This window comes from Clinocottus analis, unplaced genomic scaffold (genome assembly GCF_023055335.1).
Source record: "Clinocottus analis isolate CAN_PGR_092001 unplaced genomic scaffold, fCliAna1.0.p SCAF_54, whole genome shotgun sequence".
In the NCBI taxonomy this organism is placed as follows: domain Eukaryota; kingdom Metazoa; phylum Chordata; class Actinopteri; order Perciformes; family Cottidae; genus Clinocottus; species Clinocottus analis.
In genome coordinates, this window is record NW_027176212.1 from 439,446 (window position 1) to 502,432 (window position 62,987).

General features: G+C 42.5%; 7 protein-coding genes across 11 annotated transcripts in view; 4 read left to right on the plus strand and 3 right to left on the minus strand.

The window, feature by feature from the left end:
- Positions 1-9,409, minus strand: part of cckbrb (cholecystokinin B receptor b) — a 10,122-nt gene extending 713 nt beyond the window's left edge. The window contains exons 1-4 of the mRNA XM_068601778.1: positions 9,247-9,409; positions 5,068-5,319; positions 4,032-4,293; positions 2,960-3,087 (exon numbers count right to left, since the gene is read on the minus strand). Of these exons, the coding sequence (XP_068457879.1) occupies positions 2,960-3,087; positions 4,032-4,293; positions 5,068-5,319; positions 9,247-9,409 (805 nt within the window). The remainder of the gene's footprint in view (positions 1-2,959; positions 3,088-4,031; positions 4,294-5,067; positions 5,320-9,246) is intronic.
- A 6,617-nt stretch (positions 9,410-16,026) lies between these two features.
- Positions 16,027-18,982, plus strand: pdzk1 (PDZ domain containing 1). The gene is made up of 7 exons (XM_068601783.1): positions 16,027-16,233; positions 16,302-16,515; positions 17,275-17,613; positions 17,687-17,883; positions 17,960-18,184; positions 18,255-18,557; positions 18,938-18,982. Exons 1-7 carry the CDS (start codon positions 16,027-16,029, stop codon positions 18,980-18,982), a joined length of 1,530 nt encoding a protein of 509 aa, XP_068457884.1.
- Positions 18,983-19,310: 328 nt separating this feature from the next.
- Positions 19,311-26,923, minus strand: si:ch73-390b10.2 (Golgi pH regulator). 2 transcript variants are annotated; one of them, XM_068601761.1, is made up of 14 exons: positions 26,709-26,923; positions 24,245-24,304; positions 24,029-24,132; positions 23,834-23,940; positions 23,635-23,736; positions 23,387-23,507; positions 23,130-23,210; positions 22,930-23,039; positions 22,716-22,804; positions 21,597-21,689; positions 21,343-21,438; positions 20,982-21,071; positions 20,826-20,891; positions 19,311-20,739 (listed from the first exon to the last, which is right to left on the minus strand). In XM_068601761.1, exons 1-14 carry the CDS (start codon positions 26,748-26,750, stop codon positions 20,533-20,535), a joined length of 1,368 nt encoding a protein of 455 aa, XP_068457862.1. In that variant the 5' UTR covers positions 26,751-26,923; the 3' UTR covers positions 19,311-20,532. The 2 variants fall into 2 exon arrangements, with proteins under 2 accessions (XP_068457862.1, XP_068457863.1); XM_068601762.1 differs by lacking the exons at positions 24,245-24,304; positions 26,709-26,923 and having other exon boundaries at positions 23,635-23,731; positions 24,029-24,040.
- A 617-nt stretch (positions 26,924-27,540) lies between these two features.
- On the plus strand, positions 27,541-37,253 carry zgc:113337 (uncharacterized protein LOC503741 homolog). 4 transcript variants are annotated; one of them, XM_068601750.1, is made up of 8 exons: positions 27,541-27,687; positions 28,225-28,308; positions 28,446-28,526; positions 28,675-28,770; positions 29,841-30,170; positions 32,032-32,316; positions 33,081-33,182; positions 34,515-37,253. In XM_068601750.1, exons 2-8 carry the CDS (start codon positions 28,227-28,229, stop codon positions 34,520-34,522), a joined length of 984 nt encoding a protein of 327 aa, XP_068457851.1. In that variant the 5' UTR covers positions 27,541-27,687; positions 28,225-28,226; the 3' UTR covers positions 34,523-37,253. The 4 variants fall into 4 exon arrangements, with proteins under 4 accessions (XP_068457851.1, XP_068457850.1, XP_068457849.1 ...); XM_068601749.1 differs by having other exon boundaries at positions 27,541-27,701; positions 28,446-28,766; XM_068601748.1 differs by having other exon boundaries at positions 28,195-28,308; positions 28,446-28,766.
- A 1,826-nt stretch (positions 37,254-39,079) lies between these two features.
- si:ch211-214p13.7 (uncharacterized) lies at positions 39,080-41,540 on the plus strand. The gene is made up of 4 exons (XM_068601792.1): positions 39,080-39,116; positions 39,723-39,742; positions 39,829-39,869; positions 40,209-41,540. The coding sequence occupies exons 1-4, from the start codon at positions 39,097-39,099 to the stop codon at positions 40,395-40,397; spliced, it is 270 nt and encodes an 89-aa protein (XP_068457893.1). The 5' UTR covers positions 39,080-39,096; the 3' UTR covers positions 40,398-41,540.
- A 2,459-nt stretch (positions 41,541-43,999) lies between these two features.
- Positions 44,000-47,439, minus strand: si:ch211-214p13.9 (cell surface glycoprotein CD200 receptor 1). The gene is made up of 7 exons (XM_068601759.1): positions 47,370-47,439; positions 46,386-46,427; positions 45,221-45,526; positions 44,749-45,021; positions 44,492-44,588; positions 44,354-44,396; positions 44,000-44,251 (listed from the first exon to the last, which is right to left on the minus strand). The coding sequence occupies exons 1-7, from the start codon at positions 47,437-47,439 to the stop codon at positions 44,162-44,164; spliced, it is 921 nt and encodes a 306-aa protein (XP_068457860.1). The 3' UTR covers positions 44,000-44,161.
- A 2,731-nt stretch (positions 47,440-50,170) lies between these two features.
- On the plus strand, positions 50,171-55,542 carry cfap91 (cilia and flagella associated protein 91). The gene is made up of 17 exons (XM_068601766.1): positions 50,171-50,351; positions 50,417-50,493; positions 51,276-51,433; positions 51,527-51,607; positions 51,804-51,860; positions 51,957-52,141; positions 52,353-52,530; positions 52,810-52,967; positions 53,086-53,253; positions 53,351-53,484; positions 53,565-53,678; positions 53,769-53,840; positions 54,031-54,177; positions 54,261-54,482; positions 54,662-54,810; positions 54,903-54,994; positions 55,247-55,542. The coding sequence occupies exons 1-17, from the start codon at positions 50,255-50,257 to the stop codon at positions 55,435-55,437; spliced, it is 2,280 nt and encodes a 759-aa protein (XP_068457867.1). The 5' UTR covers positions 50,171-50,254; the 3' UTR covers positions 55,438-55,542.
- Positions 55,543-62,987: the final 7,445 nt, after the last annotated feature.

Genomic DNA, 62,987 nt, shown 5'->3' on the forward strand with positions numbered 1-62,987 from the left:
CCTCTTTAGCGTTAAGCCTAAGTTTATGCTTCTGCCTCAGGTCGACGGCCACCTGCTCCGTCGACCTGACGTAGCTACGCTGTCGACCTGACGCACACCTTTACGCCGTAGCTACGCTGTCGACCTGACGCACACCTTTACGCCGTAGCTACGCTGTCGACCTGACGCACACCTTTACGCCGTAGCTACGCTGTCGACCTGACGCACACCTTTACGCCGTAGCTACGCTGTCGACCTGACGCACACCTTTACGCCGTAGCTACGCTGTCGACCTGACGCACACCTTTACGCCGTAGCTACGCTGTCGACCTGACGCACACCTTCACGCCGTAGCTACGCTGTCGACCTGACGCACACCTTTACGCCGTAGCTACGCTGTCGACCTGACGCACACCTTTACGCCGTAGCTACGCTGTCGACCTGACGCACACCTTCACGCCGTAGCTACGCTGTCGACCTGACGCACACCTTTACGCCGTAGCTACGCTGTCGACCTGACGCACACCTTTACGCCGTAGCTACGCTGTCGACCTGACGCACACCTTTACGCCGTAGCTACGCTGTCGACCTGACGCACACCTTCACGCCGTAGCTACGCTGTCGACCTGACGCACACCTTTACGCCGTAGCTACGCTGTCGACCTGACGCACACCTTTACGCCGTAGCTACGCTGTCGACCTGACGCACACCTCTACGCCGTAGCTACACTGTCGACCTGACGCACACCTTTACGCTGTAGCTACGCTGTCGACCTGACGCACACCTTTACGCTGTAGCTACGCTGTCGACCTGACGCACACCTCTACGCCGTAGCTACGCTGTCGACCTGACGCACACCTTTACGCCGTAGCTACGCTGTCGACCTGACGCACACCTTCACGCCGTAGCTACGCTGTCGACCTGACGCACACCTTCACGCCGTAGCTACGCTGTCGACCTGACGCACACCTCTACGCCGTAGCTACGCTGTCGACCTGACGCACACCTCTACGCCGTAGCTACGCTGTCGACCTGACGCACACCTTTACGCCGTAGCTACGCTGTCGACCTGACGCACACCTTTACGCCGTAGCTACGCTGTCGACCTGACGCACACCTTTACGCCGTAGCTACGCTGTCGACCTGACGCACACCTTCACGCCGTAGCTACGCTTTCGACCTGACGCACACCTTCACGCCGTAGCTACGCTTTCGACCTGACGCACACCTTCACGCCGTAGCTACACTGTCGACCTGACGCACACCTTTACGCTGTAGCTACGCTGTCGACCTGACGCACACCTTTACGCTGTAGCTACGCTGTCGACCTGACGCACACCTTCACGCCGTAGCTACGCTGTCGACCTGACGCACACCTTCACGCCGTAGCTACGCTGTCGACCTGACGCACACCTTCACGCCGTAGCTACGCTGTCGACCTGACGCACACCTTTACGCCGTAGCTACGCTGTCGACCTGACGCACACCTCTACGCCGTAGCTACGCTGTCGACCTGACGCACACCTCTACGCCGTAGCTACGCTGTCGACCTGACGCACACCTTTACGCCGTAGCTACGCTGTCGACCTGACGCACACCTCTACGCCGTAGCTACGCTGTCGACCTGACGCACACCTCTACGCCGTAGCTACGCTGTCGACCTGACGCACACCTCTACGCAAACGTCTTCTCCGTCGCCTGCGCTTCAACATTTGCAATAAAAGCATTTGCTCTTCAATATTGATGAGCTGCGACTCTAAAACCCCTGAAGCCACACACAGCGACACAGCCACACACACCTGGCGGCATGGCGGTGAATTGCAGAGCTACGCGGTCCCTCGACGCAGAACTTCCAATGCTGAACGACGTCGTAGGTACGGCGTCGACGTGACGCAGAAGCATAAACTAGGCTTTATTGTATTTGTGAGCGAATCCCTTTACAGAGCAGCTGCTCACCTGCATGGAGAAAAGAGTTCCAGAGCGATCATCCACCAGGGGAAACTGTAATTTATTGCTCAAATCTTATTGAGTTTAAAGTCCTACACGAGCTTCTAGTAAGTATAGTAAAATTCTGGGACAATTCAATGTTTAAATAAAACAATTTGACAATATTTGTGTTTATTCCTCTTTCTGTGCCTGTGATTTGAAGTGAAGCACTTCTGGATCTTTAAATCCAAGTGTCCTCCAGTTGTTTGAAGCCATGCTCTGTGACTGCAGTGAGTATTTGTATGTATGTTTTGGGATCAGCTCTTTCTCTCTGAGAGCAAACAGATGGAGACGTCCGGCAGCTGTTCCATCCTCTGATGGAGCTCTCGCATGCCCACCAAAGGTTACGCTCCACTTAACCTGCACACATCACAGTGATTGTAGCGCTAATGATATCGCTGTGATTAAAACTTAATCCCTCATCATTCACATGAATCTAATACGTGTAAATGCTCCATCAGTCTGGTTGAGCTGCATCGTGTGATGACGTTCAAGAGACAGTTTGACACGACGGGTCTCACGTCAAGGAGCATCTGAAGCTTTCGCATGTGATTTAACGCCCACTCGTGTTCATAAATCCTCACTAACGGGTCAGACTTTAAACGTTATTCAGGCAACAAAGCCACTCGGTGTGAGGTCTAGGAAAAGATAACATTTGGGGCTAAATGAGTATTTAGAGGGTGATGTAAATGGAGTAACATGTGTGTGGTTCCTTTTAAAGGATTCATAGCATATAGGTTGTGGTTTTGACCCTCACACAGTTGTGAAGTTACTTCTTTGTTAAATTCTTCTGCAGACATTGTGAATGAACACATGTAAATGAAGTAACTAACTACTAACTGTAACTTTACATGAAGTGTGTCCCTCCAGTCCGTCTCCGTGCAGAAAACTCAGAAGTAGCATTTTAGCTGCCTACTGTGCTTTTATTTTGGTATTAATTTTAACCCTAACCCGCTGCCACAATCCTTCCACATGAAGTGTACATTCGCTCACCGGTAGAGTCTTTTTTGTGGCCCATCTCAAACTGGATGCCTCTAAAAAGTTCCCTGGAGATGAGTCCATAGGCCACAATCATCACCAACCCCGGGATCGCAAACAGCACAAGCAGCAACAAAATGTACCTGGAAGAGACGAATGACAGGGTGAAGATCATTCTGCCATTCATAGCTCTGGTTTGTACATATCATAACATGCATCACAGAGATAAGCATTGTTTTTCAGAATGCAGTAATGCAAAATAAGAGGATATTTCCAGAATCCTAAAAGCATTTCAAACTTGGTCTTGATGACGGAGATCACCTTTTTTATGATGAAGAACATGTTTGAATTCATTCCCTCAGTGGAAACCTTCCTCATTCTAAATGAATTATGTCCATAATAATAAGCTTGTATGAAAAAAGTAACTAATATATATTCTTGTATTTTGTGATGTCAAACAAAGCATATGTAAAACATATTTATATCGTTATTGACGTTATGACTGGACACTGTAATTTCCAATGCCCTGAATAGAAATCAACTCTCCCTTCACTGCGCTCTAATAAAAGCATACGATGCACCAAAGATCATTTTATATCTAGTATTATTTTCTTTCAAAGCAGTTAATCGACCAGACGGAAAATCTTTAGGGAATCTGGAAATAAATCAATAGCAGCTGCAAATGTTGAAAAATGTGTTTTAAAAAAACGGTAATACAACGGTATGCAACGGTAATACTCTCGACAAAAACCTGGTGCACATGCACAGATGTATCTATCAGACACCCACAAGCCAGCCTACTGTCAGACACACACACACACACACACACACACACACACACACACACACACACACACACACACACACACACATATATATATATGGATAATTGAACCATTCAATACGAGGTGCTGGGTGCTATATTACTCTTATTTGGTACTATGCACTTGCATTAGTCCAATAGGGTTGGCCTGTACTTTATGCAAGTTCATGTTTTTTCACACAGTTGCACGTTAACGCCGCTCTGAACATTGTCCTGAAACTGTGTGAAGGACTCGGGATGCTTCAGGACCCCGCTAACACTCACCAGGCCTGCTCTGCTGTCGCCAGCGGCCACACGTGGCGACACTGGTGGGCGGTGGTGTTGTCGGGGCGATGGAAGGACTCCAGGTGACTGATGATGGGGTAAGGGGTCATGAGGACGAAGGCCAGCGCCCACGTGGCGGCGATCACGCGATAGGCGTGGGAGCGCGTCTGCCACACCCGCGACTTCAGGGGGTTGCAGATGGCGCTGTAGCGCTCGATGGCGATGGCGACCAGGCTGAACGTGGAGATGCTCACGGATATTCCTGAAGATAACACATCATATTGTTATGATTATTTCAAAAATGTAAACACATGCTATCTTTTCTGTCTGATGAATGTCAAGTTATTACCCCTCCAAGCTCAGAATAGGCCAGTAATAAAAGCAGCAACAAAAACATGTTGTTGATGTGCGCATCGTGTCGGCAATCATAACCCAGAACAAAGCAAAGTGGAGACGAGAGCTGGAGGCAGAAATCACGTTTATGTCATCTCCACCCCCCTTCTGACGGGAAATTACTCTTTATCTCTCGTTCCCATGACCAAATGCTGTGTGTGTGTGTGTGTGTGTGTGTGTGTGTGTGTGTGTGTGTGTGTGTGTGTGTGTGTGTGTGTGTGTGTGTGTGTGCGTGTGTGTGTGTGTAGATAGATGATACTAAAGTTGAGAGAAGAGAACTCGTTACTTAGATGCACGTGCATTTCCCTTAATGCCAAAACCCAATGATTTAAAAATGAATGTGACCTTGTAGCTGGCCATTATATACATAGCAAGATATTTACCAGTTAGCTTCCATCGTTTGTGGGTGTGTTACGTGAATATAAATGTTTAATTCAAGAAGCAATAGTGGATTCTCATCTTATCAGGATTCTTATCCAAAATTGCATTTCACTGCTCGGTACGGAGTGAAATACTGAGCGTCTGTCAAAGCATACAGGTGAAAGTGAATAAGTGAACCAGAACGTGATTTAGGACACAGGTATGTTGTTATTGTGACTGTAGAGAATGACGGCAAACCTTCTGCCTCATTCTCTTCTCTCACCCATGAGGTAGGACACTATCTTGCACATGGCGGGTCCGAAGATGAAGTCCTTGAGGATGCTGGGGATGAGAGTGAAGGGCATGCAGAAGGTGGCCATCATCAGGTCACTAACGGCGAGCGACAGCAGGAAAGTGTTGGTCACGGTGCGCATGCGCTTATTGACCGTCAGCACCACGATGATCAGCAGGTTGCCGAACACACTCAGAAAGAAGATGAGGGAGTAGAGCAGGATCCGCAGCGTGTGGTGATCATCTGGTGCAGACGAAGACAGGAGCATGAACATGATCCCTTCTGTTTTAACACGATGGTCGATGCTATTGAGCTGTCTCTAATTAGTACTGATGCCACCTCCGTAGTTATTTTAACCCAAACCACAACACCAAGGAGTTGTGTTGCCTCATCAAGTTGTTTCCTGTGAAGACAGCAATGCATTTAGAAAAGGTTGAGCGGAAACAGACATTTTATTGCTGGACTTTCGCAAAGAAATTTGAAAAAACTTCTTTCGTCATATTCAAACTGTTGTATGTCGATAAGTTGGTTGAGTCCAGCTGGACTTTCGATGTATTGAACTTGCACCATCTGGTGGGGTGGAGAACGGCACACGTTGCATCATTATGACATGAGGCAATAAGACACACTCAGAAACACATTTACAGAATTGGCAGGCTCACTGGACTTCTGCCACCAGCCCGGGACGACATGGGCCTGTGAGCGGGTTTGGTTTTGATGCATGAACATTTCTACTGGCATGGCAAGTCACCAATGAGCTGCAACCAGGATTGCCAGGTTTGGCCGACAAAAAATGAAACACAAGCCAATACCTGTCCAATCGTCATAAAGGATCATTAATTCAGATAAATTATCATTTTGCATCCATGTGAAGTTTTTCATACTGAGCAGCCACAGCCAAGTACTATCAAAGTCTATCAAATTCAGGTACAAATATGAATATTTTCCACCTTAAAAAACACTGTTAGCCTGCAGTGCAAAGCCTGTTTGCTGTGACAGGAAGTGACGTCAGTGTGGTTATCGTCACCTCACCGCATGCTGAGACGCGTTTTAACCGCTCACCTGCTGCGTCCTGTGGATTAAAGCCTTGTGCACCGCATGTGCAGAACAACACAAAAGAGCCATCACCTTTTTAGTCTTAATCCACTGAAAAAGGCACCGGTGAAGGACTTCATGAAACCTGCAACACGTGTTAAATGAGTCTGTTCCCTGCAAAACATTGATCGCTCCATGTTTCCATTTCTTTGAGTACATCCTGCAGCACAGTGTCATCGTTCAGGCATCTCAGGGACTTTCTGCAGTTTGCTTACTTTCCTTTATCTCTTGGTCCAGTCCCTCTCCAGCCGGCTGCGTGACTTTGTTTAAATGTTTTGTTTAATGCTTGAAGAAAGCACAATATACACAATACAGCTTGTGTATTTGTTTCTGATTCTATCGGATTATTCTTTTAGAGCCAGAGCCTTTACACCTCACTGACTCACCATCAATAGTTTAACATCATAATACCCATATTTCCTTTGGCCTGTCATCTAATAACAGTTATCCTGAACATTACATATAACATATCATTGATTTTCAATAATCCACCTGCAACGTAGATGCATGAATTGGGCCCAGCTGTAGGTCACACTGCCATCTGTGCTTATCAAAAAGCAGCGTTACATTCAGGTACACATGTGAAAATCTAAACTCTGCAGCACAAGAGCCAACATTATACTAAAGTTGACCATCAAAACCAGAATTTGGCTTCATACTGTAAACGTAGGATGGCATTTAATCAATTTCATGCTTTTTCTTCCAACCAGCTGCTCGTAAATGTGTATGTTTAACTTACAGGCTTTGCAATGGATTCAGGATCAGCTCGGTCAGCAAAAGTCAGTCTCTCCCTCTCATGTCTCTCTCAGAAACACACACTTCCATCGAATGACCTGAGGACCATCTGTCTCATGCACCACTACGACGCCGACACGGCCTCAGGTTTCTGAACCGAGGGCTCCAAAAGGTTGTGTGCTTTTTGTGCACATGCATCTCTACATGAGCATCATGAAAATGTGCAGACAGGTGATTGGCTAGAAAGACAAACCAACTCTCCTTTATACTCTCTTTCCTCATGAAATATGTCACACTGGCCTCTGTCTAATTGAAGCCAATGAGCTTTCCAGTGAGCTCTCTGCAGCAACATGAAAACTCCTCAGAACTTTAACCAGCGTTTCCAAAAGCTGCTCACGGAGCGAGAGGATGTTCATCACCTCGCCTCACCAAGCTGCATTTTAATTCAGGTTTAGATATAGTCAAGCCCTCTTATTATGGAGCTTTTGGTTCTCCAATCAACTTGACAGATTCCTGCTGCTGCATTAAACAACACACAGTTTAAAAGAGCTTTCTTCATCACATGATGTCAGTTAAATATGACGAGCGGCACATCATCAGCTGTTGTTTTATATTACGTTGTTTTACACTGTGAGATGTGCACAAGTGTTACTTAATTTACACGACGTGGCATAATGTTAACTAACACACACACACACACACACACACACACACACACACACACACACACACACACACATATAATAAATGCATTATGGTGATTTTGCCACATGCTTTTGTCTCACCACTCACATTCTCATCTTTTCTGCAGCAGGTAACAGAAAAGCTTCTCTGAGCCTCACGACAGCACATTAGTGACATTAGTGAATGTTTCCTTCAGCCTAAGCGTTTTCACTACTGATGTGTGTGTAGCGCATATTCCAGCAGCTGTTAGTGGTCCACCTGTGACAGACACCAGGCCAACGGCGAGCTAGAGATGAACATCACTGAGGCTCTTAAACTACGACGGCTTTACTGGAACTATCCAGAAATTACAGAAACCAACGCTTCCGTTTTCACAATGTTCAGTTTGCCCACTGCTGCTTTGGAGAAATGTAACGGCAGAAGGAGTGTGCAGCGCTGGAGTATGGGAGCTCTTTCATGAGTGTGTGAGTGCAGTGCACACAGTCTGTGAGCACTTTGTTGCAACGTAGAGGTTTCTCTCAGTATACTTGTTGGATCATGTGCACACAGCATGCTGCTATATTGGACACCATGCATGTTACACATCTTACACTCTTCAGTCCCAAACTCCCTTAAAGCTTTCCTGCCTCTTGTGTAACCTTTGAACGCATCAGCAACTTGAATTCATCATTCATTGAAATGTTAGGTGGAGAAGCTGGTGAGCAGATGTCCTGCTGGCCTTGACATTCAAATATATCAAGTAGAAAGTTGACTGCAGAATCTATTGTTAGATATGCAGTGAACCAGTTAATGAATTATTCATGGGGTTTGTATTCCGACCATGAATATTTAAGCTTTCCTGGGTTTCTCTTATTCAGTTTGTCAGACATTACATTCTGTATAATACATGTGCAGCGTGCAACACTTTCTCTTCGGCCTGCGTGTCATCGGGGAAATCTCGGCTTGTGAAACCAAAGGAAGAGTAAATGTCATCTGACCATTTTCACTGAGCCAACAGTTGATGGAGACGCTGAACAAAAAGCACTTACCGTTGACTGACAGACCACAACACGCGCACCGCACAACAACACGCACAACACACACACAACAACACGCTGGTGTGGTAAACACCTGAGCTCTCAACGCAATGAGACGGTGAGCGATGGAGAAATAAGCACAAGAGAGAAGTGGGAAACGAGAAAGGAATACTTCTTTCATCCAAATTGCTTTTTTTTATGGATACATTTGAGTCAGAGTTTTAAAGTCTGGACAACATATTACACGCAGACACATCTTCATCAGTCCAGATAAGCCATGTTTTGTATGAATAACTCCACGTGAGTCTCATGAGCGTTCACCCCGGGGACAAATGACGGCTCATCTTGTCTTATATCTTATTATTTCCATCAATGTTCCCTCAAAGTAAAGAAAATATCACGCAGCAATCCAGCTTTACTTTGAAAAATATAGTGCGGCACATAGAATATCATATCCCATTCAATTAAGATTGAATGACGACAACTAAAATAAACCATTTCTATATGAAGTTTTGGTAATTATGAGCCACACACATTCTTCTTTTTCTGTAATGAGTGGAGGAAACATGAAGGCATGCCATGAAGACCGTTCACTACTACATGTGGTCATGAATGAACCTGCAGGTGAAGCTCTCCTCACCTTTGTGCCTCTCAAGCTGCGGCGACAGGAGCGAGGACGCGTTGCTGCAGGAGATGTTGGACGTGTCCGCGCTCCCGTTCGCAGCTCCGCTGTGCAGCGCAGCAGCCGCTCCGAGGCACTCAGAGGGAGAAGAAAATGTCTCATTTCGCACATTAGAATCCATGTTTTGACTCAATTGCGTCTCCAAGTTTACACAAAGTTGGATTCAGATCGTTTGCAAATGTTCGTGTGAGCCTTTCAACATCTACTGCATCTCTAGTCCTCCACACTAGAGACGCAAGTTGTCGCTTTTCAAAATAGAAAAAAAGCAATTTACTTAATTTATGCACCTTTTCTTTCCTGTTATGCACCTTTCCTTTCCTGCATCTTCCACTCCGCGAGGGGAGAAGCTGGAGCCGCGTGGAGGGAGCGAGGGCAGCCTGTCATATAGTGTGGGTGCCGAGGGGGGGGGGGGGGGGGGGTGCTCTATTGGATATTCTTGATTACATTGTTATAAAATCATCCAGGTGAATTACCTGAAGGACTTCAATGAGGCGCAGTGTGCAGTTCCCTTTGTTAACCAATAACAATGCATTGTTCTTTTCTTTGAGTGACAGCCCACCGCTCAGCTGTCGTATTGCCATGACAGGACCTTACACGCCTTTGCATACTTTATCTCTATTAGAGTAATAATGAAAAGTAATGTATCTATTCTAAAACTGCGGGGTAATTTAAATGAACGAGATTTGGGAGAATTCAGACGTAAGATTTGTGTAATGAAAAAAAAGACACAATGTCACCATGTTGCATGCCGGTTAGCCACTCTGAAGTGCCCGTATGTAGGTGTGACTGCGTGTGAGTGGTCGTGTGTCTCCTCGTGTAGCTCATGGAGTGACGGCTGTTTGACATGCGCACTAGCGCCCTCATGCGGCGTGTGAGTGCACTGACGCCATTGTTTGGTAAATGATCGACATGCTCTATATAAATGTTCTGCAGAATATATAACACACATGTTACATTCTTGTCCTTTGCACGAGCATGAACAAAGTTATAATTGTTCTCTGGAGTCTGAAACGGTGCTCGTTCTCCTCTTTTATCTGTTGTATCATAATTAAAATCATTGTCTTTACCCAATTGACTCATCCTTAGAAATGTCCGATCCTGGCTCTGTTTTTTGTCATATTTTTGTGATAAAGAAGCTGAGCTGACTGTGAATAATAGCAACAATTCTCATATTTTGGTTGACTGTAATTAATTCATTAATAGAATTGTGGTAGGCAGTTCTGATCTGCACTCGCATACAATTAACCACAGTTTCTCACTCACATCTGTCCAATTTCATCATATTGATAAAAAAAAATGAAGGCACGTCATTTCCGTGTGTGTTTTTTAAGGCAAAGCAGCCGTGGAACATCTCACTGTGCTTCATGTTTTGGGAATAAGCAAAAAACACCAATCGGCTCATAAATGATCTGATGACATCATGGAGATTTAAAGTTATCGCGCTGCAGTCCAGCTGCACCTCTCAGCTGGAGACACACGTTCATCTGGGAGGTTGAAATGTTGCTGCTTTCTGAAGCATGTTATTGCTGTGGAGAGCGGGGACCGGCTGCTCGGCCTGGGACTCATTCTCATGCACCCAGAGAGAAAAAAGAAGGTCATTATTTGGAGCGTCCCACCTTTAATCTTTCTCCTGGTCTAATTAGCTGACTCTGGCAGGTCATGTGCAGGGCTACTTACCCCAGATAAACAAGCCATGTGAGGATGCCAATCAGGAGGAAGAGAGAGACTAGTGCTCCCAGTTGAGTGCTGTAATCACAGACTGGCATAGTGTGTTGATTACTGAGGCTCCACTGCTGATGAAGACAGGTTGCAGATAATCACCTCCGGGTTGACACTTTGCAGCACGTCTGAATCCTCTGGTGCTCCATGTGCATCCTTCACTGTCGTTACTGTAAACACCACTGAGATTGAGGTTCAGATCAAATAAACATCTGCAGCACTGGAGGATTCAGAAATCCAGGCAGTAGGTGTCATGGAAATACATGAAACTCTTTTTTCCCCTGACTGAGGGAAATGGACGGCGAATGCATCAGCGCAGCCGAGCTGAAGACGATGCCTGTCTCCTTCCACTCTCTCCTTGTCTCCTTGTTGCTCCTGGACGCATGAGAGCGATTGTTCAAACAGCTCCAAGTCAGTAGTGCATGTGTGGTTAATGGGTTGTGTGTGTGTGTGTGTGTGTGTGTGTGTGTGTGTGTGTGTGTGTGTGTGTGTGTGTGTGTGTGTGTGTCTGTGTGTGTGTGAGAGAGTGTGTGTGTGTGTGTGTGTGTGAGTGTGTGTGTGTTATCTTGGGGGAGAAGACACTCACATGTGTGATTCTGACATTTCCTGCAGTTGTTCTCAATTTGTGGCCGTCGGAACTGCGCCATCTTGTTTTTCACCTGACTGATTTTAGTGAAAACAAACACTGAACGAGAGGTGGACACTAATGCATTTACTGAATTTGCTTTTTGTGATGAAATACAAAATAAGCATCACCCGTATCTGGAGCTCTGAGGCCCACACACAGCGTTACTGTTTTGGTTGACCTGACCCTCTCATCGCGTCTATCTGGATGCATCAGGCTGCTGCTCGAGCCAAGAAGCTCTGAAGACCCTCTGAACACAACCTGCTCAGCACCGCAACGTACAGAGAACCAGTCTGCAATAGAATATCCCAGAATATTTACCAGGTAAAGAGCCGAAGAAGAATGTAAAGGCCAAAAATAACGCTAAAAAATGGACTCCAAATGGTTTGCTAACGGTTTGCTAACAAGCTCTCCATACCAACCTCACAGGCGATAATGTCAATGTGATGTTCACAGCTGGTTTCTGTTGTCAGATCGAGGACATCAGGTAGCTCTGCTGTTTTGTTTTGTCAAAGCGCTGCACAGCACGAGCACGAGACTTGATCCCATCTGCAACCTTTAGAGGATGTTAATGGATGTCTGGCGCTCTTTCCACCAACGGTAATGCATATCTGTCGATATGCATTACCGTTGGTGGTAGTTCTCTGTGAAAAATAGCAGTTTGCTAAAAAGTGAAGGATAACACCAAAGTGCAACTAATGCAGGTTTTAAAGCATCGACTAAAAGGCTTTGCTTCATAGGAAAGGACATTTTTGTTTGCTCTGAGATGCTCAGAATATACATAGATGTGAAATAAATATAGGAACCAAACAAGGTGCTTTAGGTACAATGTTAAGGTACTTCATTAGGAGTAAGCAGATCTTTCACTCGTGTGAAAAACAATACATATTTACATGTTGTTGTCTTTGCGCTGCGTGACCAGTGCTGAGCAGGGACTGAAGGGCAAAGGTCCAGGACATTTGGGACTGAGGTACATTACATCCTGTAGTTGTGTACTCTGAATATGTAATCATCTTTGTAGACTATTGTGATGAATTATTGCTACTCTCACTTCAGCAAAATGTTGAGCACTTTGCCTCTTGCACACAAACTCCCATGACATCACCACATAGACTTAATGTGCACAGACGCACAACAACACACCCACTAAACACCTGAAACACACATGGGTGCAAAAATGCATGCATCATCTCACAAATATGTGTTGCATTTGTGCATGCGCCGTGAAGCAGCCAGAGCCTCACTCCTACTACTCCGACAGCGTCAACGAAAGATTCAGAAAGGGAATGAGAAGGTGTTATGGTTGTGTACATAAATCAACTGCTTCATCTTCATGTAGATGTCTGATCTGTATCAAGGCCCGCATAGAGATAGAGAAGCTAGATGAAGCACAATCCTCTTGAATTCTGTAAAATATGTATTCAAAGAGCAATGGTACAAACTATTCCTGCACAGTAACTTTGATAGTTTGCAGATTTGTTTTTCTTGGCTTTGGTTGAGCTTTGCTCACCTTTGTCCCATCCCAAGGATAGCAGTATCGTAATGAGCAATAACTGAAGGACTCTCCCATCGTTACAGACCACGGCAATCATAAAGCTTCAGAAACTACACCCTACCTGTGAGTGTTTAGTCCCTTCCAGGGTTGATCAAGTAGCTTTCTATTTGTAATGTTGTATCGTATTGTCTTTTAAAAGATGTATTTTTGAAGAGACGCCTGAGGGTCAAACTTTGAGCTGTGGTGATATTATGATGCAAATATTCCTAGAAAGACATTTTCTGGCTTTTCTCCCAAACTCACTGAAGTTCAATGAAGTGAATCAAGGATTTTACAGCAGTTGTCACTGAGTGGACTGTCTTAAGTTGCACCTTTTAGAAGAAACACGATCATTCAGATCAAAGTCAAAACTTCTGTTTTCGCAGGTTTTATTATTGTGACTGTTTTTGAGTTTTTGAGTTAATTTTTTAAAACCTTGCTGCAAAAACTCTATATTGCCTAATGAGACAATACATATATACATATATGTATTGTAATACATATATACATATATGTATATATATATATATATATATATATATATATATATATATATATATATATATATATATATATATATACATATATGTATATATATATATATATATATATATATATATATATATATATATATATATATATATATATATATATATATATATATATAATAAGGTAAATTGAAACACACACTATAACACAAGGAAGTTCTACAGAACCACAAACTGGTCCTCTTAAGTGACCATCCAACTGAATCATTACCTTCCAAAACCAGTTCAGCCAACCCTGAACCCTGCAGACTTCATGAAGTAGACTTTTGAATTCATCTCACATTTAGAAAGGTGCACCTAATGATAAAGTGTCAATAACATACAGAAGGACCTGACAGCGTTGTCCAAGGTACACGGACGTTAGAATATCAAAGTTCCTGAGGCAGGTGGTATTTGAAGGGCATCTCTTTCTTTATGAACCATATTTCCATGTTTTCTAAAGTGAGTTTTACTGTTAGATTTTGCGCTAAGAAAAGTATTTGTTGGTACACCCACAAATATATTGTTGAGCTCACAGCATAGAGTGATGCAATACTGCCAAGATACACGGTATATCTAAACAAATTTGTGTTCCACAAATAAAAAACAATCAGATTTATAGCAATAAGATCAATGCAAATGCATAACCATGAATTTCTCATAATGTAGTGCTGACTGTAATGAATACATCCCATAATGATTCCTATCATTGCTTATTGCCGTCGCGTGGTGAACCTTTGGCCCTGAAGCAGATGGCTTGGGTCCATCTTCACAGGCCGTCGCCTCCTGAGACATTCCTGACACGAGACTGTTGAATAACTGAATAACTCACCTTTTAGTCTCACCTTTAGCCCGTCAAAGTCCTGCGGGGGGGGGGGGGGGGTAGATAACAGTCAGCAGGGCCAGGTGAGCTCCTCCTGAGGACCGGGACGCCGAGCAGAGACGAGCTGGTGAGCTTCATTTGAAAACACAATGTATTATTCATTCTACAACTGTTTAACACGGAGAGCAGAGAGGAACGAGGAAAAAAACACTTATTGTAAAAAAAACATACTATTTATTTTATAATTTACTGAATAATTTTACCACTTTAGGCCACAATCAATATGTGAAACTCAGTGAAAGTTCAGTTTTTGGTTAAGTTCGAAAGACGAAAAGATTTAAACCACAAACATGAAGTGGAATATAAATGATTTTTTGATATATAAATAATAAATCACTAGACTTTTATGAAGGCAATATATTTAATTTGAGGTCTGTTTGTTTTATTTTAGTGTAATTCTGATACTGGATCTTCCTCATGTTGTCCCTCTTGAGAGCATTAACATATTTGTGTTGTGCTGAAAACCTCACAACCTCACTTCTTGTGGAGACTCACACGTTTTGAAAGACACTCAACATGGCTGCATTTCAGGGAAATCTGTATTGTATTATATTTCTGTATCATATCCTATTCAACTGGTTTCAGTAAGGATCCGTATGCGTTACACTGTTCCTGAATATCAGCGACTCATTGCTTGTTTCACGTAAATACAAGAAGATGAACGAGACAATCAGGGAGAGGGTTCACATGAGATGGCATGAACTGCACTGACAGAGTGATTTGGTCATTAAACATCACATGCGAGCTGTAGGAAAAGGCCGGTCCTGTATTGGCTCGGTCGCTTTGACTCATGTGCGTGGTTACAACACTGCGTGACTGAACATATAGTTTCCTTCAATAACCACGTCAGCCAGTTGGCACACACACACACTTGTCTACATACTAACACACACACACACCCTTTACCACCTGCCCATATGGAAATGACAGCCTTTTAAAAGGGGTACATTGACATTCAAAGTCCAGGCTGTCTTTTTAAAGGACACAGCTGTGTCTGCTGTTAACAATTAACTGCCTGTGCTGACATGAAAGATTAACTATTCATCAGACGTTATCAGCACTTGTATGGCTTCTGTAGGTGCAGGGTTATCTGCTATTAAATGGAAGTCACACTGTAATGTAAAGTGACAGGAAAAGGAGGGAGACATAGGACAAATGTTGAAGGTTATCAATAAATCAAATAACTGCAGATACTCCCTTACGTTAGATTAATAACTTGAAAATAGCACGTGACTTTTTTTTCCTGGATGTGCCATTGTTCATCATTGTTTATCATCGCCTTAACATTTATGTCATTAAGAGTATTTCCTTTATCATCACTTGGATTTTGTAATTTATATTCTTTTTGCAATATTTATAACTGCAGTGATGAGAGACATCAGTGTCATAAAGAGCGTGGAACATCTCATTGTTGATTGCGTAATATTAACCCTCTCCTCCATGGTAGGACATGGCCGGGCACAAGCCAAAGGTGATTTCTCTAACCAAGAGGCCGGGTCATTCTTTCGGCTTCTACCTGAGGGTGGAGCAAGCTGTGGACGGTCACCTGATCCGCTGCCTGGAAATGGGCGGTCCGGCTGAACTGGCTGGCATGAAAGATGGAGACCGCATCCTGCGGGTCAATGGAACATGTGTTGATGGCCTGCCCCATTCAGAGGTAAGTCGCATGTAGGATGACCTTGTCCTGTTCCACACATCTTTTTAATACACATGGCTGCTGCACAGGTGGTGGACATGGTCAGAAACAGTGGAGCATCAGTCATATTTCACATCCTGGATGAAGCCTCCTACATGCAAGCCAAAGAAAAGGGGGTGAACCTTTGCGACCCTCAGAGCGCACCAGTTGCCAACTGGGCGGCCAAGCCGGCTCTGAAACCCAAACTCTGCTTCCTGGTTAAGTCCAGCTCAGCCTACGGGTTTTCCATTCGCTCAAACAAAGGTGAGATGAGGAGACAGGTTCATGCAAAGAAAGAGTGCTTTAAAAAGCATTATATAACGACATACAAACACATCTACCCATGTAGACTGAATGATGAAAGAGAGGATTTAGGAGTAGATTATAAAAAAATCTAATTTCTTATAGATCAGTAATTTATAAGAAAGTCAGTAATTACATTTTTAGGTTTTCCAGATAGTTCCATCTGAAATTGGTTAGTTTACAGCCTCCTCCAGAATGACTCTTGTAATACATCGAGACTTGAAACACACCGTCTTCCTCGGCAATATGTATTTAGTTGATGGATAAGTATAACGTGAATACTGTAAAGACTCTGGCCGGTTCGTGGGATCCCAGTCCGAGGCAAGTTCTCCGCAGCGGAGCAGGACTTGTGGTGAAAATCATTGGTCGAAGCATTTTTTTTTAAAAACTTTCTGTCAGAAAGCATTGAGGGAAAACCTCTCCTAGTCTTGACCTGGAGTCCAAATCAAGCACAAACAGGTTGGTCAGACATTCAGGTGTGTTAGCGGCTGATGCAGCCTTGAGCTGCGAGCTTGGATGAGGAGCGGACTTAAGAGGTCTGGCTCACTTCTTTGTAATTCGAGGCGTCCAGATATCTTTTTAGAATTATTCTAGATCAATTCCTCCGCAGCTCTTCTCTAGAACAGAAGGCTACATAGATGGTCACTCAGGAGAACGACTGAACTGTCTGTATTGATATTTGCACTTTTCAGATTGTCTCACATCTTCTATACTTTCCAGGTGAGCAGGGTTTGTTCATGACAGAGGTGATCCAAGGGAGTGTGGCCGACAAGGCGGGTGTCAGTGTCCACGACCGCCTGCTGGAGATCAACGGGGAGAACGTAGAGGGCTTCACGCACGACCAAGTGCTGGACGCCATCAAACAGGCTGGCAGCAGCATCATGTTCCTGCTGGTTGACGAGGAAACAGACAAGCACTACCAGAACCAACACATGAAGATAGGAGCATGGTTAGCCACTGCCAAGCATCTCCCGCACAAGCCACGCGTCATCAACATGGTCAAAGGCCCCGATGGCTACGGCTTCCTCCTCAAGGAGGACCACCAAGGCAAGACCATAGGTAAATACTACAAACTGGTATTTTCGTACGGGAAGAAGGCTCTTTCAACAGTGTGTTCGTTACCTCCATGCAGGCCACATGTTCAAGGACATCGACAGAGGCGGCCAAGCAGAAAAAGCAGGTTTGAAGGAAATGGACAGACTAGTAGCTGTGGACGGTAAGGAGGTGGAGAGCTGCAGCCATCACCAGCTGGTGGACAGGATCAAGCAGAGTGGGAACAACTGCTGCCTCCTAGTGGTGGACAAAGACACAGACCAAATGTATAAGCTGGTGAGTCAGGGTGCCACTGCCAAACTTAAAAAAAAAACTGCACACAATCTAAATGCCATTGCTGTGTCCCCCACAGGCCAAAGTGTCTCCTCTGGTCTTCTTGGAAGGGATGAAGGAGTCCAACTCACCGCCCAGTTACAGAGAGGCGCTCAATTTACCTGCTCCTGTCCGAGCATCCCCTTCTGTTCAGAGTAGAACGGAGGAGCTCAAGCCCAAACTGTGTAAGATGGAAAAGGCCTCAACTGGCTATGGCTTTCACTTAAATGGCATCCAAGGGGTGTCTGGACATTCCATCCAGGAGGTAAGAGCGCCAGCAATTTCCAGCGTTTCATCATTTTCATATCAAACAGGTGACTAACACTTTGTTTCAGGTGGTGAGAAGTGGAGTGGCCGACAAGGCGGGTCTGGAGGACGACAACATTGTGGTGGAGGTCAACGGGGTCAATGTGGAGCAGAGCAGCCACGAGGAGGTGGTGGACATGATCCGCAGCAGCGGCAGCTCTCTGGAGATGCTGGTGGCTGACAAAAGCGTCTACAACCAACTCAAAGCTCAGGGAGTGAGCATCACTCGCCTGTTGCTCGGGGAAACATCTCATGCTCAGGTCCACACTGCAGAGGAAGAGGAGAAACCTGAGGCCAGACCTGAAACCCCAGCTGGACCCACAAGAGAGAGGGTGAGTCTTTCACCAGCTGTGCGGTCTTAAAGGTCGGTCTCTGTGGTCTTAAAGGTCGGTCTCTGTGGTCCAGACTATAAGAGCTCAACTCTTGGATGGATTGCCACAATATTTTACACAAACAAGTGATCATAACAACGTTTTCACCAGCACCACGTAAGGTGATCATTTGTGCTTATGAGTGAAATTACATTAATGTTCCCCTAAATGAACACTGGAACAACCTTTTGGTGGTACTTTGAATGGTTTCAGTACTTTGGTTTGTGACCAAGCTGAACATGAGTCTGAGCGCGCATTGATTTTCAACCACAAGTCTTCACAGAGAATTCTTTATTCAATGTCTAACATAATTGTGATTCTGTTTCCTCTCTCTCTACTAGACCGCTTCATCTTCATCTGAAGAGAGTTTTGATGAGAGACTCTGAGAAATCACAGAAAAGACCCGCTCTCCGATTTGGCTTTGGCAGTAATGTTGATCCATCAATTTCTCAACGATCATCTCTCAGGGCTTGACACATGTAATCAATATCACAGGAGACAAAAGATACAGAACAAAAGGACAATTCACTGATGATATCTTAATTTTTGTCCATATATCTATATATCTATATATCTATATATATATATATATATATATATATATATATATATATATATATATATCTATATATATATATATCTATATATATATATCTATATATATAGATATATATATATATAGATATATATATATATATATATTTGCACAATCAATGGGATGAAAATATTTTTCAGGGAATTCTTTTGTCTTCCAAGTATTTCTTCTTGTAGATGAACAATAATCTGACTATTATAACTTATCTACCAAAGCTTATAAGCTCATGTCATGGCTGTTGGTATTGTTTGCAGTAAACACCGTGGCCGTTCGTCAGTGGAGCCGCAGATCATAAACTCAGAGTTTGGGATCAGAGTCACAGATCGGACCAGCACAAAAGAAACCAGTATAACTTTTATAGATCCCTAATCGTGTTTGCTTTTGCTGCAGATACTATTTGCTGATCACTGATGATCATATTGTTTGATTAGCAGCTGGTCTACAAGACTCCAGAGACAATGTGCCACCGTCTTAAGAAGTCTGAATCAACATAAATAATGAATATCCTTATACTTTACTTTGTGTCGATCCCTTTAAAACACACATAAGGAAATACAAGATTGTGTTTTTATGAATACAAATAGCATTATGATTATAAGCTGTTTAGTGCTAGAGAGAACATCTTCTCATATAGCTGGATTTATTCAAGCCTAAGGCATCATAATGTGACCGTAGAAACCTTCCTTCCTCGTGTCAATTCAAACACGGATTGATCAGCGATGTCCTGATCACATTTTTGACAGATGTTTGCTGGATAACGATTGTCAGTAGGACTTTATTTCACACTGATGGTTAACGTTAATCCGCTGCTGTCATCACACCGTTCTGTATCTACTTCTCTCGCTGCCTTTATTTAATGTTCCAACTTGTTTTTAATTAATTACAACCTTCACAAAAACCAATAAATGAAAACATACTATCTGAAATAAGCTTACTTTATGAGTTTTTGTTTTTTATTCACAATTAACTGACATATTTAGCTTCATAGTGAATGACTCATATCGTCCTTTACACAGCTCCAGTGTGTTCAAAAGAAATGAAAAGATTGTTTTTCTCCAAACAATGAGAATTGAAGTGTTTCCATTTGCAGGTAAAATTGAATTACTAATAGCAATGGCTGTTCTGTAAAGATTTTGTTTCCAGAAACTCCACTTTTACGCTCCAACAGTTTCCCATCGCTTGCATCCAACAATCAGCCGTTCCTGATTCAGGAACAAGCACTCAAGACAATTATCTCCCAAAAATACAAAAAAATAAAAACTGATTTCTGGAGATTTCTTAATTCCAGATTCAAAGTCACCCACGGGTCAGTAGTCAGAACCAGGGGAGAGGTGAAGGGGATTAGAGGCCCATTTGTTTCTCTGGCGCCTGCTTGTGGGCCAGATAAAGGAAGAGGATGCTGGACAGGGCGCTGACGAGGAAGATGACGTCAAACCAGCGGTGGTAGAAGTTGAACTGCAGCTCTCCCAGAACCTCGGTCACGATGGAGCGATACTCCAGCGGCATGCTCATCCGCATCAGCAATACGGAAGATACAAAATACATCCCCTGGATTGAGACAGATAGAGAAGGTCATGGTGCTGTTTGCAGGCTGTGCTCTGTGTTACCAGACACGGAGAAAGCAGCACGCTCACCATGATCTGAGCGAGAACCAGCACGATGACATTAGAGGACTTGGTGCTTGAGATTGCATAGAAGAACTAAAAAGCAAGGTGCATTACATCTTTGGTTAAACAGCATAATTCAGAAGATCTGCAGCCACTTCAACAGGCATCATGTGACAGCTTTACCTTGGTGAGGGTGATGAGTAAGCCACGAATGGATGTCACGATTATTATCCCCACCAAGATGAAGGAGATGTGTTGGGACCAAAACTTCACCTGAGAGGAGAATGAAACAACAAATGAAGTTAGAAGTAGGGACAGAAGATGACAACTGTCAATCTACTTTCACCATTTATTGAAATGTGAACAAACTGCCGTGTCCTGAGAGGGAGATACAACGCAATCAAATGATTGGCTGTGTGGGAAAAGATTGGATGCGATCATGAGCAGATGCTAATAAGCTGTCAATTATCTTTACAGGAGGTCATGCAGTGTGACATGTGAGTCTTTCTACAGGAGTGTGTGTGTGTGTCTGTGTGTGTCTTACATCAAACTGGATGCCCAAGTAGTTCACTGTAATTTCAATACCCCTCGTCACTGGATCCGTCTTTCCAACTCGATCAAACACAATGTTTATTGTGGCCTGTGGTGGACAGAAGAGGCGTTTTAATAAATACATAAAAAGTTCTGTTTTTTAACTGCATCTCAGACAATAAAAAATGAAAAACACCACAAATCGTGACTGGGCCGATGTGTGAGGGAAAGACACAATGCCAGAAAACTAATCGTGAATGTTCTCACCATGAAGATTTTCCAAACACAATAGATGGAAAAGAAGTAGCCAAGGAAATTGAAGTATTTCCCCTGGAATGTCGTCGAGTACTCGATTCGCTCCTGAAGATAAGGAAATGAGTTGGTAAAGAACCAGGTGACCACTTATCGCATGAAGGCAAAGGAGCTCATCAAAATGGGCGTAGTGTGGACAGATAAAAGTGTTCATGTGATGTCACCAACGTTGCCGATATTACCACTGAATCAAATGTCTGTGTAAAGCCTTCACAGTACTATAATGAAAGAGCTCTTTGGTTAATGTTAGTGAATTACTTTATAGAACTTTTGCTGTATGTTGAGTCCTAAGCACTCCAGTAAATACTGGAGTGACATTCATCAGGTGCACCTCACGACTACTACTTCAATGAGATGTCTATCGATGTGTGTATGTGAGGCATGAAGCTTTATGAGTATATAATGGCAGCTGTAAGGTCGGGTTGAGGAGAACTAACTGGACATTAGTTGACAGAGTCGTAAAATAGTCTGAGCCAGGTCAAGACTATTAAACAGCAATTAAACTGTGCTTAAACCTTGTCTTTGATCACTGCTCGGTTGGGACCACCATGTTGACATACCTGTTGATATAGTGTCAGTAAAGAGTTACTCATTTACAGATCCAGCAGTTGTGGAGCAACATTAGCATTCATTTGGAGTCCTGTTTGTAATCTGAACCCTCGCTGATGAATGCAAGTCCAAATTAACTCTCTTTTCATCTCTGTATTTGGTTTATACAACTTAGGGAAATGTCTGTCTCTTTAGCGGCTATATACTCTTTTATCAAAATATTGATTGCATATGCTTTATAATGTTGACAAGCCAGTCGCTGAGCAGGTATTGTGCATTGTTTTTGAACCAAAACAGTAAAGCTGCAGCCGGACAGCTCGATTATGAGCTGAAACTCCTTCAGCTCCACAAGGCCTTGTTGTGTTGCTCACCTGGCAATCAATCATTACTTTATGATTGATTTAATGATAAAAACCTCCACGTCAGGTTTGTTATCTTCCATTCCCACCTGCAGAACTAGTTAAGATTACAGCCTGCATGTCCCTGTGTATTTCAATACGCCCTGTGTTTCTTCATAGTGAGCACCTTAGTGGCTTGCAGATCCACAGTCTCAAGAAAGAGTTGCCGACTCAGCTCCTCTAGAGCATCAACCTCCTGCTGGATCAGAGATAGGTCTAGAGGGAAAAGGTCAAGGCTCACATCTACTGTAAATACTGTAAACAAACAGTACATAGTTATCTGATAATAGCTAAACTTTAAGACTTCTTGCAATCACAGCTGGTATTAGTATAAAGGATACTTTCACTGCCAGTTTGAGGAGAGGTAACACTCTTGATCATGCCCCAGAATCCTGTCTGTTTGCTCTGGTCTTCCCCACGCTGGTACATCTGCCTCCGGGTCATGGCAATTCTACACACACACAGAACAAATTGTAGAAGAAAAATCATTTGTTTAATTCATTGTACTAAATAAATACTACACATACTGTTTTTTACTCACCGTTTCTTCTTGCTGACAATCATGTCCATCGTCTGGAGCAGCCGCCTCTCCAGAGCAAGGATGTCACTGTCTGTTACATTCCTTAAATAACCAGGCAGCAAGCGTCAGAGCAACGGCAGCATGTGTCACGAAAACAGGGATTTCATTCCCGATAATAACAGATAGATACTTTATTCATCTCCAGGGGGAACAGATGGAGATTAACAAGCTGTGTGATACGGCTGCTGAACGGAGAGAAAGCCCTCAGCTAAGCTCACCTGAGGAAATAGGACATGTAGGTGTAGGGACAGTTGACAGCACCAAACCCAGACAACAAAGCCATGAGGGTGACTCCGATCACACCGACACGACTGATGAGCTGCTCAATGGACAGGATGCCTGGGAGAAAGACAGCGTTTCACTTGGCCGGCAACAACCTTTGCAGATATAGGACTCTCACAGGATCAGAAAAAAAGGCGAAATTGAGGCATAAAGATGCCGAGAGAGGAGACGGACGCACACTCACCATGTTTTGGACTCAGGATGGGGAATGGGTCTCCCAACTTCCAGAAGAAATACATGAAGGTAAACCACACCATACAAGCAAACAGAAGCTTCTGTCTCTGCACTTCACACGGACACAGAGAAAACAACTGTCAAAAAGCGCAATCCATTTTTAGTTCCAGTATTTTATTTTCAATGCCCAGCTAAAGAGCGACACTTACGCAGGCGTATGTTGCTGACAACAAAGTACCCAATGTAGAAAGGCACCACAAAGATTAAGACCAGCAGAATCACGTACAGATTCAGCTTCCAGTGAAAATACCTAGAGCTGTGGCAAAGACATGACATTTTTGTTATTCTCAATCTGCAAGAAGCAGCAATAAAACAGAGTTACAGTCCACAGAACATGTACTCACTTGCTACTTAAGGCACCCAGGATCTCAAAGATGATGAGCTCAAACATGGTACATGAAAAAGCAAAAGTGATAGAGAAAACCACCTGGACAACATACTGCCGCACCTGTGAAGAAACACAGAGACGGATTGATGAGGCCTACAAATCTGTTGGTGATGGCAAAGCTAAAATGTGTTGTTTCTCATTGGAAATGAAATGCTTTGCAATAACACTGTACCTCATAATCTTTAAAGAGCTGCCGCATAAAGAACAACCAGCCAAATCCAAAGAACAGCACCTGTGTTGAATTAATTGGGAATCATTTGTAGAAAAGGGAAATATTACATGGTCTCATTTTTCAATGAGGAAATGCTCATTACAAAACTACATTTTGCCTGCAATGACACTTTCGACTATTAAAAAACAGTAAATCCCACATTCACAATACATTAATGCAATCAAGCAGTAAATGCGTTAACAAATTTTTCTGTAACAAACATGAACTTCAATATGTTTTCACTCATAATAAAAATGTTATTTGGCCTAAAACGTATTGACCGCATTGCGATATGTCTCACTATTATTGTTTAAATGTGTTTTTTTTAAATATAGTTCAAAAAGAGAATAGCACTTCTATCTTTCTTCTAGAAATGTATCAGAAATGCTGCAAAATGTATAACGGTGTGTTTCAGCTCGTGTTTCCAAAATGCACAAAGATGAATCCTATTTGACACATACATGTATTAGACATGTAAAAGATACCAAGTTACACACAGCAATGCCAGAAAACCCTGTCTATTCATTTGGCCCAATGCTTGCATCTACATAGTGAATTATTAGTAGTATTTGAAGCACACTTAAAATCTGGTCAGTGCTTATAAACCTAAAGTAATCATTATAAATGATAATGTATAAAGTTGTCTTCACTGAACAGGTAATGCACATAGTGTGGCTGATGGTTATAGACTATGTTTTGAGTGAAAGAACAATGAATGCAATTTGTAAAAGACGTGGTTGATGAGGAAAGACAATACAACGTTATTCACAGTTGAATCAACATAAACGTGATGCTGACGTGTGAAGATGTTGAAACGGGTGTAATCTGCTGTGAAACATTGTGAGCTTGTTTAAGACATCTTTAAGCGTCTGACTCTAGATAACAGACATCTTTAAGCGTCTGACTCTACATAACAGACATCTTTAAGCGTCTGACTCTAGATAACAGACATCTTTAAGATCTGACTCTAGATAACAGACATCTTTAAGATCTGACTCTACATAACAGACATCTTTAAGATCTGACTCTACATAACAGACATCTTTAAGATCTGACTCTAGATAACAGACATCTTTAAGATCTGACTCTAGATAACAGACATCTTTAAGATCTGACTCTACATAACAGACATCTTTAAGCGTCTGACTCTAGATAACAGACATCTTTAAGATCTGACTCTAGATAACAGACATCTTTAAGCGTCTGACTCTAGATAAAAGACATCGTTAAGCATCTGACTCTAGATAAAAGACATCTTTAAGTGTCTGACTCTAGATAACAGACATCTTTAAGTGTCTGACTCTAGATAACAGCCATCTTTAAGCGTCTGACTCTAGATAACAGACATCTTTAAGCGTCTGACTCTAGATAACAGACATCTTTAAGCGTCTGACTCTAGATAACAGACATCTTTAAGCGTCTGACTCTAGATAACAGACATCTTTAAGCGTCTGACTCTAGATAACAGACATCTTTAAGATCTGACTCTAGATAACAGACATCTTTAAGATCTGACTCTAGATAACAGACATCTTTAAGTGTCTGACTCTAGATAACAGACATCTTTAAGCGTCTGACTCTAGATAACAGACATCTTTAAGCGTCTGACTCTAGATAACAGACATCTTTAAGCGTCTGACTCTAGACAACAGACATCTTTAAGCGTCTGACTCTAGATAAAAGACATCGTTAAGCATCTGACTCTAGATAAAAGACATCTTTAAGTGTCTGACTCTAGATAACAGACATCTTTAAGTGTCTGACTCTAGATAACAGACATCTTTAAGATCTGACTCTCGATAACAGACATCTTTAAGCGTCTGACTCTAGATAACAGACATCTTTAAGTGTCTGACTCTAGATAACAGACATCTTTAAGCGTCTGACTCTAGATAACAGACATCTTTAAGATCTGACTCTAGATAACAGACATCTTTAAGCGTCTGACTCTAGATAACAGACATCTTTAAGATCTGACTCTAGATAACAGACATCTTTAAGATCTGACTCTACATAACAGACATCTTTAAGATCTGACTCTCGATAACAGACATCTTTAAGCGTCTGACTCTAGATAACAGACATCTTTAAGATCTGACTCTAGATAACATACATCTTTAAGATCTGACTCTAGATAACAGACATCTTTAAGATCTGACTCTAGATAACAGACATCTTTAAGATCTGACTCTACATAACAGACATCTTTAAGATCTGACTCTACATAACAGACATCTTTAAGATCTGACTCTACATAACAGACATCTTTAAGTTCAGGGTGGGTGAGATCTCTGGTTCAAGATGGTCTCAGTCAGAGCTGACGTTACGTAGAGAGCACATGTAATTCCACGTTAGGATGTACTTGTATATTGACCATAACACACGTTACAATGCGTCGACTTTCCAAACTCCTTGTGCGGGTTACCTGTGAGGTGAACATGATGACTGAGTCCACCAGGAACGACATGGTGGTGTCTGTCCACGAGCCTTCCGTCCGCAGACACGCAGCTTCAGGAGTCGCAGGGCAGAGGACAGTTTCAATTCATGAAAAAAAGTCGGGTTTAAAATGTTTATGTCACTAATAGGCTCATGCTAATAGCGTTTGTTGTTCCGCTGTCAAATTACAACGGTAGCCCATGTTGTTACGTCATCAAAATGAGTCCGGCAGAAACACTTCCGTCGCAGACCTGTGACGTCGCAAAAAAGGGCAATCGTCTGATTCAGACGGTCCGATTTCATACACTGAAACGTTTTTTAAAGCATTTTTTGATTACTAGTAAATCATTGTTTGTTTACTTGATAATCACTGCTTTGTATGCTCACGTGACACTTCTCGACAGTGTCCTCGTCACAGCGTTTGATACTACACATTATGAAGTGGACTACTATCAAACAACTTTTACTCTGATAGTTTTACATTAAAGCTTCCACAATTAAATCGTATCAACATTTTCGATGCATTCAAACTAAACGTTTGTTTAATAATTTGTTTTAAAGATTTACTTAGGTTCAAATTGGAAATTTTACTTTTTTCTCTCGTGTGCTATTTCACCGCATCATGCAGCATGGGTCATGGGGAAATCCTAATGAACTTTTTAACGTGTAGAAACATCAATAGTGGATCAGACGATTTGACTTCTCAACCTGTATCACAAAGCAATACACACAAAGAGCCACAGGAGGTCGCTGTGACCTGTGTCCCGCTGCGTCACGCTGGAGCTGCCGCCGGCTGCCGATCATTGTGCTGAAGGGGCGCAGAGGAGAAAACTCGCGGAGGAGTACAAATAGTTTCTCGCTTCGTCTGGAGTTTCGAAAGACTGCTGAGTTGTAAGGATGTACAAGATGATGCAGAGGTAGAGCATCTTCAACTGTTGGATTTACCTTTTGTATTAGGACAAGAAGAGGTGAGTGTCATAATGTAAGTTATAATTTATTTGACACAGGGAATACAAAATATAGCATAAATTAAAAATAGTGGAACCTTTGTGTACTTGCTTTAGTTCTGTCATGTTATTTGACTACAATGTGTTTATGCCCATTGCAAGTTTAACTTCGTGATGTGGCAGTAAAAAAAATCAATCTTTACTTTTTAAAGACTCTAACTATGACTTTGAATTGATCTTTTTCTCATATGAATAGCTTCATATTATTGAATGTTTGAATATACTGTTATAGCGCCTGGGGATTTATTTTGCATTGCATTGCATCCCACTGAATAGTGTTCTGGGTGTTTGTATGCAATTAATTGTGTTGGTCAACATCTAGTAAACACATGAGCTGAATTCTCTCTTGGAGGAGGGAAAGTCAGACTCTTCAAAGTCATTCCTGTATTGCCCCGGCATCACCAGTTCGATCAATGAAAAGAGAGCTTGAGTTTATGTTGGCCTGATCGTTACTTGTGAAATTCTCAGTAGCGCTTTTTCTCCTCCCTGTTAAATGAGTGATGACGAAGATGAAGATCCAGGCCTCCTGTAGGAAAGGTCTGCAGGTGTGCTTAGTCCTCCTGATGGTGGGAAGACTACAGGGTGAGTCTGCCATGCTAAAAACACACCAAACAACTGACATTGAAAACTCATGTCACAGTATACACGTTCTAATGTGTGTTGTTGTTGTTTTTTAGCATATTCTAATGTTTTTTTTAAATTATTGGTGGGTGTTTCAGGCAAGGTAACAGCACCAGAGCGTTTGGAAGCTCCAGTGGAGAAGCCGTTCACTCTCACTTGCAGTGTCTCGAGAGAACGAGGTGAGTTACTGAGGCAGGTCCGTTGGCTGGATGTCCAAAACCAGACTCTGCTCAGCTACCAAGCCGACAACAGAGACAGTGTGAGCGGACAGCAGTATGTGGAGCTCGCCTCCTCCCCGAAAGACACCTCAGCTATCACCATCCGCAGGGTGGGTTTCCGTGATGAAGGCTGCTACACCTGCATCTTTGACATGCATCCTTCCGGTTCGCAGCAGGGACGGACGTGCCTCACTGTTACCTGTGAGTAAGTCCTGCAATGAACACAACTTTGATTTTGAGAACAAGGATGCCGTTTTTACAAATAGAAGAACAACAGTTACAGTTTGGACAGGATGCATTGTTTCAAATCTATATTGAGTGCATTTTAAAATGAGTATCAGGATATGTTCTTTGTTCTTTAGTGCCAAGGTTTAATCAAAACTATGTACCGTTACGACATGCCGGCCTGTTAGAGAGCTAGAGATGATGACGTGAAAACAACATGCGGGTGTGCACGTCTTCAGCCCTGACAGGAGACGTCTAGACAAAACATGAGGTATTCATTTAGCTCAGGATACATTCCAGGAAGTGTCTCTGCTGACACAGTCATGAAGGCCTTGAACCAGGTGGGAGAAGCATCCACATGAGGCAATGCTGAGTAACGCTCATGGTGGCACACTGAAGGGCGATAAACTGAGCAGCTCAATTATCCAGAATCCGACGCTGCATGAGATCTGTCCTTTGTTTGATACAAGCGTCAGTATCATTCACATCCATCTGTTCACGAGCTTGTGGAATTACATTGCATTTGTTGTATTAGTGTGAGTAACTTTGCCGACAGTATGTTCACAGCTCTATGAAAGTTATCGTCAGCGTGGGTGTGAATTATAATTTTGAGGCTGACGCAGACAGTTTTCGTCGTGCTGTTCGTAATAACATTTTAAACAATATTATGTGAAGGTGGCATGGCTGATACTGGAAGCCTGCCCTTTGCCCCGGCCTTTAAAATGAAACAAAAGCAATATTTCAGAGGACTCCAGAGACAGTTACTCCACCTACAACCTCAATATCAATCTCCTTTGTGGATTTACTGAGACATGTAACCCTGTGACCTCCGAGAGGCTCAGTCAGGCATATTAATAACGAGCAGCGCAGCAGCAGGACAAGGAGGGCTCATTTCTATAAGCAGAAACAGCTGTTGCAGATTCCAGTGACTGGTTTCTGTTTGGGTTTCTCGTATTTTTGAATATTGTCCTGTTTTTCATTCTCTGTCCCTCCTTTTTAGTTTTTTCTTATGTCCTCATTCTTTCCCTGGGCTCTTTTTTTTACTCCCAGCTCAAATTACCGTTGATAGCAACAAGACAGCAGTGAGCGGCAAGAAGGCCTCCCTCTCGTGCTCCTACGGTTTGCCTGAGAAGGTCCAGCAGATCGTGTGGAAACACACTTCTGCACAAGGAGACTCCACAGAGGTGGCATCCTTTGCAAAGCGAAGCGACCCCATGATTGAGCCATCGTTCCAGGGAAGAGTCTGGCTGAGTGCTTCCCTGTCAGACAGTCAGCTCATCATCCAGCCTGTCTCCATCCAGGACGAGGGCTGCTACACCTGCCTGTACGACACGCATCCCGACGGGCCCAAGGCCTCCAGAGTTTGCCTCGTCACCTACGGTAAACTTCTTTTTACCCAGCTCCTATTATGGAGGATTATCTTACAGAACAGGTGATGAAAACTCGAGGGAAGAGCAGGTTGCTTTAGAATAGTCAGTCAATGTTTGTGTTATAAGAAGTGACATTTGTCTTTGTTCTGCAGGAAAAAGGGCATAAAAGATAAGTTTATGAAATGACATTTTTAAAGAAGAGTTTGACATTTTGGGACCATGTTTTGCTTGGTTGATACTTCTCTCATGTTTGTGCGGTAAATATGAATCTATTGACAGCAACCGGTTAGCTTAGCTTAGCACAGACTGGAGATAAGGCTCTGCAGTCAAGTTGACTTATTTTATTCTGGATTTTGTGTTGGACCAACAAACTGATCCACATTTCTATCTCTAAAGCCATGCTGCTAATATGTGATTTGTTGTCAATGCTTTTGTTGTTACGACAGTCACAGAAATATCACTTTTATGTAAACCTCACTGGCAGAATTGTTCTTTTTTTAAGATGTATAGGAGTTGTTTAATGCACATTTTGGCAGGAGTGTAGTCGTGAGTGACTGTGTCCGACAGCAGAAGTGTGAGCTACGATGGAGTCAGACATGTGTGTGAATGTAGATACCCAATTTGGACTTTGTGTCTGCAGGAAGAACAAGAACCCTCGGGATTTAGACAGGAAGGTTATTTTTCCTTCTTCCTGATTGTAGCTGCAAGGTTAAGCTGTCGGCTGATTTGTTACCACATAAACACAGAACAATGTGCGCATGTGAAGAATGGAGCGTTGGAAAGAATGATGGAGGCAGGGAGTGAGGTCCGGACGCATGACTGTCGTCAGTGTTTGCAGCGTACAGAGATTCCCTCTGTGCTTTGTCTCTCACTTTGCTCATTTCTCCTGCTCTCTTTCTCTCTCAGCCATCTCAACAAACAGATGTGCTTTTGTTTGAAATTGAACTGTACAGTACAGTAGGTGTTTCCAGTAGTGCAGCACGATTAGCGTTAACGTATTGTATTTTTCTTGCTGTGTACGACTGCCAACACTCTTCCACCCTCGTCCCACCCTGAATGATGTGATGCCCCCTCCTTCCCTCCCACTCTCACACATGCTGTCCACAAACAGATAAAACATGCGAACCCACATGATCTCACAACATTTACATCTGGAGTAAGTCACACAAATATAATGTCTTCAAAATGAAGGAGAAAAGGGTCACCTGACCATGCAGCCACCCTCAGCTTTACGGAGCTTGCGAGTGCGAAATAGAGTCTGTGGAATTTTATTTCCGATAACAGCCAACTTTCACACCCGCTTCGTGCTGACCAGCAGGTCCTTATGGTTTGTATTGTTCTTCATATGTGTTCCTGATGTTAATACGATCCAGACCGATGGTGGAGGAAGCTCACCAACTGGCAGTGCAAGAAGACGCTGAAAGTATGAGGGCTAAATATCTGTGGCTGAATGTGTTCTTGCCAACAAAAACGTTCTCCATCCAGTGCTCTACATTCCTCGCTCAGTCTCAGAGGGAGAACAGAGAATTGAAAACAGCAAGAGATTTACTTACAGAACTGAAGAGAAGAGGCATTCACATTCCTGCTGGATCCAAAGGCTTGAAGGTTTTTCTCAAGTATCAACTCAGCAATTTAAAGATGACGTTCATATAAATGTTCAAATTCAAACTAAACATCAATCTGCATTTTGAAATAAAATAAAAAATGTATATACCAGTCGTCCTTTGTATTTTCTGGCTCGTGTATTTCTCACGCAGCACAATATAATGAAGAAGAATGCATTATTGGCACTGTGCCGTTCACGTGTGCTTGTACGACAACCACGGCATGAGCTTGTTTTGTGATCATTTTTTTCTGTATATTTCTCCCAGTGCTGCCCAAACCTCAGGTGAGCTACAAGACCTCCTCCGCCGGTGTGATCGAAGCCAACTGCACCTCAGTGTCTCGGCCCCCAGCGGAGATCGTGTGGAACGTGGAGAGGGATAACCGCACCATGGGGCCGCCTGTGACCACCCTGCTGCCGCAGGGCGACGGCACCACTCTGGTCATCAGTACGCTGACGGTGCAATCCGGGCTGCTGAAGGATGTGTCCATCAAATGCTTGGTGCACCACAAAGGGCTTGAGTCACCAATTGCTGTATCCATGAACACTAAAAGTGAGTTGGTCTCTGTGAACCTTTACTTCAATGAGGTACTAGCCCTCAATAGAGCATTGTTTCTAGATGCCGTCATCACTTTTCTATGAGAAAAAAAGCCTGCTAAGAATACAAAAGAAAGCAGGGCTCTTTGGAGATGTAAAGGACACAAAGAGCATGCGTCCCAAACTAAAACGGACAGTTGCTGGTTTAAATATAAAAACAGAGAAAAGATTTGCACATTGTACTGATATCCAATTTAACAGAGCACGTGAGGAATGTCAAATAAACACAAGAAAGTGTAATGTAACTCATTGTACTGAATCTTTACTTTTTTACAACATTTTTGTAAAGGCATGCTTTGTCACGTATTATGTGATGTTTATTTGACAGCTGACAGCTCTGTTTGATCTAAATGTTGCTTTGAATTCAAATGAATTGGGAGCTATTAGGTCTGACTTTTGCCTTCACACTTTAAGGAAAAGCCAGTTGTACTAATCTTATGTCTCAAATGTGCAATGTCCTAAAACACATTGTTTTAGGACATTGCACAAGGATAAGGCCGGTAAGGATGGGCAGTAGGTCGTGCAGTATCAGTGGCTTTACTTTGCTGAAAACTGTTAGTTACCTTGATCTCAAGGGTCAGGAAAGATCAGACGAAACTGTGAATTAAATCTAAAATCTAATCACTGCTGGTCCATAAAAAGGAAAGAAGAGGATTTACACACTAGGAAATGTTGAAGATAATAAAGGGCTGATCATTTCGCTGCTTTTCTCCGTCCTAGTCGGGACGGCTCTGACCATCCTCATCTCTGTCACCACGGCGGCCGCCCTGCTGGTTCTGTCGCTCTGCTTCTGCCTTTGGAAGTGTTTCTTGCACAAAGAAGGTGAGATTTGTCCTGGACCGATGGCGTGTTATGTGTTGCATCCGGTGTCACAGATATGTGAAAGGACAATGGAGATTATTAATAGATTACATCAATTTTTACCAACAACCAACCACTTGCTAATGGAAGTCTAAGTTTTATACGATGGATTGATGAGATGATAGAGACACACTCAATTTGTGGACATGTATTAGGGAATCAACAACAGATACGTGAATAATTAAGGGAACAGGATTATAACTCAAAATGTATTTGTTACTCGTTAAGTTGATGTAACCTGAGGTGTTGATTAAGCTGGAAATGAAAAACAATAATTCTTTAATGATGTTGTGGTACTTCTTGTGTAGCATTGTACCTTTGCTGAAGCTGCCTTGCTCTCCTGGATTATTTCAGGAAATGTCTACAGATTTGCTAACATCATTAATTCATTTGAAGATCAATAAAATCAGTTTATAAACCTTTGTGATTCAACACAGTTAACAACATGTACCTCCTCTTTCATAGAGCTCTTTTCTTGTTGTGTGACGCTGAGGGCTCGTGGGAAAAAACATACATATTGAATAAACAGCTTGGGTTAGGGTTACAAGCTAGTTGACATATCGTGTTTGGAGAGGCTATGTAACCTAAAGCTGTATTTTCTGTTAATAGAGTAGTGACAAATGTCAATGTGACTTTCACAACACTAATATTTGCTGATATGTATTTGGATCCTTGCAGAAATATTAGCATGAAGTAAACTCTATAGCTGCACTAATCCATGTTTTCAATACGAACACTGGCTCTCCAGTTCTTTTAGTCCCTTTCAGCTGAAACAAGCGGCTGTTTTCAAGAAAAGCAACCGCTATGACAAACCAAATGACAGACCGAACAATCTGTGAGCTTGTGAAAATATTGCAGCGTTAAGACACATTTTTCTGTGGTGGTTAAAGTCAACTGGAGCTAACAACACTGCCCCTCATTCACATTGTGATATGTATGTACTCCTGAGAACATGGCTGCCTTTTTCACTTACTTATGTTGCTCCCTGCACTCCATCTGCACTTTCTCTCTGCTCGAAGGTAAACCATCTGTGAAGTATGACAGCGCAGTACAGAATAGCACTGGACAGGCAGCACATCAGCTTCAGCAGAGCTCAGTCTGCACAATTAACACAAGATCAGGACTGATGAGCACATTAGTTAACTGACGTTTAGTGTTGGCATTCAATTGGATTCTACTCTTTAACTCCACTATTTTTTTCCCACACATGTTAATTACAAATGTACAAATACAAAAGAAATGTATCATGCATTCTTCCTTTTGTCTCATCACTTTCCATGTATTTATTTTCAGCTGATTAATGTCTCAGATGAGGCCGGAGGCTGAAAACAAGTGGCAGTGTTTCTCAGAGCCGACCTTGCAGAATTGTTCCCCTGCAGCAGCAGCAGCAGCAGCAGCAGCAGCAGCAGCAGCAGCAGCAGCAGCAGCATCATCATCATCTTGGTACATTGAAAGATGTTCTGACACGCATCTACAGGATGACAAACGCAATCCTATGTATGAACGCCAACTGTGCAACGATATGTATCTCTCCTGCCTCTGCCCCTGACTCTTATATCATCTCCAGACTGTCCTCACATGGAGTCAAGAAGGAAACATTTTCTGTCTGGCTCTGTAACGGATTGAGTCGATGGCCACACTCTCTACAACACAAAATGGCAAATTAAAGTCCAATATTGTCCTTTAAATACTTCCCTCTGTCTGTCTTTTAACTGACAGGACATCTATTGATATTATGTTTTAGATTCAAACCAACAATGAACTGATTCTAGTAACAGCCATTGTCTGTGTTGCACCAGTCCGATTTAGGTTAGCGTTAGCGTTAGCCCCTAGTGTTAACACTGGCCCTGCATTGTTGTCCAAAAACTGTGAACAAAAAGTCATCATGAGCTACATGGCGCTGACTACAACATGGGCACTCTAATGTATTATACGGCTGAAAGTAGTCCCTAACAAATGTCCTCTTTACCCTATTTTCAGTAATAAATGTTTAAAACTACAGTGCCCGGCTCTTTTAGGAAATTATTCTTTAGTTACAGTACTCCCTCAGCCAAACTGGTACTGCAGAGGACATTGTTTTCTGGATGTATTTTATGGAAAAGTAAAGGATATGGTGAGCCTTATCCTTTCAATAACGAAGCTAATTGAAACTAGAATCTCACCACTAAGGTTTTACTTCTTGTACCTCAGCCGAAGGCCTCCATCTCTTCTGTAGATTGTTAAAGCTGGTGAGGTCTTTACTTGTTCAACTAAGAGAGCTGCATACTTATGTCTTTTGTTTGTGTAATATCTATTCAAACTGAGCCGGTATTGTGCATGGTTTTTGAACCAAAACAGTAAAGCTGCAGCCGGACAGCTCGATTATGAGCTGAAACTCCTTCAGCTCCACAAAGCCTTGTTGTGTTGCTCACCTGGCAATCAATCATTACTTTATGATTGATTTAATGATAAAAACCTCCACGTCAGGTTTGTTATCTTCCATTCCCACCTGCAGAACTAGTTAAGATTACAGCCTGCATGTCCCTGTGTATTTTAATACGCCCTGTGTTTCTTCATAGCTCAGTGCAGCACAGTGTGTGTGTGTGTGTGTGTGTGTGTGTGTGTTGGTTCAGGGTTCAGGTAGTTGGATTCAGGTCCCTGAGGAAAGCCGGCTGAACCCGGTCGGCGCCTGAGAGGAATCTCTGCCTCCATCAGAGAGAGAAGTTCTTGTGAAGAAGTGAGTGATGCCGGTCGAGGTTTGGACAACTGGCTCAGGGGATGATGAATAAATGTCAAAATGCTCCCTGCTCTTGATCAAAATGGGACCTAAATGCTTAAAATATAATGACGCTTTTAGGTTATATCGTGTTTACTTCATGCAGAAATATTCTTGTTCATCAAAGCGTATGAATCTGTCAGTTATGAACAGAAAGCCATCTCGGTGCTTTGGCTTTAGTTTGGGCTCATCACTCTCCATTGACCACTAACACTTCTCTGCCAGTGTCGTTTCACTTCATACAACTCTGATTTTAAGACCAGAGCTTACTTTAGAATAATTATGAAACATTGTTCAGAACATTTATTGAAATGTAAATATCTGCAGCCAAAAAGAAGAACATGATATTATGCATTTGGTCTGACTTTTAAAATAAAATGTATTAAACAATTCTACTTTTTTAAAGCTTCATGAAATTAGAATCTTTCATTGCCACTCTGACAGCTCATTCGGCTCAGCTTTGGACTTCAGCTTTGAGCATGAAACTCCTTTCTCGTGCCGAGCCGGGACGCCAGATGCTCATATTTTTGGTCCTTTTTCATCTCAAGCCAGATGGATTATGATGGACCTCGCAGAGCAAAAACACACACATGTTGAGCACACATATTCTCTCACTGCGCCTGTAGCACATGCCATATCTGTGACCTATTAATACACTCGAGGATGATAGTGTTTATTCATTCTGTTAATTCAATCCAGTGCAGCACTGCTGCTTATAAGGGTTTTCTAACTTAGTCCATCACAACTCAGTATGATTAAAACTGATCTATTTAAATATCGTTTCCCCTATGATGTTAGTTATGCATGTATGTTGTTTTTTTACTCTTGCTGTTATAAAGTCATGTATCCGTTTATATAGTTATTGCATTCATTGTTTCTGTTTTTACCATGTTAAGTGTCTTTGAGCACCTTTGTGTTGTGGCAAAAGTCAAATATGAGATCATCAGCTCATCTTGCACTCGTTTGTCGTCTTATTTCTACGTTTTCTGTGTAAATAATTGGTGCACGTGTGTTTGTGTGGCGCAGTTTACACCAGGTGATATCGAGTGATTCTCCACAGTGTTTGACAGGGCAGCTAACTGTCAGAGATGGTTGTGGGACAGTTTTCCATGTCGTAACTTTCCAGACCATCACATTAACTTCACATGGAAATAAGGCCAAAAAGAAGAAGAATTAAATCAAATGTCATCTAAAACTCATCGCTATAGTGGCTCGTCTTCAATCATTAACAGGTCAAACATCTTTTTTTTGTCTCAAAGCTTTTCATCATCATAATAAAAAAGGGTCTCAAACAGTAAATTCTCACAAAAACATATGCAGTATGTTTGATTTGTTCTCTTATGCAATATATTTACATTCTTAAAATACCCCAGAACATAGGCTAGACTGTGCAATTGATATGAGTATTTGTTTAATTATTACATTATTATTTTAATTGCAACCCTCTGAAACACAAAGTTTTTACCTACATAGTTGACCAATAATTGGACTAAATAATTACACTAGTTTTTTGGGCGTATCTGTTTTCTCACTTAATGATTTCAATCTATTCGAAATGTTCCCACATGCCCTCTTAAAAGTCTCATCACAACATAAGGTATTAAGGCTTACCTTAAAAACATAAAACAGCATAAAGTCAGCAGATTGTTGTGTGGCATGAGTCTTGGCATGTCCATGACCTGAAACCTTACAGATAATCTAAAACTCTAGCTAGTACATGGGCTCATTTAACTCGTGACAAGCTTTACCACTTCCTGTCCTCCCACATATGTTTTAAGACTACCCTGCATATGTGAATTTTATTGTCATGGCAAAACAGAGTTGCTATTGTGAATGACCTTAATTTGATTCTGCAATACACGGTTACAGAAGTATTTATCTTCACAGATGTAGATCACTAACCCTAACCCTAAAAACTGAGACACATAGTCATCAAAGTGCTTGACACTTCTTATCAGGGACCTGGAGATTAACACAGATTAATCATCTCAACCAGCAACACTATATGTTGACCTGAAGCGGCTCAGGAGCATTGGATGAAGAAATATGAAATCTTGAAAGTTATTTGTTTTCATCACAGACCAGATGACATATTTCCTTTGAATGGTAGTCTGTCATGTGTCTGCTGGTTGAGAATCTCTGGTCCAACAGCGCCCTCCGGTGTACAACGTGCTACCATCCGCTGCATGTAAATACATTAGTGAGTCTATGTTTTCTTGAAATCTACCTCCTCTCAAACGTCTGATATTTGATGGATGAAATTATCAAAACTTTAAGGCGTGATATTTATCGTTCTGCGTTACTTTTTTTCAGACTTTCAAAAACTGCTTTCACTGCATTTTGCATATACAAGAAATATCCCTACATGATTATCACGACATCCATAAAGGTATTTTACTCTAAACACAGACACAGTTGGTTAAGTAAGCTGCACTGTGAGTAATGTCAGAGACTTCCTTCTTTTCTGCAACAAGAACATTTGCACAATCATGCAAAAGAGTCTACAGCAACACCGCGTCACGCAAATATCTGCATACTCTCCAGAATATCTGAAAAGTATGCAGATATATGCATAGAATAAAACGTCTGCATGACTATACTTATGCAGACTTTTTATTTTACTTGTAGATGTTTTGAGATATGTTGTTTATGTTATCACATATTTCCAGAATCAAAGTGATGACACAAGCATCACTTCCTACAGTATATTATGTCAAAGTTGGACTAGGCTTGTTATGTATTTGTATGTCCGTGTATGTGTGTGTGTGTGTGTGTGTGTGTGTGTGTGTGTGTGTGTGTGTGTTCGCACACAAAAGGATGTTGTATGGCATTTACCCCCTACCCTCTCTCTCTCTCTCTCTCTCTCTCTCTCTCTCTCTCTCTCTCTCTCTCTCTGTCTCTCTCTCTCTCTCTCTGTCTCTCTCTCTCTCTCTCTCTCTCTCTCTCTCTCTCTCTCTCTCTCTCTCTCTCTCTCTCTCTCTCTCTCTCTCTAGCCCATGTGCAGCAGAGCGATCAGTGAGATGTCCGTGTCTATAACAGTGTCAGGCTGAGGGTTGCAACAGCACCAAAGCACTTGAGTCTGCTGCATTTTGACAAACATCCGGACTCTGTGGGCACATCATGGGGAATTGCACTTCAAGGTAGGTGATCATCCACCGATGAAGGCGCTCTTACATCCTGCACCCCTGATCGAAATCCTTCAGCAGGTTGTGATTATGCTATAAAGATTTCCTGGAATGTCTGTTTATACTGACAACCATAAGATTAATTAAAAGAAATGATGGTAGTAATATATATATATATATATATATATATATATATATATATATATATATATATATATATATATATATATATATATATATATATATATGTATATATATAAAGAGCTTCACTTAGAAGCATGAAAAGTTCCACGAGTTGTTCTGTTAGTTGCTTCACAGACAGTAGGTTACAGAACAATGTGGGTCGCATATCGAAGTGTTTCCTGTTGCAGCACACGCTATCTTTTAAACTGCCATGGAAATACTGCTGTGGGGTAAAACCTACTCCTCTAAAAAGCTGTTGTAGAAATGATATGACGTGTGATATGATATTTCATGGTGTAAAACACATCCATCCCCAGCTCAGTAAGTTAAACTAACATTTACAGTAATTGTATTAACACTAATAGGTCTTATTGTTCTGTTTAATGCTCCGGATGATTGGCTCTTGACTGTGGTTTTCATCATGTCTTCTACTGTCAGGATAAAGAAGACCAGGAAAGGTAACAATACATTTATAATAGTATTTATGGCATACAGACCTGATACAGATTTGCCTAATGTCAGATATTTACATGTTCTCTTCCAGGTGATTGTGCAGCAGATGGAACCAGCAGCACACAAAATAAGGTACAGACCTGCCCACATCCATGTCCAGTCTATTTTTGTTGAGTAACGTCATAGTTATCAGCTGCAGCTTTTCTAGGGACATAGATCTTCCGGTGCTTTTATGATCGCCCGAGGCGCTGCTTCGTTTGCTTTGCATTCTGGGTGAACATTAATGTGAGGCCTCTGTTGTAACAGAAACTGTGTGGCTGTTTATTTCAGTTAAAGGAAGTCATAACCACTACCCACATTTAGAAAACATCCTGATTGCGGCAGTGCTGTGTGAAAAAAGTACAAATATAGATGTGTACCATTAATCATGTTCAGGAATTACTTCTCAGTCTTTGTATTTTCTCATGGCAGCCTCCGGAGGATGTATTGTATGCCTCTATTAACCACATCACTGCCAAAGGATCAAGAAGAACCAGAGCCATCACTCACGATGACTGTGACTACGCAACGGTTCATGACCCAGCAGCACTACAGCCTGAGCTCGTGTCGGAGTGCTCGTCTAAAGACGAAGGTGCAGACGATTACGTGCTCATGGGGTGAATAGAAATAAGAGGAAGTTCATATGGACTATTGCAAGAAGCAGGACTCGTAGATACAACAAACAGGATAAAGTGCCTGTTAATCAAATATTGATCTTCAGTGAAGAAAATGACATCCACGTCAACAGCAGGTGGCTGCAGAAACTCCAATCCCACACGTCTGCTCCATTATTGAAACAAACGGTCATGTGTCTTCCTCAGGAAGACAAACTTGCATCGCATTTGTCAAACACGTGTCAAACTTTTATATTATTGCACCTCTTAAATATTTCTGATTGAAAACACTTTTGCAGAAACATTTGTCACAAACATTGGTTTGATCAATGTGTGCACTACTACTATGTAGTATTAATTTTGGACATAGCTTTGGTGTTTGGGCTTTTTTTTTTTACATTCTTACAAGAGGTTATATCTATTTTCAATATCTCCAAAACAGCAGACCCAATAGATGTTAGTTACAACATGACCTGAATGACGGAGCATCTCAATCTTAATGCGTTTTTGGGTTGAATTTGGAAATTATTTTGAATTGTTTTTGTTTGTAGCAACATTTGTCTTCAAAATGTTTCCTTGCAATGATTGTATGTGCGGGTGAGCTGTTTTTCCACCATGAAAAGGAGGAAATTGCATCTCTGAAACCCTGCAAACAGAAAGTGAACACATACAGTACTGGAAGCACCGGGACTTCTTCGTCGGGATGGTTAATGTAGATCACAGTGTATTGCAGATCAAAGTCTGATCTGTATTCATAGATACAGATCAGACTTTGATGTATACAGATGTAGAAACTCCACACGACGTCAGGATGCTAAACCAGACTTAACTAACAACGTGGATATGCCCAGACTAAAATGTAGCGCAAATGGCCTTTACAACTCTGTCCCGTACTTGATGGAAGATTGGGATGTAAACAAACAAACACACAAACAAACACCCTGAGCTGCTTTCCAGTGTTTGTACATATTTTGGAACATTGCTCCTGAGAACCAGCAGAGCCACACACAAATATGTATTTAAGGCTTCATAATTTATATTTGTCATGTTTTCTATGAGCCTGTATCCACCCACAGGCTTATATGTGTGACTGGATCCATATCAATATATTTGTTTATATTTTGCAGTGATTAAAAGCCCTTTTTATTCAGGTGTATTCATCAACTCAATCACTGAAAACAACTTTGAGAAATTATGGCAATATTCTCTTTGAAGGTTAAACCTGCAATAAGGTTCTTTGCTACAGCTCAGAGGAAAAAGTCAAAAACTAAGCGAGTCCAAGGGTGCAATGCATTTGGCAGTTTCCTCTTTTCTGTAGAATAAATAATTAGTGTGAGGTTGAGACACTTTACAGCTGCTGCAGCAATTTAATAGCAGAATTCAAACGGAAGGTCCAGACATGCAAAATTTTTGTTCATTCAATACAGGAGAGGAAGCATTTTTATTTGCCTCTCAGCGGCTCTCAGCATCGGCTCACAGCATACAGCAGTAACAGCACAAACATTGATAAAAATGCTGGCAGAGCTAATAGTGTTTACCTGGAGCCCAAACTAGAGCAGAGTGAGCCAACGAGCCAACCTGTAGGGCCATGAGCCAACAAGCCAACCTGTGGGGCCATGAGCCCATGAGCCAAGCTGTGTGGTCATGAGCCAACGAGCCAACCTGTGGGGTCATGAGCCAACCTGTGGGGCCATGAGCCAAGCTGTGTGGTCATGAGCCAACGAGCCAACCTGTAGGGCCATGAGCCAACAAGCCAACCTGTGGGGCCATGAGCCAACAAGCCAACCTGTGGGGCCATGAGCCAACAAGCCAACCTGTGTGGTCATGAGCCAACGAGCCAACCTGTGGGGCCATGAGCCAACAAGCCAACCTGTGGGGCCATGAGCCAACAAGCCAACCTGTGTGGTCATGAGCCAACGAGCCAACCTGTGGGGTCATGAGCCAACCTGTGGGGCCATGAGCCAACCTGTGGGGCCATGAGCCAACAAGCCAACCTGTGTGGTCATGAGCCAACGAGCCAACCTGTGGGGCCATGAGCCAACAAGCCAACCTGTGGGGCCATGAGCCAACAAGCCAACCTGTGTGGTCATGAGCCAACGAGCCAACCTGTGGGGTCATGAGCCAACCTGTGGGGCCATGAGCCAACCTGTGGGGCCATGAGCCAACCTGTGGGGCCATGAGCCAACCTGTGGGGCCATGAGCCAACAAGCCAACCTGTGTGGTCATGAGCCAACGAGCCAACCTGTGGGGCCATGAGCCAACAAGCCAACCTGTGGGGCCATGAGCCAACAAGCCAACCTGTGTGGTCATGAGCCAACGAGCCAACCTGTGGGGTCATGAGCCAACCTGTGGGGCCATGAGCCAACAAGCCAAGCTGTGGGGCCATGAGCCAACAAGCCAACCTGTGTGGTCATGAGCCAACGAGCCAACCTGTGGGGCCATGAGCCAAGCTGTGTGGTCATGAGCCAAGCTGTGTGGTCATGAGCCAACGAGCCAACCTGTAGGGCCATGAGCCAACAAGCCAACCTGTGGGGCCATGAGTCAACAAGCCAACCTGTGGGGCCATGAGCCCATGAGCCAACCTGTGGGGTCATGAGCCAAGCTGTGTGGTCATGAGCCAACGAGCCAACCTGTGGGGCCATGAGCCAACCTGTGGGGCCATGAGCCAACCTGTGGGGTCATGAGCCAAGCTGTGTGGTCATGAGCCAACCTGTGGGGCCATGAGCCAACAAGCCAACCTGTGGGGCCATGAGCCAACAAGCCAACCTGTGGGGCCATGAGCCCATGAGCCAACCTGTGGGGTCATGAGCCAAGTTGTGTGGTCATGAGCCAACGAGCCAACCTGTGGGCCATCTCAAATGTTCTGATCTCCACCTGTAGATGGCAGAACAGCCCTTTTTTCATTTTCTATTTTGCTAAATCCATTTTTGGAGAAATGGGTTTACACTCATCTTGAGAGTATTGACCCAAATTCCAAAACTCTTGATTTACTGGAATGGTCTGATACTGATATTCATCAAATGGGGACAAGCGGTGAAGGTTCAAGTATCAGTTCGCTGCAATGGATATACAAGTAATCTTGACATTTCACTTTTTAAATACTAACCACAGTGCTACAAAAGCAAATCACACACTTTTTACTTTTACTATTGTTTAGTGTTCTTTTTTAATTTTGTCGAGCTTAGCTTCAATGGAACCAGTATTTTTGTGTTCAGTGCACACAATTACATAATTCTACATTACATGAATACCTCACATAATATTGTTTATATTATCTTCTGGCATTTTACACGTGTGTTCTCTAATTGGGTTGACCACAACTAGAATATCTTGTGCTATAATAATAATAATAATAATAATAATAATAATGAAAAAAATAAGAATCATGATCATGTAATTTCCGCTCTTATATTTTATGATTATATCAAAAGTTCTGCAGTCTTGGAATACTGAGTAGAGCTGAAGGCGGAATTATTCAGCCTTTGCTTGCATTTGTAAGTCTAGTTATTAATAACGTTCTCCAAGTTGCCCACGCACAGGGAGTAGTGGGCAGCATGTGCAGCGCAGCCAGTGTGTGCTATCAGATACAAACCCTTGTTCCATCCGTCAACAGTTTGGTTGGGGCAAAGTTTTAATTTCCCTCCCTTTGCGGAAGTCTTTCATCTCACGTTCCTCTTTCTTTACTAACTCAACATTTCTCAGTTTCACAGCCTTCAGATTCTCACAAAGAATGTGCATTTAAGTGTGTACGTGTGATGCATGTGCAGAGTTTTATGTGAACAAATCTGCAGATGAATTATATATAGAGTTCACACGTTGAACGTAGCTGGCGTAGGGCTCCACTTCCTCCACATGTTCCGCCTGTAATAACCAGAAAGATGTCAAAACAGAAAGCTCAGCAATGTGCAGTGAAACATGCAGAAGTATACCCTAAACCCAACCCAGAGACCGCGGATTACCCACCGGTAGAGATTTGGATGGTGAGGAGTCAGACTGCTGGCATCGCCTGGCAGAAGGATACACAGAGCAGCTCCGTTATTTAACATGAAAAGCTTACAAGCAGTCATTGCAAGTCATTTTTCATTAAATCAAAATTCTTACCGCAATGTTATTATTTTCTTTTGTGCAAAAAATAAAAATCCTGCTAAAAGCACAACTATTACCACAACAATAAGGACGTACAGCCAAGGGGGATAACCTGCAGAGAGAGAGTGAAGCTTATTGTGTTAATAATCTGCAGTTAATCAATACAGTCATAACATCTATGAATGTATTCAATTTTGACCAAAGAAATGTAATAAAACAACTTTAAATATTTAGCCTTATTGCTTCTGCTGTCCACTCTGCAAAAGCCTCACCTTGTTCGTGTTGCAGTACAAACAATATCTTCTCTGTGGAGTTGTGGTGCCTGATAACACAGCTCAGGTTTCCTATGTCCGTTCCCTCCAGGAGCTCCAGGCGACTTTCTACTGAAAAGAATCCATTTTGAGCTTTTTGAGATGTTTTCACAGAGGATATGTTTCCCGTGTGACTCCAGGTGATCTGAGCAGCAGGTTTTCCTCTTTCAGCCTTGCACACTGCCACCATCTTGTTGTCTTTATGGTCCAACCAGACTGATGTACTGGGAGGAACTGGGCCAGGGACGACAAAACAAGAGAAATGAGACTCACCGATAGACTTCAGCTCGCTGTAGTTCAACCAAATCACACAAAAATTAAGTAAAACATAAATTAATGACAGTGACTTGAGTGAACTGGTCATTTTAGAAGTTAACTTTATTGATTACATTGCTCTTGCAATCATACATATATTTAAGGATAAAAGTCCTACCTATGATAGTCACTTGGAAGGCGCGGTTGTCGTTTCCTCCGGTGTAAACCGACTCACACTTGTACAGCCCCTCGTCATTATCTGAGAAGTTTGGGATGTGAAGGTAGGACGAGAAGCTGGATGTGTTTCTGAGGGATTTGCCATCATTGCAGGTATCAACGCCACTGCCGTTGTTAAAAGCTATCGTACAGGTTTCTTTGGTTTTCAATGTTATACTCCAAACCACAAACATCGTCTCATTCCAAGTCTTACTGCTGCATGTCAGCTTAACTTGACTTCCTTGGTTGAAAGCTTCATTTCTGGCAACTGAAAAGAGGAAAAGATAGTTGCATTATAGAAAGCATGCTTATAGTGGTACAATGACTGTGCTGACTACATGGTTTTGGGTGCGCACACACAAAAAACATGCAAAGGACTATAAACAAGTTTCAATTCTAAATATGACGTTAAAAAAAAACTTAACAAACAAAAACAACTAGAAATATATTCTAAATAGCATGTAATACATTTGTTGTATTTATTTTTTTACTCAAAATAAAATATCACAACCTAAATAAATTCTGAGGAAATGGATTAAACATTTGATAACTCTTAGACAAGAAAAACAATATATATATATATATATATATATATATATATATATATATATATATATATATAGGGTTATATATATAGGGTACAGAAATAGCATCCAAATTATAATTATTTAGTTGCATATCTATGCAATACGTTTGACTGCATCGATCCATTTTGGTTCATGAAAATGTTTTGATCGCTATATATATATATATATATATATATACATATATATATATATATATATATATATATATATATATATACAAATGATAATAAAATGTAAATAAACATGTATTCAATGTGCTAGTGAATGACATTTGGTATAGTCTATTAATATTTTATAATTGCATTCCATAATAAAATAAAACCCAGACCAAACCCAGCTTTCTTCCTCAGATATATTTTCTGTCAAAGCATTTCATTACTTATTTCCACTAAAAGAAGCGCTCAATGTTTGAGCTAATGATTAGGAACGGATTGAGTATCATCTACTTCTTTCTTTTGTCTTATGTAATATTCATAGTCAAATCTTATATTTTACTACTACTGAAAAAACGCTGGAGTGAAAAGAGGAAAAGGAGTTTACCATAAACCGCGCTGGAGTTCACATTGCTGCTCTGATTAGTTCCTGAGAGAGATGGAGTTGGATGTGAGGAAAAGGTTAGTGAAAACAGAGATGTTAGTCGGAAAGCAGCAAAGTGATTTGTTCTGGAATGTTCTAACAGCAGAGAAACAATCAACGGCTTCATCTGTTATTTGTTAGTGAAGCGATTTGATTAACACGGGTCTGACATGACCAACTGCTGCAGGGCGAAATCACACGGCATGCCTGTCTACACTTCAGAAGCAGCTTCACATCAGAATTGCTATTGAGACATTCAGGGCTCAATGAGTGACTTTCCTGGGCTGCGGGACGGGGGTCTGAGATGTGTTCACGTCTGACAGGTGTAAGCAGGAGAGCATGCATGCCGTGGGATGACAAAAGCACAGGTTTCAAACAGAAGTGTCTCTTCCACCTCTCAGAGATGACACCATGGAAGAAATGTGCATCAGAGTGTTACCCTGATCTGAAATCATGATTCCCTTCAAAAAGGAAGCTTGTAGCAGCATGCGGCTTATTCATTCAGCATATAGGGGGCACATGTTTCATATACTTCATGTGTTATGGAAGATTTATTTTCCCTTATCAGCCTCTGCCTTACTTCTCCCCTCTCTGAGCATGTTCTTTCCACTGACTGTCTACACTGTATGCGTCACTTACAGTCGACTGCTCATCCAAATATTACTACATCTCACAGAAAGTAAAGAACTATTATGGCTGTATAATATGTTAGTTACATCGCATGTTAAGGGAAACATACTCACGTAGTACAAATGACACATTTGAACAGTATTAATCTGTATAATAATTTGTACACTGTTGCTAATTATCAGAGACAACTCCTTATGAGGTCGTCTTAGTGAAGGTTGTGTCCACCTCTCAACAACAGTGTCTGTATCTAAAAGCTGTGTCGCACTATGGCTAAATAATCTAAAGCGCTAAAACCGTAAAAAGAGATTATGTTCAAACCTGTATCCTTGCTCCATGCTTTAGACAACAGGAAGATAACCACGGCATAAATCCACATCACGTCCCTCATCGCCAGTTGTCTTCAGGTTCTTCTGTAAACTGGCAACCAGTAAGAAACACATCAAGTCTTGAAGCGAAACCTCAGTCCTTAACTTGACAATAACATCCAACTGGTTTTGCCCGGTCTACTATTTACCCTAACTTGTAAATTTCTCTATCTCCTCTCTTTCTCTATTTATGCCCAATGAGCTCAGGGTTTGATCCAAACAAACTGAACATACTTCATACTTCTTATGATGAAGAAATGAAAAGGACATGTGACTCACTAATCCCTCCCTTCATCTTTCTCTTCCCCCCTCTCCAAACCGCTTTCCACCCAAACATCTGCCTTTTTTCCCCACACAGGATGACGTCTAACAACACACAGTTTCCTTTCTTGCGAGTCACACTCCTCTGAAGCAGTTTGTGTCAACTCTCTGAGCAGACAATGTTGGAAAGAAGACACATTAGACACAGTCACTGTTTCTATCATATAATTCAAAACAGGTTGGTCTGCATACTATATGAATGCCCGTACATCTAATACAGTGTATTACAATAGATTTGTAAAAATCCAACCTTCTTTCATTTGAATATGTTCAGATCTTATGATAACCTTGACAGGTGTGTTGGTTAGGCAGCTTCTTCTTGAACTCACTGCCTTATACTGAGAGGTGTAGTCAATCCTCCTTCATTTAAATGGTGTAAACTAAATATCAGAAACACCTCTTACTATACAACACAATAAAATGCAACAGCAGCACAATCTATAACGTCTTCAAAGTTAGCATATAGTCTAAACAAGACTTTTTTTGTATTTAAAACACACACATTGCAACCTTCATGAAAGTGTGATTCATTGGCAGGTTGTTCTATGAGGGTTTTTTTAAATTTTTTTTTACATAGTTCACTTATTGTAGATTTTTTATAGAGAAGAAATGGTTTGTGCTGAGTAAGTGTAATTTGGTTGTGGTCTTATATCTGCTGGTGTAAGAACATCCTACTTTAACGGTTACACAATGCAAAGGTGCTGACTCCATCCTCAGAGATTAACTGAAAACAATGATTTATGTCGTTAAAGCGTGTATGTGGTTATGATCTGCAAACTCAATGCAGAGTTTGTGGTTCATGAGTAGGTTTGCAATGAGACATCTCGATATTAGCTGCCCCATATAAAATCAGATTGGGCGGATGAACAACAGAAACTCGACGTTTCCTTCCGTTGAGTGTGCGATCACTCTGCCCATAACTGTGATAATGAACAGTCAATGATATATATATATATATATATATATATATAATAAATAAATAAATATACAATTTTTGAAATGGAGGCCTGCGTAAAATCTTCTGGTTAAACAGTAAATCCACACACAGCTCGGCTGGCACTTATTTGCACGTCTTCATAAAATCTGCAGCTGACAGTTTTAGGGCGTAAAAAATAGTTCTGACAATAATGTGAGGTTGAAGTGATAATTGCAGCAATCCAATGCTTTACCATGGACAAAGTCCTCCTTTTTCTAAGAGCTAATATTAGACAGTGTTTATTCAACAAAAATAATAACTCAGCTGATAGTGAGCTGGCACACTTGACACTCAAAACAAGTTACAAAACCTTTCAGCTGCAAATAAATGTTGCTTTGGTCAGCTGTGTTCCTCAAATCCAAAACAAAACTTTAAGGAAGAGAGAAATACTGTGTGTGTGTGTGTGTGTGTGTGTGTGTGTGTGTGTGTGTGTGTGTGTGTGTGTGTGTGTGTGTGTGTGTGTGTGTGTGTGTCTGTTTCCTACGATAGCAGACTTCCTGTTGATGTCAAAACCAAACTTTTTTTTACAAACCAAAAATATACTCTGGTAGGTTAAAAAAAGAGAGAGATATAAAGTGAAACAACAAATATGTCTTTATTAGGTAAGATGCTGATGAAGGATAACTCAGTAAAAGTATAATTTTGTTTCACATTAACAAAGACATACACTATTCTACATATACAGGTCTTCTACAATCACAATAAGAACTATACTAACTAGATATACCATGCACTTGTACTTTATTTGACATCACTGTAGTTATATTTACATTTGTATAAGTCATTTTGTACATGTCAAGTTTCTATCGATCAAGATGGACACATATAACATGAAACAAATGACATTATTTTACATCACTAAGATTACATTCATATGGATGTACAGATACACATGGACATATAACATGACACAAATTACATGTACTTTCTTTACATCACTGGGGTGAATCATGAGCTACCATCTCACAATTATGAGATGCTAAATCATAATTATGAGATGCTAAGTCATATCAATCATATATGAGATACTAAGTCATTATTTTGTTAAAGTTTGTCTTTATAAAGAGTTACAGTTGCCATAAATGAGCTTCCCTAGAGTCTCTTAGACAATGTAATGCAGTTATATGTTCATGTAGAGAACATTAGTTTAAATAACCTCTTTTTTTTAGAGAATATTTTTTCCTGATTATCAGATTTCAGTCAACCTAGACTTGAGCTTTTGCTTCTGGCTTTTACTCTTGACATTTGCGACTGAAAATTAAGTTTAGTTCCAAAAGGATTCTTGGGAGTTGTAGTTCATTAACTTCTCCCCTTTCCTTGTATGAAACGTTGACCTTTTTAATAAAAACACGTGTCTTCACTAACACTTTATTTGTGGACGCTCTTTCAACGACGAGGTGTTTTGTGCATAAATTAAAATAGCTCCTCCCACTTTAACACCCTTGAGTTTACCGTCGCCACGGTAACGCAGCTAACGGGACATGGCCGGCTGGAGGACAAACTCTTCGACAGAAAGCACGGTTTTTAATTGAAATGAGAAAATGAGCTTATCTATCACTCGCACACAGCCGAAGACAAAGGGTGGCTCTGACGGTGCGCGGCAGCGGCCGCGGCAGCGGGTGTTCGACCACCTGTACGGTGAGTAGACAGGTGTGTACGTCTCGTGCGGGTGACGTGGGCTTTTCTGACGTGTTTCCTCACAGATCCTGTTTACACCGTGTCCTCGGAGGTCGACCACGTCAGGGCCAATTTCAAAGCCTACACCTCTAAGGACAGAACAGTAAGTTTCATCGATGTTTGTCCTCCAGCGACATTTTGTTTTTATCTTCACCTGCTATGTAACTGCGGCCAGTGAGCCCGACGGCGGAGGTACGGCGTCGACGTGACGCAGAAGCATAGACTAGGCTTTATCCACCGAGTTTCCACGCCTGGAAATAAATGGCCGTCTATTCCTGGTGTGTGGCGTACGGTGGCTTAGATAGCACAAAAAGCATTCAAACTTAACTTCACAATAATTTCACAATATTTAAACGGCTATAGAAGCATATTCTTAAACTTGTAAATGCAAATTCCAATACAGTCTTGTTCAGGGTCTCTGCTATGCTCATGTGTATGGCCTTGATATATTACTGTACAGCTTTGGAGAAAATTGAATTTAAAGTCAGCTTAAATTAACTAATGATATTCCTAATTTCACAATCATTCAATATTCAAACAGCTATACAAATAGATCTTTAAAACTGTAAATTAAAATGACAATGGAGTCTTGTACTGTACAGGTTTGGAGAAAATTGAAGTCAAAGTCGTCTCAAAAGACAATGGAATTTGCCAACACCAATGTAGTGCGTTAAAGACAATACTGTTAGGTTCAAAAACTTGTAAAAGCATTACCAGATGTTAAACCAGATGAAATTAAATTCACTCATAAAAAAATAACCCATTTTATTTCATGCTATAACATTTCTTATGTTGTACTTGTTTGCTCTGTTCACCTTTTTTTTCCTTCAACTGAGAAACATGAGAAATAAACAGAAAGTGACTATTTCTTTGTGCCTTCATCAGAGAAGAGTGACTGAGTTTGGGTCTATGTTCAGTGAGCTGTCCCACCACCCACGGTATACTGTTCAGCTGGAACCAGCAGACCCAGTACCGGCCTCTATTGATCGTTGCTGGCGAGGCCCCGCGGAGCAGCGTAGAGCGGCATTGCAGCAGCTGGCTGGGTGACACGAACAGACAGCGTTTTATTGAGCCTTAGCAGTTACCGAGTATTAATTCAAGATTCTAAATATCTAATGGGTCCTTCTTCTTGACAGGGTTATTCCAAATGCTCATCCATGGCTGAAAAGGGAGGAGTGCCATGTGACCGGAGTGGATCGCTGGAAATACTTTAAACGGTTTGACTTGCATGTCTCCATTCAGTCACTGACAACTGTGAATATGGTGTAATGCAACCATGCTAACATCTTTGTGCAGCAGTTTCCTAAAGATAATATTCTGATAGTCTAGGAAAGATAACTGCCACGCTGCCATAGTTTCCACTTGAAATATGGACTGTGTCTCTGACAAAGTGTTGATTTCTGTTTCCCTTAGCCCTCTGATTCCCTTTGCACAGCAGGTTCCCCCGGATGCAATTTTTTCATTGCCTAAGTAAGTACTATATTGATCCTGCTTGATTATTTTCCAGCCAAATGTGCTTTTCCATTCAGCTGTTGGAGGGTGCATCCTGTCATTGTGTCTCATCAGAGAAGACTTGATATCTTGTGGTGGACAGAATGCTGAGCATACTAAACAGCCCACCCACTTTACTATCGGGGTCCAGACGGACTACAGGGAAAGTGAAACACAGACAGACCCGTACAGCCCTGAGTATGTGGTGCAGCCTGGGACAAGTCCCTCAGAACTCCTGCAACTGGCAGCTTTGACTTGGGGTACATGATGAACTGTACAGATCTCCAGCAGTTATAATAGACTATACTGTATTTGTACTCTGTTAAAAGCATACAATTATTGTGCTGTCCCAATGGTGGTCGGCTGAAGTCTACCAGTACCAGAATTCTTAGTGAAGTAGTACTATTTGTATGTTGTATTACGCTTATGAATACATGTCATTAAACCCTCCCTTATGACAATTTCCCTTAGGTCGCGGTCTGCCTGCAGGCCTGGCAGAAGTAGAAATGATAGAGCGGGCGCGCGCCAAACGAGCTTGGGAGGCCACCCTTCCTCCATTGAATGACCTTAGTCAGCTGGAGAAAAGGAGACGTATGATGGAGGAGATGGAGGTCAATGAGTGGGCTTTCAGAGATGGAGAAATCCAGAAGTGAGTGGTGCTGCACCTGAAATTGAACTTTGTATTTCCAAAAGGAAAAGACCCCAAAAATAGATAAGTAAACCACTATTAGCCTAAAACAGATTTGCGCCACCTGTTAGCATGTGCCTGTTGGCTTCGTAGTATTCTATCTTAAGCCTTCTGCCATCACATGTGTACTAACCAAGACTAACGTAGGCTTGTTAAGTAATCTCGGTGAGACCCTCGTTGCACTTGATGCTCCCCTCTGTCCTTCTGCCATGCTCTTTGTTTTGCTGTGGCTGCGAGCAGGTTGCAGGAGGCTCGTCTTGTTGTGCTGAAGGACCTCTTGAGGAAAAGAGATATGGCCCAGAAAGAAGTCACAAGCGAGAGACTGAATGAGATATATTCCAAGCACAAAAAAGCCAAAGAGATAAAGCTACACAAGATTCACAATGACTACATGAGGTGTAAGACAACTGCTGGCTGTGATTGAACATCATATCTGGATGATGAATGTATTATTCAAGGCTTTGTTCAATTCCTTCTCATCTATGTCTTCTTTTTTCATGGTTATTTTGTGTGTAGCACTGAGAAAACTGGACAGCAAGAGGAGAAATGAGCTAGAGCGACACGGCATTGTCAAAAACTCTGGAAAGATTCCGATATGTGTCCCTCGGAGCCGCAGGGATGCATTGTTCAACAGGAACTCGTACGACAATGAGTTAAAAAGCCCCTACCTGAACACATACGAAGGTCTGAATCTTGATGTTTTGAACAAGTAGAAGTGTAGATCATCTCCATACGAGCATCTCACAGATAACATTATCCATTTCTTTTTTGTCACTCAAAGGTTTGCTGGAGATCGAGGCAGGACTCTCTGCCTCAGTCCCAAAGCTATGGGGGAAAAGACATGAACCCAAAGTCATGGAGCATGTCATCAGTGCACCTCTGAGTACAGAAGTAAAACTGATGAACAAATACAAAGTAAAGCAGAAAGTAAAATGTTCATCAAGCATATCACTTGCGTTCCATATACACATGTATTACCAGTTATTGCTCCACAGGCTCTGAGACAGGAGGAAGATGAGGAATTGGCGAAGAAGTCGATGCGGTTTCTTGTCAAGAAGGAGAAGCCTGTTCCTCGTACTGTCACTCCCAGAGTGGAGGAGCCACCAGAGGTCAGCAAATGTCTCTAAAGGACATTGACCTTGTCCATCCGACATGTTTAATTTTTTTTATGTTAAACTCATGTATGTGTCTCTCTACAGGGGGATGAGGAGATAGAGCTTTCAGTCATCCACTTGCAGAAACTACTGAGAGGAAGAAGTATCCAATACAAGGTCTTAACGTGTGTGTGTGTGTGTGTGTGTGTGTGTGTGTGTGTGTGTGTGTGTGTGTGTGTGTGTGTGTCCACTTGCATGTCCGTTACTTTTTTTGTATGGCTTCAGTGCCTACAGAAATGTTTGAATGTTCTAAAGTTGTAAGGACTTTATTTACTCTCTTTTCACTTCTGTCGGTGTTGTTATACAGATGTTTAAGGGCAAGGAGAACAATCTGGAGCTCATTAGGGAACTCAGGACTGTCAACGCCCTGCAGGCTGAGGAGCAAGAGCTATGGAAAGCAGACAAAGAGCTCGTAATGACCTTTCAAAAACAGAGCGAAAAACACAGACATAAGGTGAAGACATAGTAATAGCCAGCCACATCTGAAATGTTAGCAACTCCAAACAATCTCATGGCCCCTTTTCTCTCCCCTCCCAGACCTCTCAAGAGGAAGCTTCTCAGGCCGGAGTGGTAGGTGCTGAGCTGGAACACCTATTTGACACGTTGTCCAAGGAGCTGATTCATTTCCAGGAAGAGCGTAGGATCCATGCCTTCATACTAATGGCTGAGAGAGACCGTCGCCTACGAGAGGCTGAGGAGAGTGGGAGGAGACAGATGGAGGAGCGCAGACGCAGAGAAGAAGATGAGATCTTCAGACAGGTGTCTACATGTGATATTTGTTAACCATAAATGATATCATGATGATGATGATAATAATATGTATATGTATATGTATATGTGTGTGTGTGTGTGTGTGTGTATGTGTGTGTGTGTGTGGAGCACGAGGTTTAATGCGTTGCATATGTGTGTGTGTCCTTAACACTGTGACATGGTAACAGGTGGTTCAGGTGCACCAGGAAACTGTGGATTTATATTTAGAGGACATTGTCCTCGGGGCCCTGGAGCAGACAGCTGACCAGCAGGCCAGAGAGGAGATCCACCGAAAGGCTAAGGAGGTCAACGACATTGCTTATGCCATAGAGGAAAGGTAAGGGATGAGTCAGTATGCCTGCTAATGCTCTATATTCAGAAATGTCCAAGCAGTGTTAATGAAGAAAAATCAATTGTGTTTGTGAGTAGCAGAAACAGTCTTCAGTCGGAGGAGATTGTGTCTGAGTTGATGTACAGTTTCCTTATCCCAGAAGTCGAGAAGATCAGTGTCAAGCAAAGAGGTTTGGGAGATGTTTCTGTTTTCACTGTATTTACACATTATCATAGACAACCAAATGATTGCAAACTATGAGTAGACAGTATTCGTACCAACTATTTGACACACAGGAAGCACCACATTGTTTAAGAACCTTTTGTTTGATAGGAACAAACAATAAATGACAATTGAATGATAAAGTGAAATGGTAGATGCTATTCCCAGCGGCCTCACTGTTTGTTTCTCCCCCCTACTGACCCCCCCCCCCCCCTTCCAGTGCATCAGAGGCAGCATAAACACTTGCAGGCCGCTCGCAGCATCATTCAGGAAACTCCTGAACGCCCTAGGATCCTTCATAGTATTCCCAGGACGTCGGAGTTGACCTGTCCCTCTGAAAGAGCCTCTGACCGCGTCCTTGAGGAGCTGATCAGCCAAGTGGAGCAGGAGAAGGGGAAGAAGGCAGAGTAGAACCCTGTTTAGGCTAAAGAGAGGATAACAAGTAAAGTGTTTTGAAATGCAGTGTGAAGTTTAAGTGTGTTGTTCATTCATACTAATAAAGTTTCATGGTCATCATTATGGATTTATGGGTTGATTGTAGCCTTTTGATTATTGTGTGTTGTGTGCGATCAATGTAAATTTGTTTGATGTATGTTCTTCACAAAAAAATGATCCGGTCCCAATAAGTCAGAGTTAGAAAAAAAAAGAATCATATTATTTTTGTTTTGATGAAAAGTAAAAACAGTCCCCTGCTGCAATCTTGAGCCCGGAGCATTTTTTGCCCATTTTGCGGCTTTCACAAATGGCTCTTTCCACTCAGTTCTTTGCATGTAAAACAGGACCATAGTTTCCCTTTTTATGGTCTTCTTATAGTGATCTCTAAGTGTGCTTGTTGTGTTCTCACACGAGTCCTGAGCATTCTTCGCTATTTGGTCTAGGATGAATGATGTGGGTAGCGCTGGCTTTACTAAGTCTTTGAGGTAATTACCCGTTTTAAGGTTAGGGCGCGCTCCGTCCGATCCTGTCCCGAAGAGTAGGTCTTTGTCCGTCTTGGGTCTCTGTCATCCATCCTCTCCCGTCCAGGAGAGCGAGAGGCCGGCGGGGACTCCGCGTCGCGTTGCCGTGTCCCGCACGCGTCTGGTGCGCGCGACTCGCGGGTGCGCGCGACGCCGGGACTCGGCGAGGAGCGTAAGAAAAGTCTCTGTCAAGGTCCCTATGCGGGCTTCTATGTTGTCTTTATTATAATGAACCTCTCTCTGGCGGTCCCTGTTTGCGGAGCCATTCCATCTGTTGTGGGACGTGTCTCCGTTAAAATAAGCATAACGTCCGCCATTTTGGTTCCGTGCGTACCTGGTCCTGTGACTTTCGGTGTAGTCATTGCGCTTATAGTTTCTGGATCTGGTCCTACCTGTCCAGGTGGACGTGATTTGGTCCTGGTGGTCTGGGCTGTGCTGTCGTGTTTGCCGGTCTCTCTCACTGTCCAGTGGAGGCCGTTCTTGGTCCTGCAGGTTCGGGTTGAGTCTAGGCCTGCTCATATTCTCCGTGTTAAATGTGTCGGGGGCAAGAAAAAGAGGAAACTTCTGTCTTTTTTTAACTTTGTTTTACTTCCCCGAGTTGTTTTCATTAAACATAAATTCATTGAAACCTTCATCAGACCTGGTGTGGAGTCGCTCGAACAACGTGGTGTCTGGAGTCTAACTGGAAGAAGGAAGGGAGGGTCGACTTCCTGTGAGGGGGTTTGGGACGCTGGCTCTCGCTGACGGCCACGGGCCCCACTCTCGGATTGGGTGGAACCTTTGGGGCCTTAGAGTTAGGTGAGGGATAAATGAAACTCCCTCCCACCATAGGGGTGAAGGGAGAGCACGCACGGGCACACAGGTCACTTTTTAGTTTTCATGGGTTAGGGTTCCCAGTAGAAATACCACGACATGTTTTTACTACTGACGAGACTATAAAAGGGCAAAAGCTCCCACGGCCTGTGTTCTGGGTAACCGAATAGGAGCTAAATACACTTTAACTCAATAATACCCGGACGTCTCCACATAGAGTAGTCAAGGGACTCGTTCTTCCTTTGGACCAGTCTGCCAGTCCTCCTGCTGACATGCACCTGGGCAGCGCACTTGCTCTCTTCTAGATTTATCCACAAAAAGTCTATAAATCCAAGAAGACATCATGCATTACCTCAGCCAAGGAGAAAAGCTTTAGCTTGGTTCTGATTACAGCTGTGCTGCCACATTGCATTTCACCAAAGAGAAGCGATGGGCCCAACCGCCCTCAGGAGGGCGACACTGAGTTCAGGAGGAACTGCTGAATTCAAGTGATGGATATCTGTAGTTTTTCTGCTCGTAGGCTAAATCACTTTGTGTGTGTGTGTGTGTGTGTGTGTGTGTGTGTGTGTGTGTGTGCATGCATGCTTGTGTGAGTGCGCATGTGTGTCATTTTGAAAGTATTTCAATAAATGGCTTTAGTTGAAATAAATCAGTTTTTATTTTACTGTATAATTTACAGTGTTAAAATGAATACAGTCATGAATTTTACAATTATGGTACTGACTGATTGTTACTGTAAAATGACTACAGTGTTCCAGAGGTACTGTGATTCATTTCACAGTAAGCATACTGTGAAATATACAGCAGCTACTTACTTGCTAATTGCTGCCAGCAGGTTACTGTAAATTTGACAGTAATGTTGTTACAGTAGATCAGCGGTGTCAAACATTTGGCCTGCGGGCTGGATCCGGGAGGATGTCCAACAAAAGAAAAATATATTTTTTTTCTTAGATCAAAATCAGCAGAGGTGGGAATTGAACCTCTGATCTTCTGCTTAAAAGACAAACATTTAAACCACTGGTCCACAGTCAGAATTAATGTGCAAAGTGATATTATTGAATTGGAAGTTGTCAAAAATGGATGATGTCATGAAAGCAGCATCACAAACGTGTCACAAAGTGAGGGAATCTGCAGAGGAGAGCAGGCAGACACACAGAGGGCTGATGTCTGAATGTTTGCTCTTTATGTTTCTAGTTAAATGTTGAAAGACCTTAAAATAGAGTTGATCATCCAGAAACCTTCACCGATGATTTAAACATAGAGAAATATTGTTGTTATTTATGCGTTATTATGCTGTGATTTTACTGGTCCGGCCCACTTGAGATGAAAATGGGCAGCATGCGGCCCCTTCACTAACATGAGTTTGACCCTAACCCTCCATAGATAGATAAATAAATAAGTAATTGAAAGTCATCTGAAATAATAATATTCCTAATTCCCCAATCTTCCAATATTCACACATGTCTAAAAGTAGATCCTTAAAAGTGTAAATGAAAATGACTTGTAGTTCAGAGCGACGCCTGCCATGCTCATGGCCTTGATATATTACTGTACAGGTTTGTAGAGAATTGAAGGCAAAGTTGTCTCAAAAGACAATGTAATTGTTATTTTTTCTAATGATCCAATATTGATAGAGCTATAAAAGCAGATCCTTAAAGGTGAAAATTCCCAATCAGATTTTGAATATTTTTTTTCTCCAAATGTGCACAGTAATATCGCAAGGCCATACACATGGACACAGCAGAGATCCCCCTGAACGAGACTGCATTGGAATGTATATTTACAAGTTTAAGGACCTTTCCGTTGAAGGGGCGGCTGTGGCGCAGGAGGATGAGCAGTCGTCTGGATACCACAAGGTACCCGGTTCGATCTCCGGTCCACCCGCAGCTTACAAGTCGAAGTGTCCTTGAGCAAGGCACCTAACCCCTCATGACTCCGCGGGCCCAGAGTGGCCCGTGGCAACCTCCAAGCAATTTATGCAAATGCTGCAGACCAATGTGTCATATGATCACTAACCCTGTCAGAACAATGTTTGCTTTAAGTTGACAAATACATGTATTATAATGATGTACATAATGATGTTTTGTTTGATACCTTTCAGACATTTAATGTTTTATTAGTTGAGAAATAGATGGAAAGTCGTGTGACTATGTCTAAGGAGTCAGTGTGTTGTTTCTTTATACTAATAAAGTGTAATGTTCATCATTGTGGGTTGATTGCAGCGTTTTGCTTGCTGCTTTATCTATAATGCTCAGTATATTGTCAGTTTTTCTGCCAGATGGACTTTTCCTGGACTTAAGCATGTATTATAGATATATTTAATATGAATCAGTGTGCTATCTGATATATATGTTCTTTGCAGAAAATGTTTGAAAAAGAAAAAAAATGCTGTTGTATCGTTTTTCCGGGGTATATTATTTTGGAAGGAGGAAAACGGAAGAAGAGGTGTGGAGAAATGTTGGTAGTGAAAAGTAGGATAATAAAGAAGTTGCTGACTTGGCTTCATAAACCAGTTTTGTTATTTTGTTATTCCTACACAGTTTAGGCGCCGTGACAAAACTATTGTTTTAGTTTTGATGAAAAATGAAAGCCGGTCCCACAGACCAGAACAGCATACAAAGGTTAAAGAAGTGACTGAGGCATCACCGCCACCAAGTGGTGTGAAGCTGTATTGCAACCAAGCGTCTTTTGGATAAAACTTGTAATAGAGTGTTAAACTAATTGAGGCATCACCGCCACCAAGTGGTGTGAAGCTGTATTGCAACCAAGCGTCTTTTGGATAAAACTTGTAATAGAGTGTTAAACTAATTGAGGCATCACCGCCACCAAGTGGTGTGAAGCTGTATTGCAACCAAGCGTCTTTTGGATAAAACTTGTAATAGAGTGTTAAACTAATAACCTGTGCAGTCCCTTGCCTCTCGCTGCTCAGAAAGGAAAAAGCAAATGTTTTTGGTGTCCCTCTATGGTTACGAATCACTTGAGTAGACTAGACTTTGCTACTGAAGTGTATTTGTTTGTGTGAGCGTGAATAATTTTGTTGTCACACAACCGGAAACGAGCGCCCCGCAGTGTAAAAGCTCGACGTGTTGGTTGATGTGCTGTCCACTGGGTAAGCTGAAGCTACTGTTGCGGAGCTCCGCGCTTTGTGTCTTTGCCTCATAGCTCGTGTGTGCGGTGTATTTCCTTGTGTGTGTGTGTGACTTGTGGGTCCAAGCTTGTTGTTGGCGCTAATCGCAGCGGTGTGTTTGCTAGGGACTGTGCGTCCATTAGTTTGTTAAAGTTGTGTGTTTTGTGTTAAAGTGTGTTATGCCGGCGTGTCTTTTAGAGCGGCGGTCCCAGCCAGCAGTAGCGGTCCGTGTGTCCCTCGATACCGGGCTGGAGAGAGCCAATGAATGTAAGCAAGTAATTGTTTGTAAAATGTTTTATTTTGAAAGATGAGCGGATGCTTCCGTCTGTGTGTAACCTGTGACTTAACCTGTCGACATACGCTAACCCGAAAAAGTCCGTCTCTGTGTTGTGTATTAAAAGTAAGAAGGAGTGAGTTTTCCCCGTGAGGAGCAGGAGATGATCATGAAGGCATTTGAGTAAGTCCGAGCTTAATCACGGCAAAGCTTTATGCTGCGTTTGTAACGTAGTTGAATTAGATGCAGGTTAAATCCAGCCGAAATGGGGAAGTGGTGCCACCTGGCGTTCCAAATGTGTCACTGTGCTTCATATGTAACGCAAAGGATTGTGGTAAATCGTGAGAGTAATGGCGGACGCTTGCGCAGGTAAGTTGTCTAAATGTGTGTGTAAACGTTTGTGTAAATAATTAGTAAACGTGAGTGAGCGTTGAGCTGGCTTTATTTGTTTGTAAAATTGTTGTTGTGGCGTGTTTTTTGTGTGAATTGAAGTATTGTTTTTTATTGCCAGTATGAACGTGGCTGGAGTCGCTTGTTAATGCTAATGCTAAGGTGACGCAGTATTTTTGGGCAGAGCACAGCGGTCAGGTTGTGCTGCAGCGCCTCCATTTGGTCTGAGGACAAGACGTTGTGTTATCCAAGTGTACCTAAGCCGTGTAATTGCAGAGCTTATTACATTCCAAAAATGTATTTTGTGAGTCAACAACAGTAGTATTCATAGTGTGAAGTTTGAGTTTTGATTTGTCCTCCGCCATTGTTTCCTGTTTAATTGTGGCAAAATGCATTCTGGGACGAACAGCTGTTTGCCCCAGGGAAATTTGCATTTCCCAGCATGCAGTCTGGGTGTAACCCTAACCCTGCACCATGACGAAAGTTAAGAATGCAGACAGCTAAGTAGCTTTGCTGCGCACTCAGTTATCAAGTGTTCAACGCTAAATGTCCCGGCATTGCGAACAAGCAGGCCTCTTGACCGCCTGGTGGGGCTGGTTTAGGGACGCTGGCTCTCTCTGATGGCCGCGGTCCCTACTCTGGTATGAAACCTGACCTGCTGCAACTTTCCTGGTGTAGCTTGGTCCGTGGGGGCTGTAGAACCATGCGGCCTGGACAGACCTCTTCGGGAGAAGCAGACCTTTCCAACGAGACCTCACATGAACTGATCCTACGAAGATACGTATTTTTCCTGATTAAAAAGACCTGGCCCCGCCCCCTAGGGTTAGGGTTAGGGTTAGGGTTAGGGTTAGGGTTAGGGTTAGGGTTAGGGTTAGGGTTAGGGTTAGGGTTAGGGTTAGGGTTAGGGTTAGGGTTAGGGTTAGGGTTAGGGTTAGGGTTAGGGTTAGGGTTAGGGTTAGGGTTAGGGTTAGGGTTAGGGTTAGGGTTAGGGTTAGGGTTAGGGTTAGGGTTAGGGTTAGGGTTAGGGTTAGGGTTAGGGTTAGGGTTAGGGTTAGGGTTAGGGTTAGGGTTAGGGTTAGGGTTAGGGTTAGGGTTAGGGTTAGGGTTAGGGTTAGGGTTAGGGTTAGGGTTAGGGTTAGGGTTAGGGTTAGGGTTAGGGTTAGGGTTAGGGTTAGGGTTAGGGTTAGGGTTAGGGTTAGGGTTAGGGTTAGGGTTAGGGTTAGGGTTAGGGTTAGGGTTAGGGTTAGGGTTAGGGTTAGGGTTAGGGTTAGGGTTAGGGTTAGGGTTAGGGTTAGGGTTAGGGTTAGGGTTAGGGTTAGGGTTAGGGTTAGGGTTAGGGTTAGGGTTAGGGTTAGGGTTAGGGTTAGGGTTAGGGTTAGGGTTAGGGTTAGGGTTAGGGTTAGGGTTAGGGTTAGGGTTAGGGTTAGGGTTAGGGTTAGGGTTAGGGTTAGGGTTAGGGTTAGGGTTAGGGTTAGGGTTAGGGTTAGGGTTAGGGTTAGGGTTAGGGTTAGGGTTAGGGTTAGGGTTAGGGTTAGGGTTAGGGTTAGGGTTAGGGTTAGGGTTAGGGTTAGGGTTAGGGTTAGGGTTAGGGTTAGGGTTAGGGTTAGGGTTAGGGTTAGGGTTAGGGTTAGGGTTAGGGTTAGGGTTAGGGTTAGGGTTAGGGTTAGGGTTAGGGTTAGGGTTAGGGTTAGGGTTAGGGTTAGGGTTAGGGTTAGGGTTAGGGTTAGGGTTAGGGTTAGGGTTAGGGTTAGGGTTAGGGTTAGGGTTAGGGTTAGGGTTAGGGTTAGGGTTAGGGTTAGGGTTAGGGTTAGGGTTAGGGTTAGGGTTAGGGTTAGGGTTAGGGTTAGGGTTAGGGTTAGGGTTAGGGTTAGGGTTAGGGTTAGGGTTAGGGTTAGGGTTAGGGTTAGGGTTAGGGTTAGGGTTAGGGTTAGGGTTAGGGTTAGGGTTAGGGTTAGGGTTAGGGTTAGGGTTAGGGTTAGGGTTAGGGTTAGGGTTAGGGTTAGGGTTAGGGTTAGGGTTAGGGTTAGGGTTAGGGTTAGGGTTAGGGTTAGGGTTAGGGTTAGGGTTAGGGTTAGGGTTAGGGTTAGGGTTAGGGTTAGGGTTAGGGTTAGGGTTAGGGTTAGGGTTAGGGTTAGGGTTAGGGTTAGGGTTAGGGTTAGGGTTAGGGTTAGGGTTAGGGTTAGGGTTAGGGTTAGGGTTAGGGTTAGGGTTAGGGTTAGGGTTAGGGTTAGGGTTAGGGTTAGGGTTAGGGTTAGGGTTAGGGTTAGGGTTAGGGTTAGGGTTAGGGTTAGGGTTAGGGTTAGGGTTAGGGTTAGGGTTAGGGTTAGGGTTAGGGTTAGGGTTAGGGTTAGGGTTAGGGTTAGGGTTAGGGTTAGGGTTAGGGTTAGGGTTAGGGTTAGGG

What these genes read in the sequence shown, in the direction of transcription:
- pdzk1 (XM_068601783.1), top strand. Translation starts at nt 16,027, where the DNA reads ATGGCCGGGCACAAGCCAAAGGTGATTTCTCTAACCAAGAGGCCGGGT. An exon ending in CTGGACATTCCATCCAGGAG is followed by an intron (nt 18,185 to 18,254) that starts GTAAGAGCGCCA and finishes ACTTTGTTTCAG; the next exon opens with GTGGTGAGAAGTGGAGTGGC. An exon ending in CTGGACCCACAAGAGAGAGG is followed by an intron (nt 18,558 to 18,937) that starts GTGAGTCTTTCA and finishes TCTCTCTACTAG; the next exon opens with ACCGCTTCATCTTCATCTGA.
- si:ch73-390b10.2 (XM_068601761.1), bottom strand. Translation starts at nt 26,750, where the DNA reads ATGTCGTTCCTGGTGGACTCAGTCATCATGTTCACCTCACAG. An exon ending in TCCTCAAACTGGCAGTGAAA is followed by an intron (nt 22,805 to 22,929) that starts GTATCCTTTATA and finishes TTTTCCCTCTAG; the next exon opens with ACCTATCTCTGATCCAGCAG. An exon ending in TGGTTCTCGCTCAGATCATG is followed by an intron (nt 20,740 to 20,825) that starts GTGAGCGTGCTG and finishes GTCTCAATCCAG; the next exon opens with GGGATGTATTTTGTATCTTC.
- zgc:113337 (XM_068601749.1), top strand. Translation starts at nt 28,227, where the DNA reads ATGACGAAGATGAAGATCCAGGCCTCCTGTAGGAAAGGTCTGCAGGTG. An exon ending in AGTTTGCCTCGTCACCTACG is followed by an intron (nt 30,171 to 32,031) that starts GTAAACTTCTTT and finishes TATTTCTCCCAG; the next exon opens with TGCTGCCCAAACCTCAGGTG. An exon ending in TGTATCCATGAACACTAAAA is followed by an intron (nt 32,317 to 33,080) that starts GTGAGTTGGTCT and finishes TCTCCGTCCTAG; the next exon opens with TCGGGACGGCTCTGACCATC.
- si:ch211-214p13.7 (XM_068601792.1), top strand. Translation starts at nt 39,097, where the DNA reads ATGGGGAATTGCACTTCAAG. An exon ending in ATGGGGAATTGCACTTCAAG is followed by an intron (nt 39,117 to 39,722) that starts GTAGGTGATCAT and finishes TTCTACTGTCAG; the next exon opens with GATAAAGAAGACCAGGAAAG. An exon ending in CCAGCAGCACACAAAATAAG is followed by an intron (nt 39,870 to 40,208) that starts GTACAGACCTGC and finishes TTCTCATGGCAG; the next exon opens with CCTCCGGAGGATGTATTGTA.
- si:ch211-214p13.9 (XM_068601759.1), bottom strand. Translation starts at nt 47,439, where the DNA reads ATGAGGGACGTGATGTGGATTTATGCCGTGGTTATCTTCCTGTTGTCT. An exon ending in GAACTCCAGCGCGGTTTATG is followed by an intron (nt 45,527 to 46,385) that starts GTAAACTCCTTT and finishes TCCTCTTTTCAG; the next exon opens with TTGCCAGAAATGAAGCTTTC. An exon ending in CTTCCAAGTGACTATCATAG is followed by an intron (nt 45,022 to 45,220) that starts GTAGGACTTTTA and finishes TCCCTGGCCCAG; the next exon opens with TTCCTCCCAGTACATCAGTC.
- cfap91 (XM_068601766.1), top strand. Translation starts at nt 50,255, where the DNA reads ATGAGCTTATCTATCACTCGCACACAGCCGAAGACAAAGGGTGGCTCT. An exon ending in AGAGATGGAGAAATCCAGAA is followed by an intron (nt 52,531 to 52,809) that starts GTGAGTGGTGCT and finishes GGCTGCGAGCAG; the next exon opens with GTTGCAGGAGGCTCGTCTTG. An exon ending in GATCAGTGTCAAGCAAAGAG is followed by an intron (nt 54,995 to 55,246) that starts GTTTGGGAGATG and finishes CCCCCCTTCCAG; the next exon opens with TGCATCAGAGGCAGCATAAA.